The following is a 72,089-nucleotide window of genomic DNA, read 5'->3' on the forward strand; positions in this document are numbered from 1 at the left end:
CACACACACACACACACACACACACACACAAATGCATATAAAACTACTGAAATCTGAATAAGACGTGAAATTCTACTCAAGTCAATTTCTTGGTTTTGATATTGCACTATAGATAGGTAATATGTACCATTGGGGGAAATTGGGTGAAAGGTACATGGGACTTCTGTACTATTTTGAGCTTATAATTATTTAAGACCAAAGAGTAAAAAAAATCCTGAAGAGAAAAATAAATAACAAAAGGGATGCATTTTCTCATACTGGAAGTTATTAGAATTTTCAACAAAAACAATTTCTTTCTCATGGTTTCTTCAACACGAATAATATTATTAGTCATTTAAAAGGTAAACATTGTATAGAATAGACAGCCCAGAAATAAACTGTTCCATATATGATCAAATGATTTTCAATAAGAGTGCCAAGGTCATTCAGTGGGGGAAAGGATGGTCTTTTTCAACAAAGGTTGCTGGGATAAGATTATACTCACATGTAAAGAATGAAGTTGGACCCTTACTCTATATCATGTATAAATATTAGCTTAAAATGGATCAAGGATATAAATATAAGAGCTACAACTATAAAACTCTTAGAAGAAAACATAGGGGGAAGCTTTATGATATTTGGATTTGGCAGTGATTCCTTGGATATATCACCAAAACCAGAGGCAATATAAGAATAATAGAGATAAATCAAACTTCATCAAAATTAAAAGTTTTGTGCATCAAAGGTCAACATCAACAGAGTGAAATGCAACCAACAGAAGAGAGTATTTGCAAGTTATAAGCCTAATAAGAAGTTAATATCCAGAATCTATAAAAAAACTCTACAACTCAACAATGAAAAATACAGTTTTAAAAAATGGGCAAAGGACTGAAATAGACATTTCTCCAAAGAAAATATACAAATAGCCAAAAAGCACATAAAAAGGTATTCAGCATCACTAATCATTAGGGAAATACAAATCGAAACTACAATGAGAAACCACTTCACACCCATTAGGATAGTTTAAAAAGAAGTGTTGATGAGGATGTGGAGAAATTGGAACCCTTGGTCATCACTGGTGAGAATGTAAAATGGTGCAGCCATTGTGGAAAATGATATGGCACATCCTCAAAAACTAAACATAGAGTTACCACATGATACAGCAATTTTACTTCTAGGTATATACCCAAAAGGAATGGAAAGAAAGGACCTGAACAAATATTTGTACACTATTGTTCAAAGCAGCATTATTCACAAATAGCCAAAAGATGGAAACAACCTAAATGTCCATTGATAGGTAAATGGAAAAACAAAATGTGGTCTGTTTATACAATTAAATATTACTCAGCCTTATAAAGGAAGGACATTCTGACACATACTACAACATGGATGAAACTTGAAGACATTATGCTATAAGACAGACACAAAAAGATAGTGTGTGATTCCACTTACATGAGGTACTTAGAGTTGTCAAACTTACAGAGAAAGAACAGTGGTTACCTGAGGCTGGGGTAGGAGAACTGGGCATTACTGTTTAGTGGGTATCAAGTTTCAGAGTTTTGGATGATGAAAAATTCTGGAGACAAATGGTGGTAATGGTTGCCTAACAATGTGAATATACCTAATGACTCTGAACTGTATACTTAAAAATTGTTAAAATGGTACACTTTATGTTATAGTAATGTTACCACAATTTTTTAAAGAAACATTACTAGAGATAAATAGGTTCACATACACACAAAAGACAAACATTGTCAAAATTTTCTCTTCACAATATTATTTCTTTCAATCCCTAAGAAGAGTCTGTTTTACTACAGGTTCAAGTACAATCATAACAGGATTCATTAAAAACTAAAATGGTGCCAAGCAATAATTAGTAAAGGTAAAACTTTCAGCCTGGCATTTGCAGTACTATGCATTTCAACCCAAAGTCACTATTCCTGTGGTAATTAACCTCTGCTCCCCCAAGGAACTCAGTCTCATGAGGCTGAATGTTCTGAACAACTTACTCTTTCCTGGTTCACACCATCTGTCCTTTCTGAGAAGCACCTCTATCCTCTCTTCTCTGCCGGTGCAAATGTTACCCGGGCCCCCCCCCGCCCCCCCGCCACACACACACACACAGACCAAACTCAAGTTCCATCTTCATCATGATGAGGTCATTCGGTGATTTCTCTCCTTTTTCTACTCACCTGTTACACTTCTTGTTCACACTTATTTTTGGTATCTGCATTTTAAATTTAATTTACAAATGCAAACTTCATATTCCTTCCATTCATGTGTGCAATCCTCAAAGTACAAACCAAATTGTTAATTTCTTTTCACCACCAAAACAGAGTGGATACTTGGTAAAATTTTGGAGCTGATTGAAAAGACATTTTTATTCATTTCTCAATACAATTCTGAAATATTTGAAAAAAAATTTTAAATGAGGGAACTTAATGAATAAGGACCTAGTCTGTGAAACATGGAGAAACATTACAAATTCAGATATAGAAGTACTTTCTGATTTCTGGGACTAGTGTATGAAATGCTAGGAGAGATGCAGCTCTTTATAAAATCACAGACTGCTAGCCCTGGCTGGCGTAGCTCAGTGGATTGAGCGCAGGCTGCGAACCAAAGTGTCGCAGGTTCGATTCCCAGTCAGGGCACATGCCTGGGTTGCAGGCCACAGCCCCCAGCAACTGCACATTGATGTTTCTCTCTCTCTCTCTCTCTCTCCCACTTCCCTCTCTAAAAAAATAAATAAATAAAAATCTTTTTAAAAATTTACAGACTGCTAGAACTACAGGCAGCCTTAGCCATCATCAACTCCCATGTCCATATCACACCCAACAAGAAACAAACTCCCAGAAAGCTGAAGATTTTGACCCAGAACACACAGATGGTGCAGAGCTGGGACTAGAATCCATGTCTTCTAAGCTACTGCTTTTTCTTTTTAGTTACTACAGCTGCCTGATGGAATGATTTTATTTATGTGTGAGACATATGGTATGTAGAAATGGTAAATGTAAATTATAATTTTCCACCTGTGGATGAAGCACATTAAATTGATACTAAAAATAATCTTGCATATTCAGATTGGCAGGTCTATGGGTGTAAATGTGTTCATGCTGGATGAGCAGAGACATAGATAACTGTTTGTGGTGTGGAAATAAACAAAGAACACCCAAAGACAATAAGCGAAGGCTATTTACTCGGAGCTTTCTCTAGCAAGGCAGTCAGTCCATTGCTGCATTAGGCAGACTCAAAGGCAGGCAGAAGAGTTGAAAAGCTTTATAGTAGAAAAAAGGGGACTGCTTCAGGTATGCCCTGTTTGGAGGCTGTGGCCCTGAGGAAGAACTAAAAGGGGAAGCATCCTATATTATTGATAGGGGTGCACATTTGGCTCTCTCTGCTTGGTTAAAAGCTGGAAGCACGGACAAAATTAGGGAAGCTGTAAGTTATTAATCAAGTCCTGGCTATTTGGGGACAGCTGTCACACAGGTTATTGTTTGACTTCCTAGACCAGTTGCTGGAGAGAGAGTTCTGCTTTCCTACAAACCTCAAAAATAGCAGTCTGGCTTCCTGGGCTGGTGACTATAGACAATTGGTTTGTTTCCTGGGTGGTTGAGGGAGATCGTGGGTCAAAATTCTATTTTTATACATGGCCTGGCCATTGCCTGCTTGATATTCAATCTCTCAGTGTTTATACTTAGAGTCATGGTCTACTTCTTGCTCTCTGAATAAGCATTACTGCCTTTCCCAGGCTGAAATGGAGAAGCACATTTAGCAATCAAGTATGTGCTCATGGTTTCACTTCACAGGTCCTGTGCTATATCTATTCCATGTCCACATAGCCTTCCTTAAAACACTACTATTCTTACCTTAATTCTCTGCTTAAAAAATGTGCACTCTGAATTGAATCTGTGATCAGGTTCTTTATAACCCACATCTGAGATACTCATGAAATCAATTTTTCCCTCCTTGACTTCAGTCAGGTGGGATCCTCACCTCCACAGGCACTCCCATGCTATCCCTACTTCCCTGCTTCCCCCCCATGGCTTCCTGCTTCCTGGAGTGCCTTCTGTTCTCTTCTCCAAGTCCTGCCTGTAGTTCATGTTTCAGTCCAGAACCCACCTCCTGTAGAACCAACTTCTCAAGACTCTATGTGTATGATTACATTCTGGACCTGTAGGGCAGGATGAACCTTCCTCACTCATGGTTGTGCATCAGAGGCTCACCTGGGGAAGCTGACTTAAAGTGCATAGTCCTGGATGCCCCCCGGAGATTCTGATTTATTAGTTCTAGGTAGGCTAACTAAGTCATATTTGAAATTGCAGGGAACAAGGGGAAAGAGTGCTTTTATTAAAAAGTAGACAACATGGGCATAGAGGTGGGAAAATGTGAGTGTACATTTTAAATATTAGGGAAAATTGTGGAAGACTTAGAAATGGACTGATAATTGGGTGTCATCAATGAAAAACTAGGCATTGTCTGATAAATTCTTCTCCATTATTTGATTCTATGGGGTCTCTGCTCCTTTCACTGTCTTTGAGCTTTTTAGAACTTTGTAAAGTGTAAATAACAAATAGCAATTCAAATGAATTTTGCATGTGGATGGAGATCCCATTGGCCTTCCTCCCCTGCTGTGGAAGGAGTCCCTTTTGCCTCAGTTCAGTATTTTTGGTGGTTTATAGATATGTCTGTTCTTTGGGTTCTTTTTTGAACCATTTCTAACATCTTATTGGTTCTCTCATCAATTAATATGTTAAATAAAATCCTTGGCTTGTGTTTGTTTTATAATTCTATGAAAATCATGGTTTTACCTTTTCAAAAAATCCTCTCTCTCGCACATGCACATTCATGCACATATATAGGACCTGAGCAGCTTAGCCATCAATCCTGAGTAGAGTTTAGTGAGAAAGATAGACTGGGAACTGCTGAAAGGCCAAGCTATGCAACCAGAATGTTATTAGGTAATTAGTTTTTAAAATGGTCATTCAGCCCTGATTGGTGTGGCTCAGTGGACTGAGTGCTGGTCTGCATTCTGAAAGGTTGCTGGTTCAATTTTTAGTCAGGGCAAATGCCTAGGTTGTGGGCCAGGTCCGCAGTTGGGGGCACGTGAGAGGCAACTGATTGAGGTTTCTCTCACATATCAATGTTTCTCTCTCTCTCTCTCTTTCTCCCTCCCCCACCTCTCAAAATAAAATGGTCATTCAAAATGTGGGCACTACCATTTTGTAATATTCATCCCTTTTGCTTGACTTTGAGTGACAGTGAGTAGGTAGCATCACTCTTTGCTTTTCCTATTTACCTGTGGGCACTTTCCTCTGGAAATCTCATGGTTCCATACAAGATGGAGCCGAGTAAAGCATCAGGTGGTCTGACCTCCAGTACAGCCCCAAATGCTACTGATTCCTCTGAATGTAGTCACAAAATATCTTGACTCTTTTAGCTGCAGGAAGCCAGGAAGATTTTGTGTCAGGAATTCTTTCCACCTGGTTCTCATGTGGCCAGCTGGAGCAGCTTAGCCAACCCGAAGCCAGCAGCACACCTGCCAAGCCATGTGCACACTGATGAACACCCACCTCTCCTGGCTCAGAGCTGCTTCATTCTGTTTCTGGTCCTTGTTTTAAACCATTAGGCAACAGGTCCAGGTGCTTCCTGCAACTTTTGCCTTTTAAGTTTCCACAGACAAAGACTCTTTCCTTGACCAAACTTTAGTTAGAGTCCTCTGAGCCCTCTTCTCAGAGAGGCCTCCCTCTTTAGGTCCTGTCTTCAGCCAGCCTCATGCAATTGTAGCAAGAATCCTGCTAAGTCATTTTAGTGAGAATCCTACCACCCTTGATGTTGGGTCACCCTTGAATTTGATCACCCTGGCCTGCCTTCAGCAAAAATCTTAACTTGAGTTAGCAAGAGTCCCCACTTGATGTCTCCTCTTAGTACTTTTCCATCCACTGACCCTGCATTCTGCTCCCTGGCTGCAAATCCCCAGCTGTCTTGGCCGGATTCAGAGTTGAGCCCTCTGTCTCTCCACTACTGCCACAGTCATTACATACATCACCACAGTCCTGAATAAAGTCTTCCTTACCATTTAACAAGTGTCAGAGTAATTTTTTTCTTTAATACCACTAGGATCTCAGCTCAAAGGAATGACTTGCCCCAGCCATTCTGACCTCTAAGCAAAGCTGACTCAAGCTGACTTGGACTGCCTTCTGCTTTCTGAGACCTGCCCAAATGAAATAAACCATCTTTTCATTTTTCAAGGCATCCTGTCATTGCATTGTCAAGAGGATACCTCTAGTTTGAACCCCTGGAGGAGGATCACCTATTCCTATCCTGTCCTGGAAAACTGTCCAAGTGCAAACCCTTGTTTCAATTGTGAGGATGTCCTAGAGTTAAAGGCCAAGTGAAAGCATTCTGACCACCTGGTGTGGCTGAGCTCTGAGTAGCCAGAACCTTACAAGCTATATTTCCATGTGCTTCTCCACGTGTGGAAGGGGTGTGATAATTTTGTGATCCTCCTTGCAGTGCTCCTTGAAGAGATGTCTGACTTTTTAGAAAGGGAGAATTCTGCATGCTTGAGACATTAAAATATTTTTTCTCAGTCTCATAGAACCCAAACAGAAGTTAACCCCCAAAATGTGCAAGAACAAAAGGGGGCTAAGGAAATGTGCCCCAAGGGCTGAAACAACAAACCATTTTCCTAAAGGGCAAAGGATAATTTCCCATGTTAGAAAGAATTTACAACCTCAGTTGCTTTCCTTTTTTTCACCCAGCTTCCTCCTCCTTGTGTAATAAAGGAGATCAGTTTGTTCAGCACCCTTTCTTTTTGATGAGAGCCTGTCTCTGGGAAAGGGACGGCGCTTCAAGAACACATAAAAGTAAGTAGTAAAAACACAACACACAGCACAGTCTGCCCTGACTAGCAGGCCCAGGGCCCAGCATGGTCCTTATGTCCCAGGCCGCCATGTGCAGAGCGATAAGCAGTTTGCAAGTGAGGTCAGCCTAATTAGCCAGGCTAATGTCTGGTTTCCTGGGGAGAGCTTTTGTGAAGTAATTGCCTGCTTTGGGGTCAAAATGCAGTAATTACAGGTCTTTTTTTAACTAAATGAGATAAACAGCCTTTGAATTGTTCCTGCGAATAAGCCAATCACACCAAGAAACTTCTCTTTGCTCCGTAGAACTGCAGTGGATATTTTGACAGGTGATTTCAATACCATGTAGTTATTTATTTATTCTGGACTGGGGATATAAACACAAACATCTTGGACTGCAATTCTCTACGTTAAAAGACTATCAGACTCTGTCAGACCCAAATGTGGGGGTTGCATTGCAGAAGGTCTCTTAAAATGCTGACTGAGAATAAGGTTGATGGGTATTTTGAGCTAAAGCAGAAATTCCATCACAATTTTAAATGTTAACAGAACAGCAGAATTATCCATGTAAACCAGCTCCCTTTCTCCCAGTTGTTTGCTTATTTTCTCTGTAAAAATCAACAAGAATAGTCTGGAAAGGCCACAGAAAGCTAAGGAAGTATGGCAGTGTCGTTTCCAGTTCTGGAGGTAGACAATGGAGGCCTGGAGAATGGATTAATTCGGAGCATGAGCTGAACATATTTTTACTGGTTCTGGTTAAGGTGAGGGTGACTGACCCCACAGAGAGTGAATAAAGTGGTGTGGAGACCTGGAGGTAGGAAATGGGGAAACATCTTATAAATGAAATGAGCACCATTTCAAGGGTTTTGTTGCCTTGTGGGGTCCCCTCTCCAACACCGCCCCATAGCCAGCTGGCTATCCCTTTAAACCCCAAACTCATGTGTTATTCCCAGGCTAGCAGCAATAGTATCAGTGGGAAGTTTGCTCGAAATGCAGAGTCTTAGGCCCCACTGTAGCCCTACTGAGTCACAGTCTGCATTTAAACATGATCTGCAGGGGATTTCTGTGCTAATTCAGGTTTGAGAAGCTCTGGTTGAAATGACCCCATGATAGGGCTTGTTCCAGGTAGGAGTGGATGTTTTCATTATCACCTTACCTAGGTAGTGTGACACCCAAAGGGAAGGGATATAGGCTCATTCCATCTTGGTATCTGATGATGCAACTTAACACTCTAAATCAATTATTATTTGAACACATGTCTGGGGCAGGAATGTTATCACTTCTCCCCATACATCTTTTAAGACAAGTCATGCATATGGAAGTCTGGTAATTAAAGACACAGGTAACCCTTTCAGTATCACCACTAACCTTAACGATTGGAAGGAACTGCCTGTGGGGTAGGGTCCAGATGGAGGTTTGGCAGTTCAGACTATTTCCAAATCCCACAATTTGCTGCTGTGCCATCATGGTTGGGAGCTCTGCAGAATTGCCTGTGGGATACCCTTGACATTTCCGTAGCAGATGGATGGGAATTTTTAAGACTCTGCCTTAAGTCAGTGTTGATAAAGATAGGCAACACCTCAGGACACAGAGCATGGATGTTTTTATCCATTTAAAGATGTTTACTAGAATCAAGTCACTATATTGTATAGCTTGCATCTATACCCTAGAAACCAGATCTTCACCACAGTCAGCATTTCCCTAAGGAAGACAGAAGGAATTAGATTACACTATAATATTTCTATTATTTTAATGTGTGTTTGAGAACTTGAAAGCCAAAGTACTTCCAAAGCATTCTGCAAGTAAGCTACCCCAAAATTGTCTCTTCCCAAGAAATTCTTGCTGTATCTATTGAAATATTCTATTTCTGAAATCAGAATCTCTTTTTTAAACCATCCTATTGAAACTCCATTCTTAGTTCTAATTACATAAATACATAAAATACATACAAGTTACTTACTCAAGACTCTCTGCCCAGCTATGGAATTGAAGTAGCACAAATGGTAGCTAGCTGCTGGGCATAAGCAAGCCACCTACTAAGCAGGATAAAGGAAATTTTTTATTCAACATGTATTTATTGAATGCATAATGTCTAGATACTGGTCTAGAGTGAATAAATATAATAGCAGTTAGCATTAATAAGGGTCAGCCATGTATCAGGCTATGAATGTTCTCTGCTGCCCTCACATATTATCTAACTTAATTCTAAAATAGCCTCATGAGATAGATTTTGTGGGTTTGGAGGCAGAAGCCTAGAAAGCCCAAATGATTTACCTGCAGTAACACAACTAGTACGTGGTAGAGCTAAGATTCAAAGCTAGGGAGTTGTCTCACTAGTGGGCACTCTTACTCCCGATACAACCCACATCTCTCAGAGGACAGACTCTGTCCTTGTTCTCACAGTGCTTACAATTCCATGGGGCAGACGGACATCAAACAACTATAGCTGGCCCTCTGTATTTGTGGATTTTGCATCTGCGAATTGAACAAACTATGGATCAAAAATATTCAGGAAAAGAAATCCCAGAAAGTTTCAAAAAAGCAACATTTGAAATTTACCATGGTGCCAAGCACTATGCCGAATCCATGCAAATGAAGTGTTGGCACACTCTGCTGTAGCCTATAATATGCATATATAGGTTGTTTGCAAATGCCATGCTATTTTATAGAAGGGCCTTCGAGAACTGTGGATTTTGGTACCCTGAGAGTCTCGGAACAAGTTCGCTACAGATACTGAGGGATGACTATAATTGCAAGTCAGATAACTTTTACAAAAGGTTGCTATGGAAGTATAAAGGCTTCCTGCATAAGTCATGTTAAAGTTTCAACTGAAAACTCCAAGGGTAGGGTTTCCATGGTGAGGCTGGAGCATGAAGCAGAAGCCATGTAATGATGTTGATTTTATTTGAGGAACAATGGGAAGCCATTAAACTAAGTGAAAGAGTGATCCAATCCTGTTAAAGCAGCAGCAGGGCTCAGGCTCAGTGAATGGATGGTTCTGAGGTGGTGAGGGAGGCCCCCGTGGGAGGCTATTGCAGTGGGGGTGGTGAGAGCTGGACCAGAGCATTGGCTGTGGGGGTGGGACACATGGTTGTGAGATGGGGTGAGTGGGACTTGATTTAACACGGGGAGCAAGGGAAAAAAGAGTTTGGGCTTCAAGATGTAAAACATAAACTGTAGAGTTTTATAGAGACTCATTAACTTGACAGAATATAATCAAGTATTAACAAATCATGCTGTAGATAGACCCTCCTCCATATTTTATCACTGACACTCTGGGCCAGACACCCTGCAAAGTGGTTTATGTGTATTTTATCATTAATTTTTATAACAACTCTGTGAAGCTAGCAATGGTATGATGCCCATTTTATAGATGGGGGTGGTGAGGCTTAGGAGGTTTAAGCAGAGGGTCCTAGGTCATAAGAAAAGTGATAGGCGTGAATCTAAAGTTCCAGTCTATCTGATTTCACAAATCACAGTCCTCACGCCTCCAGTTCTTAAACTTGTCTGATGATAAGACTCACCTGGGACACTTGCTGAACAAGCACACCGTGCACTCTGTCACCCCGGATGTGCTGGCTCACTGAGAGCGGCTCCAGGATCGGTAAATTGACAGCTTCCTCACCAGGCCCCTTTGGGAAGCACCTGTGCTTTCCCCGGCTAGGAAGCAAAAGGGGTGGAGGAGTCAGCACTGTCAGTTCCTGTCTGGATTCTTCTCTCTATGCCTCAATTTTCCTCATTTGCCTTCTCCTTTCCCTTCACTCTCCTTTTTTATTCAAAGAACTTATCACAACTTGAAACTTTACTGTATTATGTATTGATATACAGTCTGGCAGACTGTATATAAGAACATAAGCCCCAAAAGGGCAAGATCTTTGGCCTGTCCCTGTCCCTTGAATGTGCCAGGACTAGCGCCACCTAGTCCATGCCCCTTCTCTCCCTGGAGGACCAGGAGAGCCGCCCTCCTGCGGTCTCCCTGCTGCCATCCCTGCCCCTCCTTGGGCCAGCCTCCATACAGAGCCTGGGGGACTGAGGGAGGGTAACTCTGACCCCATCAACCCCTTGCTCATAGTCCTTGAACCATCTGAATCCCTCTTCCCCTTCCTTCACTCCCTCTGTCCCTAAGCTCCAGCCAGGTACACAAATCTCCAGGGTATTTTTCAGTCCCTCAAGTGATCTGAGCCATCAAGGGTCACATGGGAGGTTCCCAAAGACTCTCCCGGGAAGTGTGGGTGCCAGGTGGAGGCTGTGAAGCTGCAGGCGCACTCACCGGTGGCCACCCGCCTGCCACTCCCCTTCCTGGGCTTTCCCTGGCTCTCAGAAAGGCTCGGTAGAACGCGCATGTGGCCCGGCGCGGCCGCCGGCCTGAATGGAAGGCCCAAGAAGGTGTCCTGAGTAGGAGGTCAGGGAGGGCTGTTCCACGGGGCCGCCAGTGGGGAGCAGCCGGGGCGGGTCGGGGGTTGGGCGCGGAGAGTCCTGGGCGGCCTCCGGCAGGAGACCTGACTCTGTGGAGGCTGCACCCTGGGTGGCCGCCACAGTTGGAGGAAGCTGCGGGTGGAGGGAGCTGCTCGGCCGGACCACGGCTTACACCACACATGGCGAAAGTACACAGACGATTAGCAATCAAGGGAAGGACCTCCCTGCGAGGGAAAATGACACAGGGGTTACTTCTCTGTAAACAGTCCCAGAAAAAGCACGGGTTCCTTTTACGGCTGTCTTTGCTTTGAAAAGTTGCAAATGCCCCCATTGAGTGCTTTAACTCTCCGTTCACAAACAGGGCCGGAAGGACGCGTGTGTACACACACTGACAAACCTACACAATCTCCCAAAGAGAAAACCACAAAAGCACTTGCCAGCTGTCTGTACCCTATGATCGAATCTTCTGATACCCAGAACCCATGCTGTCTGAAATGGGAGACAGGTTTGCCTGCAGGTAAATGCAGCTCTCGTAGCTAGGAACCATTCGTTTTAAGTTGCCTTGTCCCAGCACCTTTTTACAGGTTGCTCATAAGAGAACAAAAGAGAGTATTTGCCAAATTGACTCTAATTTATTCCAAATTTTAATCACCTGGATAATCTGTTGGGCATCTGAAACACAGACTTCCGGGGTTTTGAGAACCTCAAATTCTATTCTCATCTGTGAGGCCAGAGCCTTTGAAGTCTCTGCAGTGGAGTGATTATAAGTTGTCCCTTTATCTGGGAAGCCCCAAAGCAAAGTTCTTTGGGAACAAAGATTTCTGACACACAGGTGACCATGAGAGCCTAAATGGCTAAGTCCCTAAATGCTACTCAGTCTCACCTCCAGTGTCCTTAGGTGTACTCTTTCTTTTTCTTGGATCTGCCACCCTCTGAATATGCCCTCTTCTCCCCTGCTGGGCACAGGCTTCCTCCCTGAGTGGAGAAGCCCCCACCAGGAGCTACAGGCGAAGGCAAGTCTTTCCCAGTAGTTTTCCAGAGCAGGGAGCAGGGCCAGGCAGGAAATGTAAATGTGTGACAAGGGCCATGTACTGGGCACTTTGACAAATGGAGATTCCACAACCAGCTACAGCCACTTTAGGGACATGACCCAGGGTCACCAGATCCTCCAATTTTCAAGAAAAGCCAGAAATCTGGACTTTTCATGTAAAAAGTTTCTGCTTTTGAAAATGCTATGCAGTTCTAACAAAATACTCTCAGACTCACCAATGTTCAACCTCTGTTCTCCAGAAGAGTTGGGGAAAGTAGCCTCAGCTGCTCACCCATCCTAGGAGTGGTTACTCTGGACAGGCCAGGGCCTGGGGTCCCTGTAAGTCTGTCTGGGAGCATCTACTGCCTGGTAGAGGAGGGGCCATGATTGACAGACCCAATGAGATCACCCCGCTTGTGGATGGAGACCCAAAGGAAAAGTGATTGAGTAAACTCTACAACAACTGTGGATCCACTTGTATGAGCCCACAGTCCCATAGAACAAATCATCAGAGAGAGAAAAAATTCCACTGAAAAGTTAAAGTTGGTTATTTTTTGGAATAGCCTCAAAGCAGAGATGAGTACGCTGGGCTAAGAGATGGCTGATGTATGCAATCTGTTGCTCCAGCCTCTAAGGAAGTCCCTTGGTCAGAAATTAGGAATTCTCTGAGGTTGAGCTGGGTGCTTGGTTTCCATTTTCTATACACATTTCAGCCTGTCTGGTGAGATAAATGCAAAGGAACCAGGTGTGGTCCCTGTGTAACTTTTGCAGATTATACTGGAGACTTTGCCTATAAGGCATTTTCACCTGAGCAGGGTCTGGACTATGATTAGCAATGTTTGGGGCCTTTTTGACTTGGGTTCTTACTGAATAGCCTGGCTAAAAGAAAGCATGGTCTGTGTACACATGTTTTGTAAACTTCAGACTCATAACTGAATAATTCTGTGGGCATAAATCTAATACTCTCTTGCTCTTGGTAGGGATCATCATTTCATAAGAAGGTGCGGGGTCCCTCTGCCTTCAGTCCTCATGTCCTAGTCTCCTTGTTACAGAGCCTATGATCACACTAGTACTACTTTTCCTCAGTCTTACCACATTGTGCATCAATTCTAAGGTCAAATGGGTCTACGCTGACCTGAAAGGATGGTGTGTTGGCACAGATAACACTACCTGCTCTGTACTAAGTGTCTGCCCTGCTTCAGGTGCTATATACAACCCTTCCTCTTGTAAAGTATCTAATAATAAGCATTATTAACTCATTTTTCAGAGGAAGAAACTGAGCCTCCAGTGAAGAGTGAAGGTGGAGTGAAGCTCTACTTATCATATAGCTGATAAGTGGCAGAGGTGAGATTTTAGGAGTAACATATAAGACACTTTGGCTACAACTAACAAGTCTCTAATTCAAAATAATTTAATGAGGAAAATTATTATCTGACATAACTATGAATCTGGAGGCCAGATGGCTCTAGGGCTGGTTCATTTCACAGGTCAGTGACACCATTAGGAATGTAGGTTCTTCCTTTCCATTGGCTGTCTTCCACCGGCCAGCCTTGACCTCAGTCCTCATTGTCCCTAGTTGGCTGCCTCCCACGTAGACATAGCCACACCCAGAGCAAGGGAGGCAGTGAGAGTGTCTTAGTGGGCACTCATTCCCTCCTCTTGTTACAGAGCAACAAGTGGGGCCTGGGACAATATGCTACCGAAAGGAAACCCCAGGTCTGTTATGTCTGCCGTCCGTAGTAAAGATGTCTCTCAACGCCAGAGATTCGTGAAAAGGAAAGAAAATGTTTATTTAATGCTATACAAACTTAAAGTAGTGACCTAATGTCTTCATCAAAATCCTAAAGTCCCTTAAAACACCCAAAACATACATAGGCCTTCCTTCCCCCTTTGCCCAGTCTGGGGTACCGTATCTCAGGAAAGGAAACAGAAGTCCTTGGCTCAGGCAGTCCCCAGTTCTTCCAAGTAATCTGTCTTGGCTGGGAGACCTCCCGGGGTTCCCAGCACCCTCAGCTGTGTTGCCCGGATCTCTGCTAAAGCTGGGTGGTGGTTCCCCCTACTAATGCTTTGGGGGTCCCCACTCTGGCAAAGGCACGTGGTCTTCTCTCCACTGCTCCAGCCTCGCGGTCCTCTCTCCCCAAGGCCACGGGAGTCCCCATTCAGCCAAAACCGCATGGTTCTCTCCTCAATGGCTGCAGTGTCTGAGTTTAAATCCCCCCGCCAGTCTTCCTCTGTAGCCCCACTTCCGACTCCTCCCACACTCGGCCACACTTGCCCTCAATCTCCATCCTTTCCAGCTTTTCTGGCTGCCATCGTGGTTCTGGGCAGGCATGGCCCCATGTCATGGAGCCAATCTTCTCTGAGCTCCCATGCAGGTGCTGTAACTTGGGGGACCTGCCCCCCAGTCACATCTTGGGTGTGTGTGTGTGGGGGTCCCTTTCCATCTCCCTGGCCCAGAGCATAGCCATAGCTATTTAGCATATCTAAGTGACCAGCCAAAGGCTATAGGTATGTTAAATGACCATGCCATGGATTACCTGCAAAGCTGTTGCTGTACAAAACAGCCCTGCATGTTCTTGCTTCATGTGTCCCTTCCCCCCACTCACACCTGTGAGGGAAGGGATGAAGACATCTTAAAATCTCCTGGACACCTTGAGTTCTGGACCCCATTTCAAATGCCCATTTGGGGTCTCCCCCACTTGGCTGCACCCTATAACACTCTCACACTTGACTTTGAATGGTCTGCACCTCAGGTTCTCTTATTTTTCCTGTAGAGTTACATAGTAATGCCCCATTTTCTTTTAATTAGCCTCTAAGGTGAGAAGAGATCTTGGTCTATGTGTTAGACAGGATGTGTATCAGTCAGGGTTCGTGAACCAATGAGAACTATCTGCATCGCAAGTGACTCGAGTCCCTTCTCCCCATTTCTGGCTTCTGCTCTGTGTGTTGATTGAGAGTTTGGATTTGGGAATCTGGCTGCAAAAATTACTTAATGTCTTTGTGTTTCAGTTTCTGCACCTGTAAAATGAGGGTCAAATTTGAACCTGCCTCAGAAGGTTGCTTTAAGAATTAAACAAGTTAGTTAGTATTTGGGAAATCCTTAGGATAGGGTCTGATCTATTATGAGACCTCAGTAAGTTACAGTTATTAATGTTATTCCCCAATCTTTCTCCTCTATGAGGGGACATGGATGAAGCAGCTCTGATTTGGTATCTGTACAGCTGTGCTCCAAACGAAGAGAGAGAGCGCTCCCATCGCTTCTGATTCCAAGGAGGACACTATGGCCTGACATGGTCCCCTCCCAGTTCAGGCTGGGTGATGAGCCAACGCCCCAGGATAGGGTGTAGTGGCTGGTGTCTCACCCAAACCTCCCCAGGGTTTGAGAGAAAGGAGCAGTTTCTTAAAGGAAGTCAGGAGGAGTTGGGACCAGAGAAAGAATTTGAGGTGCGGTGAGTAGACACTGCTACTGAAGTCCCACTACCCATTTGCTTTCCCTTTGATTCCAGGAGACCTGGGGTTTTGATGAAATGTGTTGACTGTATTAGATTCTGTGTTAGGAGCTATGATTGTAAGAAATCCTTGGGTCATAATACAATCTTTCATTCTGAGCTCCACATTACAATCTCACATCTAATAATTTTCTCAGTATTTGGTATTATTTGGATTACTGAACTCTTTATAATGAAAATTTGGAGAGGCAAATGACACCTTCAGAGGCTAACAGCTTAAGTAGATGTAAAAAACCCCCTTTATTATATTTCTTTGATTATATAACATTATACATGACAAGAGCTTGGCAGAAATAAAGCAGACAGTGAACATCTGTGTCAGGGTAGTGGTAGTAATGTACATTGGTTAAGAAACACATGAAGCGCTTTTGTCAGAATGGCTGCCTCAGAATGTTGTGCTTCTCCTGCACTGCGGAGGCGTCACTCCAGCACCTACTGCACCCACCACAGGACTGGGCGACCCCACCAGACTGCGAGGTCTTCCTTCAGCTGTGAAGACAGAGCTTTAGCACCTTTGTACATAGTGACGGAACACGGTAGGAGTTCTGTAAAGGTTTTTGAACAAAACTAATAAAATATATAAAAACACATTTTCTAAGGAGTAATACAATATAAACTTTTTTTGAGGCCTAAAATTTGTTATATATGAGGCAAGTACTTAGTAAATACTCTTTCATGCTAGAATTTTTTCTGAATGTAAGAGCCAGAGACCTACAAAAAACATTTTACATTTACATTTAATTTTCACTTTTTTTCAGTACAGGGACATAGTTTTAAAAATGCAACAGGCCCTGGCTGGTGTGGTTCACTGGATTGAGTGCCAACCTGTGAACCAAAGGGTTGCCAGTTTGGTTCCCAGTCTAGGGCACATGCCTTGGTTGCTGGCCAGGTCACCAGTAAGGGGTGTGTGACAGGCAGCCACACATTGATTCTCTCCCTCTCTTTCTCCCTCCCTTCCCCTCTCTAAAAAATACATAAATAAAATCTTTAAAAAAATAAAAATGAAACAGTTTACAACAATAACAACACCAAGTAAAGCAGTTTTTGCTCACCCCACCTCACCCACCTGTCCACTCGTCTGGCAAACATTTTCACTCTTTTAGTTCTGTCTTCTGATGTTTATCTTCATGTTATAAAATAATAAGATTGCACTGCAATTTTTAATTGTACAGTTTAGATATTGTCTTAGTCACTTTGGGCTGCTCTAACAAATTACCACAGACTGGGTGGCTTATAAATATAGAAATTAATTTTCTCACAGTTTGGAAGCTGCAAGTCTGAGATCAGGGTCCTAGCGTGGTAGGGTTCTGGTGAGAACCGTCTCACAGGTTGCAGACTGCCAACTTCTCAGTGTGTCCTTACAAGACGGAGAGTGGAGGGAAAGCAAGTTCTCTCATGAGTCTTTTGAGAGCACTAGTCCCAGTTATGAGGGCTCTATACTCATGATCTCAGCTAGTCCTAATCACCTCCCAAAGGCCCCAGTTCCCAATCCTATCACATTGCAGGGTAGGGCTTCAGCATGTGAATTTTGGGGGAAGCAATCATTCCATCCATAATAGATATCATCTATTTGCTTCTCATTATAGAATATAAATGTAAACACCTCCCCACATTCTCTCAATGTAGTTAACTCTATAGATTAATTTTTGGTTAAAAAAAATTTCTGTTTTTGCAATATTATGCTCATAGTATAATATGCTCAACAACCTAGCCATGTAGTGTACTATGATTATTTTCTTTCTTGGTCACTGTTTTGTTTCCCTAGAAGTTAATAATTGCTTCATTTTTAAATTTACTATATTTTGAAAAATGTACCTACCATTTATTTATCCTCAAATTCTTTGTTGGAGTATAAATTTCTCAAAACATTATAACACATCAGATAATCAATGTGATTCATATTTTTCTTGGTGATTATTCTTCTAGAGATTTCTGTTGCAATCTATCAGGTATTTCCTCAGTCCTCCTTTGCCCATATGGTATTTCTTTTCCAGAGCTTTCATGTTACTTCTTGCAGTATGAACTGGTGTTTTCTTAGGTCAGCTGAAGAGCTATTGTCATCGACCTGGGGTTCTCATCCATCACACTAGGAATTCTCACTTGTGTTGGATATCGTATTTCCTGGATTCCATGTTATGCTCATTCTTGGTGTATCTCCTTGCTTTGGTGAATCACAGCCTCCAATAGCTTCCTGGTTTTTTTGGTTTCCTGAGTCTGGCATGTCTGAAAATGAAAATGTATTTCTTTTATTTTTCATATTTTGATTGATGGTTTGGGGGACTATAAATTCTAGGTTGGAAATACCTTTGAAGGCATTATTCTTCTGGCTTCCAGTTTTGTTCCTGAAAAGTTCAATGCCTTTCTGATTCCAGACCCTTCATGGACCCCCTCTTTTCCTCTACAGAACATAGTAGAGGCTTCTTGCTTTTGCCAGGATTCTGAAATTTTAAGGTGGTCTGCTTTCACCTGTTTTATTTGTTTGTTTTGTTCATTGTGCCAAGTAGTTGGTGGGACAGTTTAATCAGGAGTCCTTCATTTCTTGAAAGTTCTCTTATTTTATTTTTTGATAATTTTCTTCATTCAGAGCGGGAAAAAAATGTCTAGCTCTCAAAATTGGTGGACTAATCTAATTTTCTCATATTTTATCTCTTATTTTCCAATTTCTTCATTTGGAAAGAATTTCTTCTTTACATGTCCTTCATTTAAAGGACAAATCTCCAACTTTTATAATAAAGTTTAAAAAATTTATGTTATCATCTTTATTTGCTCCTCTTTATATGGTATCTTGATCTTGTTTTGTGGATGCTTTTTCTCCTTTTTCTCTCACTTAAAAATGAATTACAGATTTTAAAAAGATATTTTGATCTCTACATTATCTCTCCTTTTTTTTCTGTTGGTTTTTGTCTTTCTTTACAAAGACATTCCACAAATATCTGTTACTTTTTAAGTTCTTACATATTTAAGAGTAAGCACCTAAAACAGTGATGGGAAATTCTGCATGTAAAAGTTTTCCTTTTGGTAGAATTTCTCAGAGGGTAACTGGCTATTTCACTGAGGAACTCAAGTGTCATATCTGCAGTCAAGCCTCTGGGGTTGATCAATTTCCCTGAGGAAGGATCTCGAGTTTCCTGCCCTGGGATGGGGTGGAGAAAGGAGGGTCTGAGCCTGGCTTACAGAGCTTGAAGCCAACTGTGGTTAGGAACTGTGGCAGGGCTTGTGTTTGACCTTCCCCACCGTGTAACAGATCTAGGGCTTGGGTTCATGCCCCTCTGCTTTCTCCTCACTGGAGAGTGATCCCTCCTTTTGGATGAGGGGTGGTGGGCAAGGGGACCCATACATTTTTATACAGAATTTCATCGAATCCTCCCATTTTCAGCTCACTCATACCCTCCCCAAGAGAAACACCCTCTGCTTACTGAGACTTCCTGGGCCTTGTGGTGTGAACTGACCCCCAGCCCCTGGCTCAGCCCCGACACCGAGGGCTCTCTACTTCTCTGGCTGCTCAGTTAATCACCACTAGATCTGATCACCCTCTCAGAAGTTTAGCTGACCTCTCTCTGCTCTGATGCTTTTCATGTTCTCTTTATTTTTGTGGGTAGATGCCTTTTTATCTCTTTTCTGTCACTTTAATGGGGTTTTGGGAGGGAGTGGAGAGGAATCTCTGAGTGCAATTCATCATGTTTACATACATTTCCATTAAGCCATAGCATTCATTAACTGACTCACCTGAATGTCTCTCATCCAGATTTGGGACAATCCCTTTGTCTCCTAGCTGCCCACATTTCCAGTGAATGGACTCACCCATCATTTGGAGTTGAGGAGATTGGGGAAGGGGGAGGTAGGATATTTATGGCAAGAGCCCCTACTTTCAATGCAGAATCCTGGTGGAGGATGAAGCAACCCTACTAGCTTCCAGAGTACTGGACATTGCTCCTGGGTCCCAGTAATTTTGAGTAGGCCAGTCTTTTATCAAATTAACTGAAGTCTTTGTTAAAGCTCCTAAATTTAAAATGATGCTGTATGAGGGAAAAGTCCCACAATAAAACATTCCAGTGCCCATTTTAAAGAACAGTCATTGCTCTTTTTAGCCCTTCACCTCAAAAAAGAAAAAAAGTTCCCTGGCTATACTGGAGGAAAAGTAAGACTGGGGAGTCCAGGGCTTGAAAATTCCACCCTCAGTGCTCATATGAAAGGCAAGAACTCCCTGGAGTGGTGTGACGGGGCTGAGAGTGGCACTCCTAGTCTGAGCCCAGTTCTCAGCTGGATGGTTTAGACCAGCTGTGTCTGTTTCTTCCCCAGGCTGACTTGCACTGGTAAAGACAGTGATAAAGGACTCACTGACAGTGCACTGCAAAAATAGCTACCCCAGTAAAGGGACAGAGTTTTAATCCTAGAGCTGGGTCCTTGGTAGTCCCTGAGGAGTCTGTGCTGATAGGTTGCCAGGAGGCCAGTAGTATACTGGGAGTGGGGACTGGCCTCGCTCTTGGACATAGAATGTTTTATTCAGTGGGGGGAAAGGTGCCAGGGCATGTGAATAAAGCCTTTAGATTCTTGGTTGGGAGCGGGTGCTGAGCTATTTAACTCTTCCCTTCTTCCTCACACTGTGAACACAGCTAAATGCATTTGGAACTTGGCCCATTGATCATATCGAAGGCGACAATGGAATCTGTGCCACCCAAAAATCAATGAATCTTTAACAAGGCACAACTGGCTGTTGGGACTTGCCTGCAGACTTGTGACATTGCCAGCTGGGTAAGTAAATATTCTTTGTATAAAAACACTCATATTAATGTGTAAACTATTTCCTTCCCAGTGAGGAGAGTCATTTTAAGACTGCTCTTATGTTCTTAGTTGGAGACTGAAAACATTGTCCTCCCTAGGTACTGATGTCCTGATGTGAGGACAAGATGCAGTGTCTCATCCAGCAATGTCTGCCTCTGATCCAGCCCAAGGTTCTGTTATCAAGGCTCAAGAAGGGAAAAAAGGCAGCAGTGTTGTGGAGATGGGAAGAGATCTATGATGGGGGTGGGAGGGAGGTGTGTGGAAGGACTGAGTACAAAGTTGTCCCCAAAAGATATATCTAAGTCTTAACCTGCAAAACATATGTATCTGACCTTATTTAGAAATAGAGACTCTCTAAGTGCAATTATGTTAAAGATTTCAAGATGAGATCACCCTTAATTTAGGGTGGACCTCAATCCAATGTCTGATAGGTATCTTTGTAAGAGAAAAGAGAGGGAGATTTGGGATGCAGAGAGACAGAGGGAAGAAGGCCATGTGAAGAAGTAGGCAGGGACAAGTGATGTAACCACAGCTGAGGAGCCACTGGAAGCAGGAAGGATTCTCTTCTAGAACTTTGAGAGAGTGTATGGCCCCACTGACACCTGGATTTCAGACTTCGGTCCTCCAGAACTATGAGAGAATACATTTCTCCTGTTTTAAGCCACCATGTTTGTGGTCATTTTTTACAGCAACCCCAGGAAATGAATTCAGTGAGGGAGACCTGGAAAGAAAGAGGCAAGAATGTAGAAAGATGAGGTCAGGGCAGGGACAGCTGTGGAGGCTGAGGCAGGGAGACACAGGGCTCCTGGAACAGCTCCTCTTTTCCTGTTTTAATCTGCTCAGACCATAATGCAAAACCATAGACTGGGTGACTTAAACAACAGAAATTGAATTTCTCGCGGTTTGAAGGCTGGAAGTTAAAGATGAATGTGCCAGCATGGCTTATAGATGGTCACTGTCTCACTGTGTGTTAACATGGCAGAGAGCACAAGAGCAAGTTCTGTGGTGTCTCCAAGGGCACTGATCCCATCCTGAGGGTCCCCACCCTCACATCCTGACCTAAACTGAATTATCTCTCAAAGCCCCCATGTCCAAAACCACCTCATAGGGCTTCCAGATATGATTTTGGGGGAGATACAATTCAATCCACAGGACTCCCCCACTGCATGGATCTCCCAGCATAGGTCTGGCAATTTAGTAGCTGGAATTTGACAGAACTCCATCGCAGGAGACAGGCCAAAACACTGTTGATTGAAGCGTAATTTAACCTGGAGGTAATAAAAACTAACGCAACAGTGTGAGCAATGGTGAAGGCAGGTATGGTAGTTATTCATCAGATCTATGAAATGGGGGCTGAGGGAGCTCTCTGTTTGGGTACCCCTACCTTCCTTTTCTGACATTCTGCTGACAGAAAAGGTTTCCTGGCTGGTTACTTTTGTGTTAAGGCTGAACTGTGTGCCCACCTCTCATTCTTATGTTGAAGTCCCAACCTCAAGTACCTCTCAGAATGTGATTGTTATTTGAAGATTAGACCTTTAAAAGGTGATTAAGTTAAACAATGTCATTAGGGGTGGCCCTTATCCAATCTAACCTGGTTCCTATAAGAAGAGGAGGTTAGGACACAGGCATGCAGAGAGGAAAGACCCTGTGAAGATGCAGGAAGAAAATGATCACCTACAAGCCACAGAGGCCTCAGAAGAAACTAGCCCCGTTGACATCATGGTTTCGAACTTATAGCCTCCAGACTATGAGAAAAGATATTTCTGTCGTTAAAGCCACCCAGTCTGTGGTACTTTGTAATGGCAGCCCTAGCAAATTAAACACTCTCTCCAAGCCCAATGCTTCAAGTTATACTCCATGCTCCCCCAAACAAACTCCTAGTGCCCAGACCACCCCCCACTTCAGTGCTACTAATCCCCTCAGCCTGTTGGAGCCACCAGAAACATGAATCCCTGTTCACTCTCTTCTAACTGAGGGACCTTTAGCAAATTACTCAGTCTCTTTGAATCTTGGTTTCCTTATTCATAAAACTGGAGATGATGAATTCTCCCTGGGCATGAAAATTAACATATGTAAAAAGACGTTATACAGCTGAGGCCCAACCACTCTGGCCCCTTCGCTAATTTTGTCTACTGTAGGGAACATTTGCCATGTTTGCAACTCAGCACAAGAGAGCCTGTCTCTTTGAAAGAAATGCCAAGATCTGTGGAAGATTGGGGCCTTTATTTCATTGTTTCATTATGTGCAAATGAATCCTGTAGCCACTTATCTTCTGGAAGTGAGGCAGGCCGTGTGACTGGTTCAGCCAGATTCTCCTATTTAAGCCTTGGGCTCTTAAATGAATGACATAAAGAACGCATGGAGATGGTGGTAGAGACGAGATCAGAGGTGAGGCAACAAGGGCCTAGTGACCCAGTGGTGATGTCTACTAAACTATGCCATTGGTGGTATCTCCAGCAGCAAGTCCTGTGGGGTGACTTTCCTGTATCCCCTGTTTATTTCTGCCTATTACCAGAACATGATCCTCCAGTCCTCCCATTCATATCATATATTGTCTTCCAACAACTTCGGTCTTTAAATCCTTCTAATGGATACCCTTTCTGCTCAAGTTGAGATTGGTTTCTGGTGCTTGCCACCAAGTGTTCTCACTGGCATGTCAATGTTTGTGTTCCTGCTTGTAGCCAATTTCCCTGTGCTTTGTTCTCTTTGGGCCTGTCTCAGCTGGCAATCAATCACATCAAAAGTTGTCTAACAAATTATTACACACTAAAGTGAGAATGATTTGCATAAAATAGTATTTTTTCAAAGGCATTTGCATTTTGAAAGGGTAAAAAAATAGGTAAAGTTAAAAAGCTAGAATTTCATTTAATTGTCAGTGCAAGAGATGATACCTTGCTCTGCACTGAAAAGTCAGGACCCTGAGGTTCTGCTAGTAGGGCAGTGTGGGTAATGAGACCAGACCCCCAAATATAGCAATTAGCCAGAGCCTGGGGAGAAGATCAGCTGCCAAATAAATAAAAAAGCAGTCATCTTTTCACATTCCTGAAGGAGTAACTTTAGGGTCAACTCACTGTGCTTGGTGAATCTCACTGGGGCTTTAAAATGGGCTTTTAGCTCTTGTGACATTTACTCTTGTCTAAGGACAATTCCGGCCATTGTAGCTTCCTGAGGTGCTTTTCGAATGCCAGCCTGGAGCCTCCATCCTGTTGAATTTGGAGAGAGGGGAGGGAGGAAGCAATCTTCATGAAAATATTACAGACTCTCACCCTTCTTACCAAATTTTCATTAATTTTCTTAAGTAGAGAGTTTTTCTTTTGCTGTTTTTTTCTTTAGAACCATTTCCAGAAGCTTTCAAAGCTTGAAATGGTTGGCTTGTTGTTGTTGTTGTTACTGTTCTTTTTTAAAGTAGATTTCCATCAGTTTCACTGAGTCAGTGGAACTTCTGTCATGCTGGAAGTTGATCTTACTCTGGGTAGTTTTGAGTATGTAAATATTGTCAATACCATTTCTGTATCAATAACAAAGAATTTCTGGTATGCTCTCTTGAGGGTGATACTGTGGACTACAAATAAGGTGATGAAGTTCTAACCTCCGGTACTTGTGAATGCAACCTTTTTTGAAACCAGGATTTTTGCAGGTGAAATCAAGTTAAGATGAGAGCATTCTGCATTGGGATAGACCTAATCCAATGACTAATGTCCTTATAAGGAAAGAGAAATGTGAACACAGACAGACACACAGTAAGAGCACCACATGATCACAGACACAGAGACAAAGGGATGAAACTAAGCCAAGGAAGGCCAAGGGTTGCTGGCAACCATCAGAAGCTTAAAGAGGCAAGAATCCCTTCTTAGGTTCTTCAGAGAGTGCATAGCCCTACTGACATCTTGATTTCAGACTTCTAGCCTCTGAACTGTGAAACAATAGGTGAACAGGCCATTTGGTGGCATTGTCCAGCAGATAGATTCCTTGAAATGAGTTTCCAAAAATGGAAGGGTCACCCCTGTTTTGTTTCTCATTTAGTATTATCCTTTCTCCTTTTTGTTTCATAATCTGGCTTCATGATCAGACTGAATTTCTGTAAATTATTCTTTTAGTTACTTCTTAAATTTGGGAAATTCTTGGTTTCTAAAAACTTGTTTTATAAATTATGTTTTAACTGCCTTACCCAGAAATCTACAATAACCCCATCTCACTGTTTAACAAGGCAATAATTAGTCCTGAAGTTGGCATATCCTCCAAGACTTTTGTTCAGATTCTCTTCTCTTTGGTGACTAGATTACTGCCTATAAAACAGCACAGCAGTGCTAAGAGCAAAAGGAAGAGGCCATCCAGAAAGCTGATTAACCAGTGCTTTTTTCCCCTTGGTTTGGCATATTTTTATTCTTGGAAGCAGTATATAAAACTCACTGTTTGCAACATTCATATTTTTCTGACACCTAATAATTTACTCTTTTATGGTGTAAAATCTCTTTCTACAGACTTTTTTCAACTTATCTTTTACATCTTTGTGTCTCTCTACTATATGGCTAATCCCCAAACACTAAAATTAAGAGTGTTCACAGTGATGTATATAATAGTGAAGAAAAGTTTCCTAGTTAAGCTGACTCTAATATCTTAAATGACTAATGGTAACTTTTGCATCTCTGGACATTCTCTGGATCATCCTCGAAAGTGATCACAATGATGGTGCACACCCAAAGGTTTTGAGAACATTTGGATCATCTTACCCTGTTGAGAGTGTTGGACTATAAAAAAAGTATAAGAAAAAAGGGAGAAGAGAAGAGGGGAGGATGTCCAAACTAGATGACCATTAATACATCTCCCCCATGTCTGTTGTACTTCATAGGATAATGGGCAATAATCTAACAAGGAAAAGTAAAGTCAAAAGAACAAGGCAATCTTGAAGCAAAATAATTTCTCTAGAAACCCAAGAGCATTGATGATTTTGGTATGTAAGGAGACTGTGTGTGTCTCTGTGTTTTTGTTGCTACCATTTGAGCATGGGCTGGAAGAGAGGGCATCATCACCACTCTAGCTTTCTCTACCCCTTCCTTTTCCATACCCCCAGCTATAGCTTACCATCACTTAGCTGCTCCCTCAGATGCCATCCAGACACATAATTGTGATCAAATGGCTAACAAATCTAAGGAAGCAAACATGTTAAAATGTATCTTCATAGGGCTTGCATTTTTTGTTTTAAGCATCATCATTTGGGTTCCATTGGACATGTATCTAGAAGCAGAATATTCTGTCAGTGGCAACTTTTCCAGTTTTCTTGTTCTTCTAGGATACTACTCTTTCTCAACATCTGTTAGAATCTTGGAGGCCTCCAGAATTCTGTAATCCAGAACACAAGTCTCCCCTCTCCCCAGGGCACAGAGGCTTTTTTCTTTCCCCACAGAGGAGGAGAATGTCAATGTTTCTCATCCTGTCCAGAGCCACCCATTGCTGAGACTAAATTCCACATGAGTGTGATTGAAGGTAGGACTCCCTTCTGCCACCTAGCTCCCACTGGTGGGATGCAGAGTCTCTCCTGGATAAGGCATGCTGAAGAGACTGACCCTGGTCACTCTTGCCCCAGCTTGTGAGGTGGTGATAAGAAGATGCAAGCTGAGAGAAGCTCTGGCTGCCCCTACTCTTCCCACCAAGTTCTCAGCTCCCAGAGTGGGATTGTCACTCAGAAAGAAACTTGCCATTGTGCCTACCTCAAGCTCCAGAGCCCTGTCTCAGATATTTTGCTGGAGGATGGGGTTGAGAAGAGGGGGAAACAGGCCATTAAGGAAAAAAAAAGGTACTTCTTAATATTTTTCCAAAGGGATTGAATTATTTTGCAAGGGTGCATAGACAAAGTCAAGTTTAAGGATGCTCTCAAAAATAAGGAAGGTTGTGTGAAAGACAATTGGGAAGAGATTCAAGATACAGATTGAACTGCAAGCCTACTAAAACCCAGAACGAGTCTCTTGGGAGGAGCCCTCCTGAAGTTCAGAACAAATATCAAACACTGACCTCAGAATCTATTCCTTCAAAGGAACCACATTTTACTGGATTAGTTTGTATAGCAACTAAAGCTCCAGGGCATTTTTGAAAATAATAAAGCAACCAGTCACCAATTAGAGGAGCTTAACAACTGGGTATGGTCAGAAAAGAAGGGGCTGAGAAGCCTAGCAAAACTATTGTTATCCAAGCATGACTGCAATCATACCCAAAGCTGTGCCTCCTTGAGGAGAAATATCAGAGGCTTCATACTATGGAAAAGGAAATAGACTTCAGAAAAATATACCAGCCACTGACTTAACAAATAAACAAGCAAATAAAATGACAAATTCTGGAGAAGAGGAGGGGAAGGTCAATAGCCAAAGTTGATACAATATTTTATCTAAAATGCTCAATTGTCAACACACATTAAATATATGACCCATATACCAAATAAATAAATAAATAAATAAGAAAAACAAAGAAAGAAAAAGAAAAAAGCAGGCAAAGAAACTGCTTGTGAGAGTGACCAGTGTTGGGTTTATCAGATGACTTCAAAACATCCACTATAAATATGCTCACAGAGCTAAATGAAATCTTAATTAAAGAAGAAAGGTATTATGGCCACTTTGCAACAGATATGGAATAGAAACGAACAGAAACAAGTTTAACAACTTGAAAAAAAAAGTCACCAGAGAAGCTCAATAATAGATTTGAACTAGCAGAAGAAAGAATAAGTGAAGTTGAAAATAGGTTAATAGAGACTATGCAGTTGAAGAACAGAAAAAGATACACCACCACCACACACAATAGAAGTACCAAAGGAAAGGAGAGAAGGGAGCAGAAACAATATTTTCTGAAATAATGGTTAAAAACTTCCCAAATTTATTGGAAGATATTGGCTTGTATTTTTCTTTTTTTTGTAATGCATTTATTTGGTTTTGGTATTTACTGGGGTAGCGATGCCCTCAAAAAAAAAGAGTTAAGAAGTACTTCAGGGGTGGTGGGCTGGGATGGGAGTAAAGGACAGAAAACTGTACTTGAACAATGATTAAAATAAAATTAGAAGAAAAAAAGAAAAAAAGAGAAGTATTTCATTTATGTCTAGGTTCTGACTTTCAGGGAATTCATAATTTATTCTTTAAGTATTTGATCTATGAATCAAATTCATTTGATCTATGAATATTTGACCTAGAATTCAACATTGAACACATGTGGGCCTCATGCTTTCTGTTTTAGAAAACTAGTCCTTGATTCAACTTCTTTAATAGATTTAAGCCTATTAAGATTGTCTGTTTCTTCTTGTGTTTTAGCAGATAGCGTCTTTCAAGGAATTAGTCCATTTCATCTAGGTTATCAATTTGTGGCCATAGATTTCTTCATAGTGATGCTGATAGCCTGGTGGGACAGGTAGGAATAGGCGCAGGGCAGAGAACAGGAGGGGTCATTGGTGGAGACTGTGGGAACTGTCTGGGTCCATGGGAAGATGCAGCAGGAGGGGCTGTGTTGCCTGGGTAACTGAGCTTGTGCCTTGCCAACACTCCACCCTTGGTGCAGAACCCCTACCACCAGGCAAGATGGTTGCAGGAGGAGGCATTGCACTGAGCCTGCACAAGGCTAGCAAGATAGTTGGATAGGAGGAAAAGCCTTAAACTCCCTTCCAGTACCTGAGTGGGGGTGGGACCAGGGGAAGGCAGGCAGATGTGCCATAGAAGTAAGAATGGTGGTAGCAGTGCTGGGCCAAAGAAGGCTGTCAATCTAGCCTGGGAAAAACAAGGGATTAGTTGGGTGGTGGACTTTCCTAGAGCATCTGGAAGTTTGGGAAGTTAACTGGACATTTTGAGAAAGCACTTGGTCTGTCCTACACCCAAAACTAACGTAAAACCAAAGGAAAGAAAGGATGCTCTCTGATCCACCTGGTGAAAGTACTGGCCAGGGTGTTCACTGGCCATGGAAGCCACATGGCCAGTGGTGACACTGGCCCCACAGGTAATTTCTAGGAGTGAGCTTGAAGCTAGACAATGGCCAGGAGCAAGCCAAGCTGTGTGGATAACCACTCAGCAGCTGCCTGTGGTTTCCAAATGACACTACTTTAAATGGAAGGAAGAACTCTGGACTGCCTCTCATTTTGGTTTGGTTGAAGATGGCTGGGCTTTCACTGGGATTTTCAGAGGAGATGGGCTTTGAGGCAGGGTCTTCCATTCTCCCAGACTGTGCAGCATTTGAATAAAAACCTTTCTTTTCTCACCAGCCTGTCTCTAGAATTTGCCTATTGGTGGTGGTGGGCAGCCAAATCCCCACTTTGGTTCTATAACAATAGTATCCCCAAATTAATTGACAAATAATTAACCTACTTATCCAGGTACCTTAGCCAACTCCAAAGCAGAATAAATGCAAAGAGAGCCACAGATACATCATGGCAAAAATGTTGAAAGTTAAAGACAAGGAGAAAATCTTGAAAGCAACAAGAGAAAAATGACATTACTTACAAGGAAACCTCAATAAAATTAATAGCTGGTTTCTCAGCAGAAACAATGGAGGCCAGAAAGCAGGAGGATAACATCAAAATGTTCAATAAAAAAAAACTGTCAACTAAGAATTCTATATCCTGCGAAACTATCTTTAAAAAATGAAGGTGAAATACTTTCCCAGATAAACAAGATCTGAAAGACTTTCTTGCTGGCAGATCTAGCTTAAAAGCTAGAGGAACTTCTTCAGGCTGAAAGCAAGTAACCCCAAATGGTAATCTAAATTCACATGAAAAACAAAGACTACAGGTAAAGGTCATTATGTAATTATAAGAGATAGTGCCACTCTGGCTGGTGTGGCTCAGTGGATTGAGCACTGGCCTGTGAACTGAAAGGCTGGTGGTATGATTCCCAGTCAGGGCACATCCCTGGGCTGTGGGCCAAGTTCCCAGTTGTGGGTATGTGTGAGGCAGCTGAGTGATGTTTTTCTCCCTCTCTTCTTCCTTTCCTTCCCATCACTCTAAGAATAGATGAATGAAATCTTTTAAAAAGAGAGATAGTGTAAATACATATTTTCTTCCTCCTCCTCTCCTAATTAATTTCATTTTATTTTACTTTTTAAAAGGTTTTATTTATTTTTTTAGAGAGAGAGTGGAAAGGAGGGAGCAAGAGAGGGAGAGAAACATCAATGTGAGAGAAGAACATTGACTGGTTGCCCCTTGTATGCATGTCAACCAGGGACTGAACCCACAACCCAGGCATGTGCTCTGACTGGCAATTGAACTGACAGCCTATTGCTTTGTGTGATGACACCCAACCAATTGAGCCACACTGGTCAGGGCTGTTAATTAATTTTAAAACACTGGTATAAAACAATATGTATATAATGTATTTGAAAGCCTATACATATTCCACATAAATATGTAGGATATGTATAATATATTTGCCAATAATAGCACAAAGGAGATTGGTTGGAGCAAAGCTCTATTGGCTTAAGAAATGACTATAGATTATAAGTAATAATTATAATGGTGGATTGTTAGATTTGTAGCATTAATAAATCTAATATGTATAAAAATAACATGACAAAAAGGGTGAAAGGAGAATATAACTACATAGGAGTAATGTTTCTATATATCAATGAAATTATTCTAGTATGAACCAGAGGCCAATTCTGATAAGATATATATGATAAAACTTAGAGTAACCACTAAAAACCTAAAAATATATAGTGAAAAAATCAATAAATAAGTTAAAACACTACATTAGAAAATATTCACTTAGTGTAAAAGAAAAGTGAAGGTGAGCTTGCAGAAAAGAAGATGAGACATAGGAAACAAAAAGCAAAATGGCAGATATAAGTGAACGTGATCACATTAAATATGAGTGGCTTAAACAATTCAATCAAAAGGTAGAGAATGTGAGCTAGATTTAAAATCGTTTCCAACTATATGCTATCTACAGGAGACACACTTTAGGTTCATAGCTACAAGCAGATTGAAAGTAAAAGGATGAAAACATTTCATCAACAACCACATGAAAACTGGAGTGGCTATACTGGTATCAGACAAAATAGACTTTAAACCAAAAAATGTTACTAGAGATAAAGAGGGACTTTTATAATTATAAAAATCCATCATGGAGATATAACAATTATTAGCATATATTCACTTAATAACATGGCACCAAAATATATGAAGCAAAAACTGACAGAAATAAAGGGAGAAATAAACAATTCAACAATAATAGTTGGAGACTTCAATAGTCCACTTTCAATAATGTACAGAACAGTTAGAAAGAAGATTCAAGGAAATAAACAGAAGACTTGAACAACGCTATAAATCAATTACACCTAACAGGCATCTAAAGAACACTCCAACCAACAACAACAGGATATACATTCCACTTAAGAGCACATGGAACGTTCTCTATGTTAGACCATATGCTAGCATACAAAACACACCTCAGTAAACTTAAAAGACAGAAATAATACAAAGTATATTCTTCAACTATAGTGTAACAAAAGTAGAAATCAATAGTAAAAGTGAACTGGGGAAATTCATAAATAAGTGGAAATTAAACAATACACTCTTAAATAGCCAATGGATTAAAGAAAAATCGAAAGAAAAATCTTAAAAGAGTCTGAAATTAATGAAAATGAAGACACAGTACACCAAGAGTTATGGGGTGCAGCTAAAGCAGTGCTTAGAGGGAACTTTATAGCTCTAAATGTCCATATTAAAAAAAAAGAAAGATCTTAAGTCAATAATATAACTTTCTACCCTAAGACACTGGAAAAAGAAGGGGAAACTAAACCTGAAGCATACAGAATAAAGGAAATAGTAAAGATTAGAGCACAAATTAATGGAATACAATAGTGAAAATTGAAACCAAAAGCTGGTTCTGATATAGAACAAACATTCTAAAAATTTACATGGAACCATAAATGACCCTGAATAGCCTCAGAAATTTTGAGAAAGAAGAACAAAGTAGGAGGGATCATAATACCTGATATCAAACTATATTATAAGGTGACTGTAATCAAAACAGTCTGGTTGTATCATAAGAACAGACACATTGATCAATGGAACAGAATAGAGAGCCCAGAAATAAACCCATGCCTCTATGGTTAATTAGTATTTGACAAAGTAGGCAGAAGCATAAAATGGAGTAAAAATAGCCTCTTAAACAAATGGTGTTCAGAGATCTGGACAGGTACATGCAAAAAAAAAAATGAAACTCGACCACCAACTTATAGCATACACAAAAATAAACTCAAGATGGATAAAATACTTAAATATAAGTTGTGACACCATAAAAGTCCTAGAGGAGAACATAGGCAGGAAAATCTCAGATATTCCACACTGACATATCCCCTAGAAAAAGGGATATAAAGGAAAGAATAAGTAAATGGGACTACATCAGAATAAAAGCTTCTGCACAGCTAAAGAAAACATCAAAATGAAAAGGGTCCCTGGCTGGTGTGGCTAATGGAATTGAGTGCTGGCTTGCAAACCAAAGGGTCGCTGGTTCAATTCCCAGTCAGGGCACATGCCTGGGTTGTGGGCCAGGTCCCCAGTAGCAGGTAAGTGAGAGGCAACCACACATTAATGTTTCTCTCCTTCTCTTTCTCTTTCCCTTCCCCTCTGTCTAAAAATAAAATAAATAAAATCTTTTAGAAAAATTAAAAGGGAATCAACTGTATGGGAAAATATATTTGCCAATGATACCTCAGACAAGGGTTTGATCTCTAAAATATATATAAAGAACTCACATGACCACTCCAGGAAAACAAACAATCCAATTAAAAAATGGGCAAAGGACCTGAACAGACACTTCTCCAAGGAAGACATACAGAAGGCTCAGAGACATATGAAAGGATGCTCAGCATCACTAGCCATCAGAGAGATGCAAATTAAAGCCACAATGACATACTGCTTCACATGGGTCAGAATGGCCATCATAAACAAATCAATAAACAAGTGCTGGCAAGGTTGTGGAGAAAAGGGAACCCTAGTACCTGGTTGGTGGGAATGCAGACTGGTGCAGCCACTGTGGAAAACAGTATGGAATTCATCAAAAAATTGAAAATGGAACTGCCTTTTGACCTGACAATTCCACTGCTGAGAATATACCCTAAGACTCCTGAAACACCCATTCAAAAGAACCCATGCACCCCAATGTTCATAGCAGTATTATTTACAATAGCCAAGTGCTGGAAACAGCCTAAATGTACATCAGTAAATGAGTGGATCAAAACACTGTGGTACATTTACACAATGGAATACTACACAGCAGAAAGCAAGAAGGAACTCTTAACCTTCACGACAGCATGGATGGAACTGGAGAGTATTATGCTAAGTGAAATAGGCCAGGCAGTGAAAGACAAATACCATACGATCTCATCTATAAGTGGTGAATAAGTGGAAGTTAATCATCAAAACAGGTAAGTGAGCGATATAGAACCAGAGACATGGAAATCAAGAACAGACTGACAGTGACCAGAGGGGACGGGGGAGGAGGATAATGGTAGAAAGAAAGGGAAGGGTCAAGTCAAGGAACATGTATAAAAGACCCATGGCAAAGAGGACAGGGGGGAAGATTAAAAGTGGAAGGTGGGGGGTAGGTAAGGCAGGGGAGAGAAATGGGGGAAATGGGGACAACTGTAACTGAACAGCAATAGCAAAAAGAAAAACACAACATACTATTAAGACAGTGTGGTACTGGCACAGGGATAGACAAATAAATAAATAGAATAGAATTGAGATTCCAGAAATAAACCCATATGTCTCTGGTCAACTGAATTTTGACAAGGGTGCCAAGACTATCCAAATGGAAGAGAATAGTCTTTCCAACAAATTGTGCTGGGACAATTGGATTGCCACTTGCAAAAGCTTGAGGTTGGATTCTTATGTCACACCATATCCAAAAATTAACTAAAAAATGGATCAAAGACATAACTGCAAGGTTAAAATTATAAACTGTTAGAAAACACAGAAGTTTGACCTTGGATTTGACACAAGATTCTTAGGGCACTTAAAGTACTAGCAACAAAGAAAAAAATAGATAAATTGAACTGCATCAAAATGGTAGACTTTTGTGCTTCAAAAGACACTATGAAGAAAGTGAAAAGACAACCTATAGGATGGGAGAAAATATTTAAAAGTTATATATCTGATTAGGGGCTTACATCCAGATTATATTAAAAACTTGTGTATCGATACTAAACAATCAGCTAACCAATTTTAAAAAATAAGCCAAAGATCTGAATAGGCATTTTTTCAAGGAAAATAAATTTATGGCCAATAGCACATGAAAAAGGTGCTTGCCATCATTAGTCATCAGGGAAGTGCAAAGCAAAACATTAAGATATCACTTCAAATGTATTAAGGTGGATATAATCAAAATGTCAGGTAAATACAAGTGTTGGTGAAGGTATGGAGAAATCATACCCCTGATGGGAATGTGAAGTGGTGTAGCTGCTATGGAGAACAGTCTGGTCATTCCTCAAAGGAATAAACATAGTTATCATATCACCCAGCAATCCCACTCTTAGGTGTATTCCTAAGAGAAATCAAAACATATCTATAGAAAAGCTTGTACATGAATGTTAATAACAGCATTATCCACAATTATCAAAAGGGGTAAACAACCCAAATGTTCATTAATGACAAATCAATAAAAAAAATGTGTTGCAACAATGCAATGGAATAATATTCAGCCGTAAAAAGAATGAAGTACTGATACAACTACAACATGGGTAAATCTTGAAAACATTGTTTAAAGTAAGTGATTTGCAGCTTTTTTTATCTCATGGCACATATAAACTAATTACTAAAATTCTGTAGCACACCAAAAATCACATTTTTTGCTGATCTGACAAAAAATAGTTATAATTTTGATTCATTCACACCAGATGGCTATTGTTGTGTTGGCTGTTGTCACAACTTTTATTTGACAATCTAAGGGGAAAAAAGTCAGTGTCCCTGACTATATAGTCAGGTATTGCATATTTTAAAAATTCTTGCAGCACATCAGTTAAAAATCGCTATTCTAAAAGAAAGAAGCCAGTCACAAAAGATTATATGATTACCTTCATATGAAATGTCCACAGAGGGAAATCTACAGGGGCAGAAAGTAGGTTAGTTGTTGCCTAGAGGTGGAGAACTAGGGGCTGGTAAATAGAAGGTGATAGCTAAAGGGCACCAGGTTTCTTTTGGAGGTGATGAAAATATTCTCAAATTGACCATGGTGATGGTTGCACCTATTTGTGACTATGCTGAAAACCATTGAATTTTATACTTTGAATGGTATTGTGTGTAAACTAGATCTTAAGCTTTAAAAAAACTACCCAAAGTGAAAACAGCTTAGCACCAGAACTTTAGCAACATAATGTACCCTCCTAAAATAAGGGCAGATGAACCAACACATATAACCATCTGTGAAATCCCTATCAATTGGAGTATTGCTTGAGATAGGGGAGGGGACTGTTTTAATGTACTTTTCTTTATTGAGTGTGTGCAGATGCTGAGGGCAGTCCCACCTACCTTCTTATCTTTGTTTTCCTCTTATTCTATTATTCTTCTTCCACTTAGTTTCATAGCATCTGAAGCAGGGGATCAAATGGGATTAGAATAGTCCTGGTACATAGAGCTGGGGTAAAAAGAAGCATTTTGTTTCCCATTTGTCTGGCTTGAGCATGTTTTGAGCAAAAGTTGGTTGTAGTGATAGAGACCCTGGTCAGGCACACAGTAGATCCATCTAGGATCCTTTCCCATCACCCACAACTCTCCCCTAACTTATAAGCTCCATAATATATTTGTAGTTTTAAAATCCTTCCTTTTTTTCCTTTACTTTATGTATTGCTCATTTGTGTTATAATAGAGGCTGATTTTCTACAATAGGCTTTCTGTTTGGTTTTGATTCAAATACCAAAAAGCTCCACTTAACATAATAAATAAACACCTAACCATTATTATACTAAGTAATTTATAGTCCTCAAACTCACTTCCTGTCCTCCCTGCCAAAGTCCACCAGCACTTCTCCCTTAATTTCATTAAAGGGCTTGATAACAAATCATTGCACTCTGTAGACAATGAGTCAGTGTTTCACTGTTTTTTTAAAAATATATATTTTATTGCCCTGGTTGGTGTGGCTCAGTGGATTGAGTGCTGGCCTGCAAACCAAAGGGTCACTGGTTCTATTCCCAGTCAGGACACATGCCTGGGTTGCAGGCCAGGTAGGTCCCCAGTAGGGGGTGAGCGAGAGGCAATCACATATTGATGTTCCTCTTCCTCTCTTTCTTCCTCCCTGCCCCTCTGTCTAAAAATAAAATAAATAAAATCTTTAAATATATATATAATTATTTATACTATTACAATTGTCCCACTTTTCCCCCCTTTGCCCCCTTCCACCCAGCTCTCCCCCAACATCCATAGTCCCCACACCGTTGTCCATGTTCATGGGTCCTTCATATATGTTCTTTGACTAGTCTCCTCACCTTCTTTCATCAGTCCCCATCTCCTTTCTCCCATCTTATAGCTGTCAGTCTGTTTCATGTTTCTGTGGTTTTGGTTCTGTTTTGCTTACTAATTTATGTTGTTCCTTAGATTCCTCTTATAAGAGAGATCATATGGTATTTGTCTTTTACTGACTGGCTTATTTCACTTAGCATAATACTCTCCAGTTCCATCCATGCTATTACAAAAGTTAGGAATTCTTTCTGTTTTTCTGCTGCATAGTATTCCACTGTGTAAATGTACCACAGATTTTTATCCACTCATCTACTGATGGGCACTTAGGCTTTTTCCAGCACTTGGTTCTTGTAAATTCTGTTGCTATGAACATTGGGGTGCATAGGTTCTTTTGAATTGGCATTTCAGGGTTTTTAGGGTATAATCCCAACAGTGATATTGCTTGGTCTGAAGGCAGTTTCATTTTTAATTTTTTGAGGAAATCCCATACTGTTTTCCACAGTGGCTACACCAGTCAGCATTCCCACCAACAGTGTACTAGGGTTCCTTTTTCTCCACTTCCTTGTCAGCACTAGTTGTTTGTTAATTTATAATGATAGTCACAGAATTTTACTGTTTTGAGTGTAAATAGATTTGTAGTTGGAGCTTTAACTTGTCTCAGGCTATGCCTGCTAGATGCCAAGCACACAGGGCCTGGATTCCAGGTCAGCATGTGCCACAGTTTCATTTACAGGCTCATCTGTTTGGAGCATCTCCTGTGCTCCAAGCAAGGTTTTCCACTTACACTCCCATGTGCTGTGGGAGATGTGGAGACAGAAGTCCTCCTGAGTCTATCATGTAGGTGACTAGGTGACTCTTGTTTCTTTTTCTGACACTGAACTCACCTTGGCTTCTGTCCTTTGTCATATATTGGGCTCCTCATCTTAATGGATGGAGCCACTACATCAGTCCACATCACTAACTTTTCCACTGTACACATGATAGAGAAATAAACTTTTATTTGGTTTAAGCCGCCATAGTTGGGTAGCCTCTTTGTTGCTTGATCTAACCTCTATCCTATTGAGTGTACCTATACAATGGGCTCAAGCTGGTAACCACAAGGAATCCCTGATTTGTCAGAGCTCCTCAGAGGTGCTCTGTGTTGCTCACCAAGGAGCCAGGATTTGAACAGATTCACACAGAGGCTACAGAGCTTCTGCAATGCAGGGCTGAGTGAAAGCCCTTCAGCTGCTGTGCCAACCACTGCAGCTGCCAGTACCCCTCAGAATGCTGCTGACCACTAGGCATGGCTGTCCCCAGAGATGGCCAGAATGAAACGTGCCATTTTCCTCTGTACCACTGACTGGTTTATCCCCTTGGTTGTCCATACATAGCACAGACCAGACTGTACCTTTTTATGAGAATTGCCTTAAGTTTGAGAAGAATGAGATGAAAATACAATAGGAAGAGAGCCTATAGTGAATGCCCAGACCTTTCTAGAATTCTTTATCAGGTTACCCCCTTTCTCTTGTTATAGGAGGTGATATAAGTACCTTCAGATTTAAACTCTAAAAACTGACTTTAAGAACCTGGGGAGGAGAAATATATAATGTCACCTCTAAGACCCACTTCTAGATCTCCTGTTCTTTATATAACATCTCTCTTCCCAGGGTGTTGACATCTATTCCCTACAGAACCAGCCACGGGTGTGGTCTTGAACCATGGTCCTAATAAGAATTACACAATCATCAGACAGAACATTTGCCAAAGTCTGAACTATTGACCGTAAGTACCCTCAGCCCAGCCAAGTCGGCTAAAACAATTTCAGCCTCATCTCATCAACTATTTAATCTCAAACACAGTCATAAAAAAACTGCCTTCCTTTTTGTCCACAGGACTCAGATTTAGTCCACAGATCCTGGCTGGCAAACCAGACACCAGACTCCCACGTTGTTCCCTGCATTTCTCTATCCCTCTGACACAGGATCTTTATCAATTACGATGTGTGTTTGAGAGCAAGTCAAGCCTTTTACTGTCAAAGATTCTAAGGTTGGCACTGTTCCTGGGGAGGCAGGGAGGTAAGACGTAACAGTAAGCTGTACAGTGGCTGTACAGTTTAGACATTTGCATTCTGGGATTGGCCTTCTGGTAGTTCTGTCTGCCTCATTTGTGGTGATAATTTCTCCAGCGAGAGGACTAGTGGGCAGATATGATGGCATTTAGGGAGGGATATGTGTCCCTCTGGACCCAGAAACTTGTGTAAGCTAGAGCACCTTCTTGGAACTGTTTCTGCCTTGTAAAGTAATAACTTCCCAACCTGATGCATTAAAAACACTTGAGAGATTTCCTTTGAGAATTCTAGAAATAGAAAGACATGTTCTAGCTGCAAAAGGGCAGCCCTGGGCTGTACCTAATTTCATGTGGGTATTTGTGCTTGTTTTCATGACACCAGTGCAATTAGAGTGTTCATCAATCAGAAATGTAAAAAAAGTGATATGAATATTAATATAGAGTTTTCTGCTAATAGCAGACTGCAGTGAAATCCTCAGCACATCTCAAACTCCCTGGTCTCCTATCATGGGAATGTCCAATGCTTATTTTATGAGAAGGGGGAATAGACATTGAAGTCATAAACCCTTTACATGTTTGAAATTGTGCCTTCTCTTCTGTTTGGTGGTACATATGTATATCATGTGCCCCCTGCTTTTATGCCTTTTATTATTCATGAGAATGACTGGAATTTGAACTTAGAATTTCTTTAGCTGGAATCTCATCTGTGGGCAAACAGTAGAGGAATGTTCTTACTTTTGCTGGTGGTGATGCTTTTGGATGAAACAAATAGTAAAAGGAAAGGTGAAAGGGAAGAGACTGTGGGGCCTTGGAAAGAGGTTCTTTACTCTTTTTAGCAGAAAATGTCAGTGCCCAATGTAACGGGAGAGTAAGCTGCAGGGGAACCCAGGGAGTGATACCCAGTGGGGAGCTGAAGTTCTTACTCCAGGGAGCTCTCTGCTCCCAGGTCTAGGACAAGAAAGTGGGAGTTTTCTCCCCTTGGATATTTTTGTTGTTCAATAATCAGTAAAAAACACACACAGAGAAATAGAAGATAATAAACAGACATCCACAAATCAGCCATACTAAATGAACAAATGTTAACCTGCAGACATATTTACTTCTAATCCTTTTTTTCCTACAAAACACAACATTATACAATAGATCATTTGAAGTTTATGAAGTTCCTTCTCCCATTTCCTGTTTCCCTTGCCACCAGCAATTCCTCTGGTATCATTCTAGCCCAGGTATCAAAACATTTTATACATTTATGTGTCTATATAGAATAAAGAGTTTTATTTTGTTGTTTTAAAAAACGTTGCTACAGAAATGGCATCCAATTTTATCAGCATTCTATAGCTAACCTTCTTCACTCTAGGTTATTTTCTCGATCCATCCATGTTGAAACATATAGATCTGGTCATTCACTTTGACTGTTGCATAGTATTCTTTCACATAGCTACACTACATTTATTTATCCATTTCTCTACAAATGGACATTTGGGGTGCTTTCTTTTTCTGTTGAAATAGTGTGCTTGTGCTCTTATTCCTCAAATTGGAACTACTGGGTTACAGAGTTTAACTTAGGTTAGCAAGAGACGCTGTAACAAACTCAAATGTATAATGAATGACTCAGCCGAGATAGAAGCTCGTTTCTCCTTACGTGAAGTCTAATGTGGGTGCTCCTGATCAGTAAGGCACTATCCTCCCAGTGGGTTTTGGGGACCAGGTTCCTGTTCTGGGCTTTTTACCACAGGCCTTCCCAGGCGGCCCTGCTGGACCACACCCAGCTGGTGGGAGGGGAAAAGCCTGGAAATGACCCACGTCATGGTTGCATGGCCCACTTAGATGCCAGGAGACTGGCAATCCATCAATAAAAAGGTATGGAGAAATGTAAGAAAATAGAAACTCTTATACGGAGTTGGGAATGTAAATTAATATAAAACTTCGGAAAGCAGGCATTTACTGAAGGTTTGGGTTATGGAGAGAGATTAAGTTCAAGGCTAGGAAACAAAAGACATGTCGCCCCATCTCACCCTCTCTCTCGCACTCCTACTGCCATTCCTGCTCTACTTCTCTCCCTCACTGTGCTTCTGCTGGCCATTCCTCTTCCAGGCACCCTGGGTCAGTTAGATAATTTAGTTGTTGCAACAGAAATTGCTTCTGACTACGCAAAAGAAAAAAAATTTAAGAAGGATAAGGGATAAGTAAAGAAATTGAAGGGACTAGCTAATAAACCAGACCTCAGAAAGGATGGGACCAACATTTTGGGGATTTAGGTGTCAGGACCTAAGGGAAAATTACCGGATTTAATCAGCTCCCATTCTTCCCAGTCCTTCCATCACTCTGAAGAGAGGTCTGATTGGCCAAGGAGGACTGGAGCACAAGTGAATGACAATCCCACCACGTTGGATTTAAAGGGGCGGGGCGAAAGCCAGAGTCATTACCAAAAGGGGGCTGATTGGTGCTGGGCGAGCACTGGCGGAAATCTCAGCTCCAGCCACCTGGCCTGTGTGCTCTGTCTCCCCAGCCCTCCTCACAGCCACTTCCTTTTGCATACAGTACCTCGAAATTCTCTTCATACTGCCTTTTAGAGCAATTTGCCTCTTTCTCTTAACCCTCACCCAATTTGTCTAGGGTTTTTAAATGTAGACTTTCTTGGCCAAAGGGTCCTATCAAATATTTTCCTAAGCAGAGAACAATTCACCCTAAAGACAAATGATGCCACTCTTCTATAAGACACACTTGGCTGCAAGGAGCTGTGGTTCTCAGGAGAACCTCACATTTGGAAAGAAGTGCCTGTGGCAGTGTCGTGTTTTGCTGCTGGAGTACAGTGTTGAAGATGAGAGCAAGAGAGAGAGAATAAACATTAGACAGAAGAGAGAAAAAAGGGGACTGATGAGGAGACAGGAGGGCAGTAGAGGAAGGGGTGTACCTCTCTCAGGAGATGGGTTAGGTTGAGATTTTTAACCATTTTCTTGCCATGGACCTCCTTCAGCCATCTGAGTAATTTCTAGTCCCTTTTTAAAGGTCAGTTTTTTAAAAAAAATGCATAAAATGAAGTACATAGAATTACAAAGGAAACTAATCATATTAAGATAGAGTTATGAAAATTTAAACCTCTGTCAAATAGTAGTATTTGTGCTTCTTTATTAATGTTTTAAGAGACAAGGCCTAGCAGTGGGTCTGCTTGCTGTAGTGTGAAGACGTGATGAGCATATGGAATATGAAGATTGCTGTGATTCTATTGGTGGCAAAATTGCAGGTATTACTGATACTATGGTGGCTAGTTTCTCCATTCATAGACAGAAATGCTTCATTTCCGGTAGAGGTTAGTGAAAATAAAGATATGTTTCTTTCCCATTCAAGCCTACCATGCCCCTGAATTATTTTTGTAGATACTGAGGTAAGAATTTCTGCTCTGGGCAGAGAATGAAGAAGCTGTTTCATGAAACACTTTGAAACAGGGAGCTTAGGAGGTACTGCTGCAAGGTCCTAGGTGTGGCCCAGAGGAAGGCAGAGGGCCGTGTCCTCCTCTGGATAGACTCCTCTATGATGTGGCACCTGGGGAACAGTGGCTTTATCACAATGGGTGCCCTCAGTGGCTCCTTCATGTGGCTCCTCCAAGTGAAGCCTCACACAGGACAGGTGCAACGCAGTGGTCAAGGTCCACGGTTGGGGCAGGAAGGGAGTGAGAGGCCTGCCTCTCCATAGTGGCACCACCAGGAACCTGGATGTCCCCTTGTGGAAGGGAGCTGCTGGTTCTTGTCAAATACCCCCAAGTCAAATTTGTGAGAATTTTTGCCCAAATATACAGGGATTTTAACTGAGTTTTCCTACCCAACAAAATCAGCCAAATTCAGTTATTGCCTTCTTCCTCATCATCTTTCTGGGGTTGATGCTAACTAAGCTCTGGCAGTTCACACAGGTCCTTTGAGGGCTTTGGTTTGAAGGGGCCTCTGCATCTTGATCTTGACCTATCTTGGTCTACCCTGAGACAGAAATCAACTAGTTGGGTCCTTGGGTGGTTCTGAAGACGTGTGAGGATGCCCTATACAATCCCAGGCTTTGGAATCCCCTTTTCTTGGATGCAAACCTTCTGTCTGTCTGTCTCTGATCACCTTTCAGCTTGCTTCATGAGCTCAGGAGATGCTCCAGTGCCTTCACATGGGGGAAAATGTGGGACTTTGTTATCTCCTTAATGCCTGGACCACATACATGTCACATGAACTTTATTAGTACATCACCACAATGGAGTAGAGGCTTTTCTATGAGGTCTGATGAGTTCACTTGGCAAAGACTGTGTAGGTGAACCCTACCATGGCATCTCAGAACTCGAAGAGGTATTCCATCATTTCTCCTCCTGGATGAAGCTGGTAAATGGGAAGGGCGAGCAGGGACACCACTCACAAGAATTACCCTCTGGCTTCTTGCTTCCCCAGTTTCCCCTCCCTAGTACAGACTATACTTATCCAGTCTACCTGGAACTGGGCATGTGCCCTCTGTCTACTTTTGTTTCCAGTCTGTTGTGATGACACAACCTTTCAACTTTTATGCTTTGTGGGGGTGGGTGTGGGGTTTGGGGGGTTAGCCTTTTGAAATTTAACCCTCCACCTCTTTTTTTCCCCTCAAATTTCTCAACTTTTAAAAATTAGGGCCTGGGCTTTTAAGGCTATTTATTCTGAATTTTAAGCACCTATTTAGAACTGAACATCTAAAACTTTGATTCTTTAGTCTTTGCAGTTGGCTTTGTTCATGCAACCATGAATAAAGCAGGTAGATGACTAAAGACAGAGAGGGACTGCGGTAACTTTTGTGTGAGGAAGTTACTTAGTATCTCAGGATGTTGTACCAATATCCTGGGTTATATGACTTCTAGACATTCATAGACATGTGAATGTTGTAATATCAGCCACATTGTTGCCCCAGGAATGACACTATTCCTTTTCTTATAGCATAAACATATTTATTTATTTATTTATTTATTTAACTTTATTTTTCTTGTTGACACTATTACAGATGTCCCTATTTTCCCCTCTTTGCCCACCTCCACCCAGCCCTCTCCCCCACTTCCCTCAGGCCATCACCACACTGTTGTCTGTGTCTATGGGTCATGCATGTATGTTCTCTGACTAATCCCTTCACTTTCTTTCATCCAGCCCCCCTCCCCACTCCACTCTACCAGCTGTCAGTCTGTGTTCCTGTGCCTCTGTTTCAATTTTGCTCATCAGATTATTTTGTTCATGAAATTCCACATATAAGTGAAATCACATGGTATTTGTCTTTCACTGACTGATTTATTTCACTTAGCATAATAATCTCCAAGTCCACTCATGCTGTTGAAAAGGTAAGGCTTTATTCTTTTTTTACTGCCATGTAGTATTCCATTATGTGAATATACCATAGTTTTTTAATCTACTCATCTACTAATGGGCACTTGAGATGTTTCCATATCTTGGCTATTGTAAATAACACTGCTATGAACATAGGGGTGCATCTATTTTTCTGAATTCATGTTTTAGGATTCTGAAGGATGTATTCCCAGAAATGGGATTGCTGGTCACAAGGAAATTCCATTATGATTTTTTGAGGAAACTTCATACTGTTTTTCACAGTGGCTGTACCAGTCTACATTCCCACCAATAGTGCACTAGGGTTTCCTTTTCTCCACATCATCTTCTACACTTGTTCTTTGTTGGTTTATGGATGATAGCCATTCTGACAGGTGTGATGTGGTATCTCATTGTGGTTTTAAGTTAAATCTCTATTTTATCACATATCAATTTGTTAGGAAGAGAAGGAAGAGGAAGCATCTAATGATGACAATGAGACATCTGTTTTGTTCTGTTTGGAGATATAACAAAGGTGTTACTAGAAAAAAAAAGAAAGAAAGAAAGAAAAGAAAAAAAAAGAAGAGCAGAGGAGAGGAGGGGGTGGGGAAGGAGAGTGAGGGAGAAGGAAACAAAACAATGTTAGAGGTTCAGCCAAGCTCTTGCAGAGGTGTGGTGAACAGAGCAGAGATGGCAAGATGGGTAGTTTGGCCTCAGAGAGTTTCAAAAGTGAGCAGGGTCAGCTCCTCTCTCCCCACTGGTGTTTGGAAATGTGAGGAGACACCCTTTGTTGTCACAATATGGGCCCCATGTAATCAGAGCAGAGGGGAAAGGGTGGCTGTGTGCACACGCATGCAGAGTGCCAGCTGGGAAGCTTCCTTGGTGGAAACAAATTACGAGTGTGGATGGACCTCCAACAAGCACATGGGCATCACGCACCAACAACCTCCCAGTGTTGTGGGCTGTGGGGATGAATTGACCAGGGCCCCGCCTCCAGCAGAAAGCTATGGATGCAGTTCCAATAGAGGCTCTTGCACTTTCAAAATTGACCAGTGCTCACTTGAATTCTGCTTTCCATGGATTTCCTCATCTCAGTAAGCCAACTACGCAACCTCACCCAGACTGCAGGAGAGGTGCAGGTGATGAGCTACACGTGACTGAGAGTGATTGACTTTCTCTGCCTCTGCATTTTGGTTTCCTCCTCACCTGTATGTTTTTAAAGTTATTTTCTCCCCAGAGGCAGGACTCTCTGGGAAGTTCTTATATTGCAGTACCCTAGAGAACTAGCATTTCACAGAAATATGAGCATGGGCACCTCAGCATCTGGAGCCTCTGTTTTCTCAACTCTGAAAGGGGGCTGCTGCTAGTACTTACTTCACAGGGGATGAGAGACTAAGTGAGCCAACACATGAGCAGTGCCTTGAGGGGGCACCACTACACTGAGCACTCACAGCTATTACCTGACTCTGCTCCTCAAGCAAATTCAAAGCCACAAGGCTGTAGCCAGGAGCAGAGATGCTATTTAGATTTCTTGGAGACAAAGCAGATGTGGTTAAGCCATATAATACAGGCAAATTCCTTGTTAGCCTCTTATTTCCTTTCCCCAAAGTTTCCCACAGGTCGTCACTGGTTGGAGCTTCCCCTCACATTGACTGTCTTGGATATTATTATCATACAAATTTTAGCCTGTGATAATAATGGAAAGTCTTAGCAACACCTTGTAAATTCAGGCAAGGGTTGTCAAAGGCAATCTAGCAGTTCTAAATTAAATTAATTTCACCAAAAGCCCACATCCAGCAATTCTGCTTCAATAGGCCCACAGGTTGTGATGCTTGCATACCCCAATGATGTGGTTCTTAGAGTGGAAGGCAACATGTGAGAGCAACAGGCTAGGTACAAAGCCAGCAAGGAGTGAAAAGACAGAAACAACATACATTTAGAGGCTCACTGCTCAAATAAGGGTGGGAGAAGGAGGGGAGAGGCCACATGGGCCTTATCTGGTTGCTTGTTAGAGGAGCAGACCCTGCCTGCAGACCAGATCTCCCAAATCTAGACCTCTGTGTTCACAATCTGCCTGTGTGAGCACACTGAGGATGCAGCAGCACCATCTAGGGCACACAGAGCCCTAGAATGCTCTTTCTACAGCCACCAAAAAGAGAAGGCCACACAGCAACAATGAAAATGTTTGCCTTTAGGGGGAAGGGCGATGGGAGAAAAGAATGGAGAGACAGGTTAATAAATAGAACTAAGATGTGAACTACACAAAGGCAGTGAATGTGTTTTCCATGGGGAGGAATATCAACGTAGGCATCTTTTGCAAGAAAGATTGTTGAAGATGCAGTTAAGTTTCTCCTTCTCCCTCCCAATCTCTATGCCCCAAAGGGAACCTGTGACCTGAGGATAAGCCTGGGTTCAAGGTCTCAGCATCTTGTGGTCCTTTCATTGCACTGATTTGCTGAGGCTGGGTTCTTATACCAGACTTGTAAAAAGACTCTCATGTTCTATGTATGCCACAGCTGTTCAAGTCCAAGTGCTCATATGTGGAGTCGTATGGAAAAGAAGGAGGGGCACTTTAAAACACTTGTAACCAGAAAAGACACCAGCGTTAGGGCTGCCTGTCACTACCAAACCCAATAAGCAATGACAGCGATTGAATCTTAATGAGCACTTTATTCAGATGGCCGGTGATCTGAGAAGATGGTGGGTTCATATCCTAACAGACCATCTTGTTTTTTTTTTTTTTCTAGACCAGACCTTTTATAAGGGAAGGGGTGAGATAAACAAGGTATGATGAGGGCTTTGAGATTCAGAAGCTGCAACATTCCTGTCCTGGGCAGTTAGCTGTTCCCAGAAGAGGGTGGTCATCTGCTCTCCCTGGAAAACAAAGACCTGGATGCCTCCAACTTGTCCCTAGGCGGTAATCTCTGGCCAGTGCCCCGGGAGGTCAGCTGTTTTCCCAGGAGCCAGGGCCGGCCTTATCTGTAGTTTCTGAAACAAAAGCTTTAACATACACATTACTTGCTAGACTTACAACTTTTTACCTTAAGCTAAAATTTTCCAGGTCTTGAGTCCCCTATCAAACCCACTGAGCCACACCATAAATAATTTTGCCTTCAGTGTCTCAGCACTCTACTTCCAGTCTGTCTGTTGCCTTATATAGTTGCTTCAAGGCTCTGGATGGAGGGTTGAGAAGGGACTATTAGTAACAGAAGCATGGTTTTAAAAAGAAAGGGTGGGCAATGGAGGGTGGAGATGGGGAGTGGAAGGAACCCAGATCACTGTAGGAGTGCCCAGAATATCCACACTGAGCAACTGGTTTTGGAGCTGGCAATGCCCACAACAGGACATTTTGACATCCTTATTTGGATTTTTTTGGTGTGTTTATTTCAATTCTTTGAAAATTTGGAGTAATCAAACACAAGTTCTGAACTCTCTAGCTCAGTGTCAGAAAAACGCTGGAATGAGAATGTATTACTATTGACGATTACCCTTCCAAAATGGTTTACACAGGAAATGTTGCTAAATCAACTTTGTGAAACACAGGCCCACCTGCTACTCTTCCTTTTCATGGCCAGTGACAAAACTCCATGGTGGTGACAGGCGAGATGGAGTTGTAGCAAACTGGAAAGAAGGAAACAAAGGGTGGAAGGATATGAGAACTGATGCGGGGGAGGGTCTAGGAGCTCAGGAGAGAGGAGATGGTTGGGGACCTGCCCTGTGAGGAAAAAGCCTGAGGCCTGGAGACAACATGAAGATTCTTTCCAGTCAGCTTTTCCTTTCATCAGAGGAGCTCAGGCCTTTTACAGAAATGAATGAGGTCCATCTTGTCACTATTATTATTCATAAGGTTATGAAATGGAGTTAATCCATGTAATCCAGGAATCTTGATTCTCCAAACCCAGTGCATGGGTGTTGAATAGGAACTGTAGTAAAAAGTCTCCTCAAATGAAGAAAAACTGTGTGAGTGTGGTTGTGTGTGTGCTCTTTTAGAATTCTGTTGTTGAGATTGTTTTATCTGTAAGATGCATGGAGTATCTTTTGTGTTTATCTAGTAGAGTTTCTGAGAGGATCAAAAAAGGTAAAAGGGATGTGCAAATATCTTTCAAACTCCCCCACAAGATGCAAGCATGAGATATTAGCCCCGATAAAGGATGCTTCTTGATTTGTTAATTCCTCTTTCCCAAAACCCTTTGGGGATGAGAACTCCACTTCTAGTGGGTCCCCTGCCAGCTGTTGCCATGCTGTCCCTTGTGCTCCATCCCTCTGTTTTGGTCCATACCTTTCATTACCCAATGCAACTGCCATGAGCCATTTCATTTGTCCAGGTCCCAAAATGCTGGCCCTAGAGCCTCTGCACTAGAGGCAAACTTTTTACAGTCCCTGACAGCATGTTAAAAATAAAGGTGATTGGGCTTTCCACCCCCTACAAAGCCAAATTTATTCAACTGAAAAAAACTGTCCTTAATTGTGAGATGCTCCACTCTTTTTGACATTAAAATTCCATTCTAACATTTGGTATTAAATTGTTGGTGCCAGTGGATAGTAGTTTTTTTCCCCCCTTAATGTCTTTACTTGGAAAAATACATGTTGACCACTTTATACAGGTCCTCCAGTTTTTTGGTTTTGTTTGTAAAAAATCTTATTGGTCCATGAAATTCCACAATCTGGGAATCACTGCTAAAGGCTCCGTTGCTTGCTCTCTGAAGGCCTGAGCTTGTGGCTATAGGAAGGAATAAAATCCTTGTGAGACCCTTTATTGTGATGCTGATGAAGAGAGAAATTCAAAGCTCTCCCAGAATGCAAGTGAACAGTGGGCATGGGAGTTCCTTCCAGCAAGGGGCAACTGCCTGGACCACAATGCAGATCTCTGAGGGTGGCCTCCCTGCAAAAGTTTAGGGAGGTCCCTGCATCGTCCTACTGCCCAGGGCCAGAGTTTGTTCCCAGAATTCTTAGTTAGAGTTAACAGAAAATAACATTTTGCATGATCATTAGGGGTAATTCAAGCCACTGCTGTGTTCGACAGGTATATTGCCCATTAATTAGAGCTTTGTGGGAGAGCCAGGCACTTTAATAGCCATTTACAGTGTTGTTTTTAAGGAAAAATGCATTCTGAGTTCCAAATGACTAAATTAAAATCAAACTCTTGAAATGATTTATACAAGGTAGGACCTGGGTCTCATTCAAGAGACCCAACTGAATCAGAAACCAATAATTAGCCTTTCTATCATGTGTTGTTATGCAGAGCTCCATAGCCCTGGTGAACCAGGGAAGGCAGGTAGAAAGGCTGGGTTTTAGAGTTGGAGGTTCTCTAGTCAGTCACGAGCTAGCTATTTGTGGTCTGAGTGGTGATGGGCTCTATGCATAAAAGACACACTGGATTTCAAAGACATAAAAAATTGGGAAATATCTCATTAATAATTTTAATATACACATTAAATAATATTTTAGATATATTGTGTTTTAAAAAGTATTAATATTAATTTCAACCATCTCTTTTCACTTTCTAAAATGTGGGTAGGAAACTCTAAATTACATATGTGGCGGCTCACATTTGTGGTTCACACTATTTCTATTGGAAAGTCCTGTTCTAGACTAGAAGCTACATCCCACAAGTCAAATCCAGCTCATCGCCTGTTGTTGTAAATAAAGTTTTATTGGAACACAGCCATACCCATGTGTTTTCATACTGTCCCTGGCTGCTTTTAAGCTGCAACAGTATAGTTGCAGAGTTGCATAAGGGCCACAAAGCCTAAAATATTGGCCCTTTATGGAAACCATTTGCCAATTCTTGGTCTAGACCAGAGATTTTCATCTGGTGTCCCGCAAGAATTTTTAAACCTTGCAATACTTGACTATTTACTCACAGTCACTGACCTCTTTTCCCTTAGATTATCAAATAAAAAAATAAAATAAAAACTGCCACACAACAATAGCCATCTGATGTGAATGAATCAAAATTATACCTTTTTTTTGGTCATGTCAGCAAAAGATGTATTTTTTGGTGTGCTGCAGAATTTTAGTGATTAGTTACAGGTGCCATGAGATGAAAAAGGTTGAAAATCACTGGTCTACACTATTGGGACTCAGATCCTGGTTTCCTGACATACGTGCTATGGGACTTGGGCAAGTTCACATGTGCTTTCATGTCTTTTTTATTTTTAATTTATTTTATTGATTATGCTCTTACAGTTGTCCCATTCCCCCCTTCACTCCCCTCCACCCTGCACACCCTCTCCCACCCACATTACAACCCCCCATGTGCCATACTTATAAGTTCTTTGGCTTCTTACATTTCCCATACCATTCTTACCCTCCCCCTGTCTATTTTCTACCTACCATCTATGCTACTTGTTCTCCATAACTTTTCCCCCTCTCTCCTCCTCCCACTCCCCTGTTGCTAACCCTCCATGTGATCTCCATTTCTGTGGTTCTGTTCCTGTTCTGGTTGTTTGCTTAGTTTGTTTTTGTTTTTGTTTAGGTGTGGTTGTTAATAATTGTGAGTTTGCTGTCATTTTACTGTACATGTTTTTTATCTTCTTTTTTCCTAGATAAGTCCCTTTAACGTTTCTTATAATAAGGGCTTGGTGATGATGAAGTCCTTTAACTTAAGCTTATTTGAGAAGCACTTTATCTGCCCTTCCATTCTAAATGAAAGCTTTGCTGAATAGAGAAATCTTGGATGTAGGTCCTTGCCTTTCATGACTTGAAATACTTCTTTCCAGCCCCTTCTTGTCTACAAAGTCTCTCTTGAGAAATCAGCTGACAGTCTTATGGGAACTCCTTTATAGGTAACTGTCTCCTTTTCTCTTGCTGCTTCTAAGATTCTCTCCTTATTTTTAATCTTGGGTAATGTAATTATGATGTGTCTTGGTGTGTTCCTCTTTGGGTCCAACTTCTTTGGGACTACGAGCTTCCCAGACTTCCTGGAAGTCTATTTCCTTTGCCAGATTGGGGAAGTTCTCCTTCATTATTTGTTCAAATAAGTTTTCAATTTGTTGTTCTTCCTCTTCCCTTTCTGGCACCCCTATAATTCAGATGTTGGAATGTTTAAAGTTGTACTGGAGGTTCCTAAACCTTCCCTCATATTTTTGAATTCTTGTTTCTTCATTCTTTTCTGCTCAGATGTTTCTTTCTTCCTTCTCGTCCATAACGTTGATTTGAGTCTCAGTTTCCTTCCCATTACTATTGCTTCCCTGTACATTTTCCTTTGTTTCACTTAGCATAGCCTTCATTTTTTCATCTAATTTGTGACCAAATTCAACCAATTCTGTGGGCATCCTGATTACCAGTATTTTGAACTGTGTGTCTGATACGTTGGCTATCTCTTCATCACTTAGTTGTATTTTTTCTCTAGAGCTTTGATCTGTTCTTTTGTTTGGGCCATTTTTTTTTGTTTTTGTCGCACCTGTTAGGCATGAGGGGCAGAGCCTTAGGTGTTCACAAGGGTAGGGTAATTTGAGTTGCTGGGTTGTGATGCTTTATGTGGGGTGGGGGTCTGAGAGGGAACAATGGTGCTTGCTTTGCTCTCTGTCAATTTGCAGTCACTTCCCCCTCTTCCTGCAAGGAAATTGGGCCCTTCTGGTGCTGTTTCCCAGGTGGATGGGCTTGTGTACGTTCTAGGACCCTGTAGGTCTCTCCAACAAACTCTCCTGTGAGGCTGGGAGTCTCTCCTGGCACCTCAACCCCCCATCAGTGTTTTCAAAAGGTGTTTTGAGTCTTTATTTCCCAATGCTGGGACCCAGGGTTGCTTGGTCTGTCTCACTCCCCAGTTTTGTCTGGTTTATCTGCACGCAAATGTGGGACTGGACGCATGGTACCCCTCTACAATCTGCCGCCTCGCTGGGTCTGGGTCTGCCAGCTGCCCTACCTCAGGCCCTCTTGGTCTCAGCTCCCCTTCTCCCCTCCTCCACCCCTCCTACCAGTCTGGATGAATGTGTCTACTTTAATTCCTTGGTTGGCAGACTTCCATGCAGTTCAATTTTCTGTCAGTACTGGTTGTTTTTTGTTTTTAAATTGTTGTCCTTATTTTGGTTGTGTGAGGCGGCACAGTATGTCTACCTACGCCTCCATCTGGGCTGGAAGTCCCTTTCATGTCTTTTTATGCCAGTGGGGCAATGATGAGCCAATCTTCCTCCAAGAGGCTGTTGTGAGAATCAGATAAGATCGTGTGCATCAACTGCAGAGTCGGTGTTCAGTATATTCATTGTCATCATCACCATTTTCTGGGTGACATGATTGGGGGTCAGAAAAGTTGTGTGGTCCATGGTCATAGTCACACAGCTCAAATCCATGTCTTCTAACTCATACTTAGTTATTTCATCAGAAGGCCTCTTAAAAACAAAAGAAAACAAAAATCCCTTTAAAGAAAAGACTTTCAAGTGCTGGGAGGGGAAATTTGCAACTTGCATGTCTGCCTCTCTCTTCTCAAGTGTGGTTTCAGAATCATCTTCAACACAGTTCTCCAGGTAGTAAACACAACTGAATTTGGCGTATGAGCTGAAACCTCTTTGTCTTCTCTGCTCCAGAGGCATGGACTTCAAGGTCAGTTGGCTAGAAAAACTCTAACAGAAATCACTCTCAGCACATCAAATAAAAATGTGTTATGCGTTTGGGGTCCCCCAAGAGTTGTAGAGCTTTTTAAAAATTCTGGAGCATATAATGCAAACAGCAATACTTTGCATTTACAAAGTCCTTTGCAGTTTGTAAGACATCCATATAAAGTTAACAGGGCAGATACTGTTATTTCATTTTCATAGATGGGAAAATTGAAAGCCAGAGAATTGATGCTGGCTTACCATTAGAAAGCTAGTGAGAGGCAGAAGTGGCTCTGATATGCAAGTCCTATGTCCCATATCTATGGCTATTGTCCCTTAGACCAGAATCCTCAACTGAAATGCTTTAGAGGCCCACCAGTGTGAATTTGTGAAGCAAGCTGAGTATTTGTGTATAAATTCAGTGGGAAGAGTCTTTGGTTCCAAAAGGTTTATTTTCTTTCATTTTTCTTGAGACATGTAACCTTCTGACCTACCTTTTCCCTTCATAATTATTGATAACAGTAAGGTGTTGTTAGGTTAGTTATTGCAGCAAACAAATCACCCCAAAACTTGGAGACATTGACTGTCTCTCATGATTTTATGGGTGGACTGGGCTCTGTTGGGCATCTCTTTTGTTCCGTGTGGTTTTAGCCATGGCAATGGTCATCTGGTGGCTTGACCAGGTGGGATCATCCAGGATTGCTCAGTAACATGACTGTTGGCTGGGTGCTCAACTGGCACTGTGGAATGGAATGTTCCAGCTCTTTCCAGATGACCTCTATCAGGGGCATGGGCTTCTCACAGCATGGTGGCTGAGTTTCATGAGAGAGTGCTACACATATGTGAAAACAGAGACTATAGTGTCTTAAGGCCTAGTTTCAGAAATTATGAGCATCACTTCTACCACATACTATTGGGCAGAGCAAGTCCCAGGCCAGCCGTGATTCAAGAAGAAGGGAAACTGACTTCAGTTTTCGATGGTGGCAGTGACAATGAGTATGAGGCCATAAATCCACAACACATGGGTACAGAGAAGTATGTCTGTGCTATAGGAAAAATGAGAGAGCAAACACAATGACAGATGACAACTGGCATTCAGCTTTGGTTTCACATAAGAGGGAGAGTGAGACCATGGCATTTGGGGGTAGGCATGCCCAGGTAATTAGGCCCACTCTCTCCGGAGGACCTTTCTATTTCTGAGAAAAGGCTGAACTAGGAATTTGCGCAAGAAGCCTTGTTACAGAACAGACTGGGGGAGGGGGGCCGTGACAATTATTGGCCCACCCAGGGATGCCAAAAACTGTTACAGAACACACACACAGGGCCAAGGGAGGTATGATATACAATTACCGAAAGGACCCCCCACTAGGTTCGATTGTCCGCCACCTTAGGAAAGACATCTCTCAATGCCAGATATTTGTGAAAAGGAAAGGAAATGTTTATTTAAAGCCATACAGACTTAAAGTAGTGACCTAATGTCTTCATTAAAATATCAATGTCCTTCTGGATACCCACAGATGCCCACAGTGCTTCCTTCTCCCCTAATTCGGGGTACTGTATCTCGGGAAAAGAACTAGATGCCCATGATTCCAGCTGTGGGCATCATCAGCTGTGTCACCATCCAGGCAGGATCTCTAATTAATCCAAACCTATGTGGTACCTTCTCATGGCCTACTGGCAAGAGTTCTTTGTACCCATTTTCCAGGCAAAGTCTCTCTTGCTTCCCAGGCCACATGGCCTAACGAGCATCTCAAAACCGCATGGTCCTCTTCTACCAAAGCTGCGGGGGTCCGCACTCTGGCAAAGCGGTGTGGTTCCCCCTTCACCTAAGCCACAGAGGTCTGCACACTGGTGAAACCACGTGCCTCTCTTCAATGGCTGCCGTGTCTGGGTTTAAATCCCTGCTCCAGTCTTCCTCTGTACCCCCATTACTGACTCCTCCTACAATCAGTTACACCTGCCAGCATTCCTGTATTATTCCAAGTTTACTGGGCTGCCATTGTGAGTCTGGGCAGGAGTGGCCCCATGGCGTGGAGCCAATCTTGTCTAAGCTCTCACGCAGGTGTCACCTGGGTGACACCCCCAGTTACATCTTGTGGCGGGGGAGTTCCTTCCATCCCCCTAGCTCAGAGCATGGCCACAGTTATTAAACATATCTGTGCAACCAGTTAACGGTTATAGGTATGTTAAATGACCATGCCATGGATTAGCTGCAAAGCTGTTGCTATGCAAAACAGCTCTGCATGTTCCTGTTCCATGTGTCCCTTCCCCCAACTCATACCTGTGGTGGGAAGGGGTGAGGATGTCCCAATATTTCCTGGACACCTTGAGTTCTGGACCCCATTCCAAATCCCTATTCGGGCCCCCCCACCCTTGGCTGCACCCTGTAACAGCCTTTGCTTTTTCAATGTGAGGTCAACCTTTAAAATCATATTGCATGGGGCAAATTGACTCATGAGCTTCCAGTTTTCAATATCTGCCTTATGTCTTCGTGGGACTGCACGTCTTTTATGTGAAACACCTGTCAGCAAGACATTTGTGGGCAACTCATTTATCAGAAAATATCACTGCTTCATGGTTGGTAAGAGAGGGAAGAGAAAGAGCAAGTTAATTATCATGAGGCTGGGTAGCCACCAGGCGAAAGGCAGGTCTGTCGCTTATTTACTAGTATTTACTTGCAGGACAGTAAATCAAAGTCTCGCATCAGCCTGGAGAACCAGCAGTGGCAATAGCTGTGCCAGACAGAACAACCTTTTTTTTTATGATGAGCACTTGGGCAGGGTTGGCTTTCAGTTCTTTTCTGCAGCTCTTATCAGATTCCGAAGAAGACAAGCAGTGGGGGGTGAGGAGAGAAACCTCAGCCCCTAGAGAAACACAGTGTTGTCCACAACAGGGTGGGAGAAACAGGTGGAGAAGGGAAGCCCCAGCTCAAGAAGTCTCCAGAGTCATGCCAACCTGAGGAATGGGCCCTCCACCTGGGCAGAAGGTCCTCCTCCCAAGCCTCCTTTCCATAGCCCCACTCCTATGCCCAGGGCCTTTTTCTACCATGAAAATGAAACAGCCTTCAGTTTATCAATGAAAGAAAAAAATCCTTCCTACATATAATGAAGAGACATCCTGTGCTAAGGAGTTCCTTGGCTGTGGTGGGGGGTGGAGTGTTTGAAATCTGAATCCTGAAGTACTTCTGTACACACCCAATTGTCCCCAGTGTAGCATACTTGTTGCATTTAGCTTATTTTGCATATAAGCATTATTAGAAGGAATTAATACTTAATAACAGCTAACATTTACTGACCACTAACTGTATAAGATATTATCTTAATAACTTTGTGTATATTACCTCATTTAATTCTTGCAGGGACCACCAGAGGTGGGCACTCCTATAACTGCCAGAGCTCAGACCCTTCCCCAGGTTTCCTGGCTCACAACTGGCAGACCCTGAACTCAAACTCAGAAAACCTGCCTCCCGGAGGAGCTCATGCCCACATGCCATGTTTTAATTTATGTGAACAGGCCGTCTGCTAGTTCTAGGGAAGGTAAATGACAGTGAATTGCAGTGAAAAGACTGGGCTTGGAGTCAGAAAAAAACTTCACTAAGTTCCAGTGTCACTGCTTGTTACTTGGGTGGCATAGGCCAAGTCATTTTCCTTCCCTGAGGCCAAGTCCTTCTTCATTCATTTGTTCTGCCTTTTTGTCCTATGTGGAAGAACAACCGTTTGCTGTGTGTGTGGTTGGGGGACACAAAGATGAGTGCAACAAGGTCACGCCGAGAGCAGCACTTGCACAGGAGGAGTATGAATTTGTGAGCAAAGAACCGCCGTCCTGTGGGACAGCAGAGGGGGCAAGCTGGTGACCACAGAGCTGCATCTAGGAGGGTGGATGTGGTGGAGCACTGTAAGTGGGAGGCCAAAGGCCCTCCAGTCAGATGCAACTGCACTTGGCAGGGAGGCATGGAAGGGGATGGGCCTCCGCAGTCATGTAGTGTGGCCACAGGACAGTGGGCCCTTTCAGCAGTGAGGCCAGAGGCCAAGGGTGCGTGGGGAAGAAGCTTGAATGCCATGTCCAGGGCTGTGGCCTTGACTGAAGGAGCTGTCATTGAGGAACCAACACTGAGTCACACAGGAGGAGTGACACAATCCAACTGGTGATGATGGTAATTTCTGGTGGCAGCATGCGGACATTGGAGGGGTTGGAGAGCCAGGGAGGGAGTGAGGAGAAATGGAAAGGGTGGAGAAGCTGAGGTAGGAGCCTTTCTGAGTTCTTTTCCAAGCTGCCCTCATATAAACTCACATCTAGTAAAATTTAAATAATGTGTAATTATGGAAAAAATTTCAACACAAGACTACCTCTTTTTTGTTATATTTCTTTTTAAAAAAGTGATTATTTTTAAGTAAACATACAAGATGGCTTGGGAGTGTTAAATGTATTTAAAAGAGCAAAGGGTTTGCTAGCACTTTACCAATTTCTTGGGTGAAAGCAGCATGTGAAGTGCAGAAGGACTTTTCCTGTTGACAAAAGCAGGCTTGTCCAGAGTGTCTCCAGCAGCACTTGGTTGTCTGTGAACATGTGCTGCTAGGTTTGGAAACTGTAAGACTACATGGCTACAACTATTAACTTATATTGCACAACACAATCATTTTCCTAAATCTTTATCTGGGTTCACACCCCCTCGCTTTAGTTCATATCAATACAATTTAATTATAATCTCTTGCCAATTCCATTTTAACACGGTAAAACCTAAGGCGACTTAATGGGCAGCAATTGAGGGTTCTGGTGAAACTTTCGTCTGGGGAAAAGATGTAGAAGATGAAGCTTTTGATCAGCTTTGAGAACGACCTTGCCTGCAGGCTGACATGGTGGTCTGGACTTCCTCGAGTTTATAGGAATGGCCCTCCTGTCCTGGTCTCCCAGTGCAAAGCCACACTCACATCTGCAGGGCCTCTGGTTTTGGCGCCTGCACCTGAAGCACCAAACATGTTACATTTGTTCCCTGTTGCCCACCCTCAATTTTAGTTTTTTTTCTCCCTATCCCCATAGGGGACCATCTATTTTTGGTTAGATAAATGGTTCATCGTCCAGTGCAGTTGACTTCCTTTTATGATCAATTAGTTTGAGGCTGTCAGCGCTGCTTCAAAGCCACTATGTATCTTTCACACCCCTCTACCCTGTAATTTATAAGCACTATGGGTTTCAAAAAAAAAAAGAAAGAAAGAAAGAAAAGAAGAAAAAAAAAGAACCCTCCAGTACTTTTATTAGCTGCTGAAATGCATTAGGGTGCATACACTTTGAACTGCACAGAAGAAGATAACCATGCCTGTAATTGGAATAACTCACATCGGGTCCCTTGCGGCTCCCTTTAGTAACCTCTGCATTGTTTTATCCCCAGGATTTATTGATGACCTGCAATAGCCCTCTCCCAGGCCCCAGCCCGCTGGGGTGTTTGTGGGGGAAAGGGCAATGTGCGTGGCCCACTCCCTGACCCGAGCCGCCCCGTAAATCAGGGCCTGCATTCGTCTGTGACGGTGAGACAGATGGCAGCTGTTGTTGGAGGAGCTCAACAGGAATCAAGGCCTGTGATCTTTCCTGTTGCTAACAGGCCTGATTTTTTATGGCTGTCAGCATCCTTGGAATGGCTGAGGGAGGCATGAAGGGAGGCGGGAGGGGTGTGGGCGACGGCTCTAGATCTCTGCTTTCTTCTCTCGAGGGGGCAAGCCACAAAGGTCTTTCTTTCTTCCTCCCTGGCTGGGGGCTTGGCTTCATACTCTGTTTCTGAAGATGTTTCCTAGAGTGTGTGAATGGCAAAGCTAAATGTAACCAAAACCTCTAGAAAGGAAAATGGTGGTCAGCTTCCCTTTGCCATTGGTACACAGACCCTAGCATTGCCCTACCTGAAAAACGAAAGCTGGCCCTTTCCACTGGAGTAACATCGAAAACTCAGTGGGCCTTTTAGGACACAGGCTTGTTTTCCCGAGTGCCTTTGATGTGTAAATAAAAGCAATTACTTAAAGCTACTTGGTGGGTCCAACATTTGAATTTTTTGCTCTTTCAGAGCAGATGGACAGAAAATTCAGGAAGGATGAGGAAGTAGGATGCAAGGGTAAAGGATGAAAAGCAAAGAGCTTGCCAGACAAAAGAAACTCCAGCCAATTCTGAGGTACCTGATTAGGGGGTATTAGTGGCCCAGATCCGGTCATTAAGGTGAAGTTGGACCACAGTGCCTGAACACCAGCGTGGAGTAAACAGTTTATTAACAGTCCTTGTGTGGTCCAACAGCCTGTCTCCAACAGACTCAACCTCCCAGCAAGAACAGAGCCAGCACAGGGCAGGGCTGTGTGGCCAACACCAAACGGAGCCTGCAGAAGCCCAGTGGAGACAGTAATAGAATCTCAGATGCAGCCAAGTGGTTTCCAGGCAGGAGAGTTAATTGATTTATTTATTTACAAAGGGCTTGAAGCTAGCCTCAGACCACAGGGACACTCAACTTACAGATAAAGCAGACACACCCAAGAAATCACATGCAGAAAATCACAGTGGACATCCAAGTTCTTAGAGGCATTTGGGGCCCACTGAGACTCTTGCTGTAACTCTGTTTGCTGCAGTGGGATTTAGCCTGTAGCCAAGGGCCACTTCTCAAGTTCTGAGTCCATTGACAGAGTATAAGTGGATGACAGTTCCATTCCCACAAAGGATTCCCTCTAGGCCAGTGTTCTGACAATCACAGCTCTCATAACCTCCAGAGGTCTCCTCCTTCCAAAAAAGAAAATGAGTGAAACATCCTTAAAGTCAGTTTGCCAGTCCAGGGCTGGCTGAAAAAAAGAAAGAAAGAATAAGCCATTCAGATGTTTCCAAAAAGGGCAGGTGCTCTACCTTTCTCAAGACAGATTGTCAGGTGGGGCCCCAGGTATCAAGGGGGTCAGGGCACAGGTTAGAGTTTCCAGACTAATACAGCAGACAGAGAGGCAGGTGCATGGGTTGTTCAAAGTGTTCTTTGCTTAGAGTCAGGGTTTTTGATCTTCAAGTCACCTGTGAGATTGGTTATGGACTTGCTGCATAAAAATGGTGGCAAGCCTCTGCCTTGATCCTTTCTTTCTTCTGGGACCACTTAAGAAGAGGCAGCAGAAATGCAACAGAGGCAGAAAGACTTCACTCCTCCTTGATGCAACTGCTCTGATCAGGGCTCCATTTGAGTCTCTCCCACCCCAACTGTAAGGCTTTCAGGGAGACTTTTCTATACATGACCCAATCCTTATATTGGGCTTCACGGGGAGGAAGAGTCCTGCAAGCTTCTTCCCACTGTGAGGGCAAGTCTCACACCACAGGCATGAACACAGGGACCATAATGACAGTCCCCAGAACCTGAACAGATAGAAGATGAATGGTGGTGGCAGAACAATGTCCCCCAGAGATGGGCTGCTGTAACCCTCAGAACCTGTGAATATGTTACATGACAAAAGGGGCTTTGCAGGTGTGATAAATTAAAGCTCTTGAGATGGGGAGATTAGGCTGGTGGGTCTGATGTAATCACAAGGGTGCTCACAAGGGAAAGACAGAGGCAGAAAAGACAAAGGAGATGTAAGAATGGAAGCAGAGGTAGGAGTGATGCAATCAATGGTAGGCAGGGGCCAGGAGCCAAGGAATATATGCAAGCTCCAGAAGCTGGAAAAACAAGGAAATGATCCTCCCCTGGAGACTCTTCCCTCAGAAGGAGTGCAGCCCTGCTGACACCTTGATTTCAGCCCATGATACCCATTTTGAACTTTTGATGTCTGAAACTATAAGATAATAGATTTGATCTGTTAAAGCCTCTAAGTTTGTGGTAACTTGTGACGGCAGTAGCAACCTCATCATTCATGGAAAGGTCTGTCCATGTGTTTACTTCACTTTTAAAATAGCATTGTTTCCCCTCATACAAACTCCTAACCCACTGTGATTTGACATCAATGGTGCTGTGAACAACTCAGGAGAAAAGTGAAGAGTAGAGGTAGAATTTATTGTTTGAGGACAGATTTGGTGGCTACTCTAACAATCAGAACAAATAAATATTGCATACAAGAGCCGAGGCCAGGAACCAGCAAGGACAAACAGAGGTGCAGAGACTCCAGGTCAGCACCTGCTTTCATTCCTGGGTGATTTTGCTGTCACAGGAGTGTTTTGTGAAGGGTTCTCTGCACGTCTCTGTCTTTTAGGCCTGGTCTAGTGTCTGAGAAAGAAATGCTTAAGTTTCATTTTCTCTAATTGATAAATCTGATTTAAACACACAAATAACACACAGGCACACACAAATTCACATACAATTTGGTCCTTGTTAAATTTTATCCCACTTGATGTATTGCACTTGAGTTTTTTAAAATATATTTTATTGATTATGCTATTACAGTTGTACTATTTCCCACCCCCCTTATTCCCCTCTGCTCACACCCTCTCCCCCCCACATTCCCCCCTTTAATTCACGTCCATGTGTCATACATATAAGTTATTTGGCTTCTACATTTCTTATACTATTGTTAACCCCTTCCCCCACCGCACTTGGTTTTGTATACAGGCTGGTGCATAAGAAAGCAGGTTCTCATTGTGTCTGGACCATAGGCTATGGAGTCAGAGAACTGGGTATAAATAAATGGCCTCTGTTCACACTAGTGAATAACCTTGGGTAATTTATTACTGTCCCTGAATCTCTAGTAGAAGGGAGCTAATCCTAGTCCCCACCTTCATGGCATTACTGAAAACATTAAATGACATTGATGCTCATTGGGCCCTTATCACAGGGCTCAGCACATGAACATATAACTGCTACTCTACAAATGTAAACAAGTTATTATTTTAATAACTGGTATTTGGTAGAACTGAGTGCATAGTTTAATTAATTATTTATTTAACCAAGTTCATAATCTGACCCAAAGTTGTTGACAGTGACAATGAAAACAATAGTATGCATTTATTAATTACTTGCTATGTGCCAGACACTCTTTGGAGCATTTTACCTATAAAATAATGGAAGCTCCAGGACTCTGAGTATCTTGCTTGGCTCACCTTACTAGTTGACCACAGAACTTGGATTTGAACCCAGTAGCCTGAGGTCAGAGCCTGACTAACCACTTTGCAATACTGCCCATCAAGGGAGACCTCTCAAAGCTTGTATCATTACCTATATAACCACAGAAAGGCCAGCAGATTCATTCCTGCTCCTGATTTCCTGATGTCCATATATGATCAGTGGGACATCCTGGGCACTTTCCTTAAGATTAAATGACACTGATTAATCTCTTGAAGATGTTAGCCAGTAAAAACTTGGCTTCCCAATGAAGTATTGGAGCAGATGTGCAGGAGGGTAAGTGGTTGTTTAGCCAGGTAAGCTTAAAGTAAAGTCTTTCAGGCATCTCTCTATCACCATGGCCGAGGGAACTCATTTAGGAATGATTCACCTTGACATTGTCTCCTGCACATAGGTTGTGTACCAGGTGGGCCTTTCATGTGTAGTCCTTCCAAGATCACAAGCAAGAATGACTGTGCTTTCCAGGACTTTGAATACATGGGTGGCTGGGCTCTGTGCAAGTCACCTTAAGGAAGAGGGTAACAATTTTGGGGGGTGAGAGGATCACTTGAAAAATTTCAGGAAATGTAGAAATCAGGAAAGATTGGTAACACCAAATATCAAAGAACAAAGTTATTGAGAATAGCCAGAAAGAATAAATCTTAGAAGGGATTAAGAATCAAATTCCGAAAACTGAGAGAAGTGAACACAATGAAAATTTCAGCGCTTGATGGGTACTGAAGTAGGAAAATTCCAGGATGACATGGTGGTTGGGCTCAAAGACCTTTCATATACCTGCCAACTCAGATTCTATGATTTTATCAATGTGTCAAATCAAATAAGCTACCAGGATTTCCTTTGCTCAAAATAGCAGTTGCTTCATCTGACCTGGAGGTAAAATATTTCAGAATAGTTTTGAGACCAACTGAATCTTGTTGTCCTGAGTGCTTGAGGAATTCCTTTCTCCCTCTTCTCCAACTTGGCTCCCCCTCTTCTCCCTATCCCCTTCCTTCTTCTCCTCCCCACCTTTCTCCTTTTCTTCTGCCTCTTCCTCATCCCCGCACTCCAGCATCTCCTTCTTTTTTTCCTTTCTTCCACATTCCCAGGTTAGATGCCTGGCTATGGGAATAACTTAATTCCAAGAGGATATAAAGCACACAGCCTGACATGGAAGTGGTGAATAAGATTTAGTACACTTTCACACCCCACAGTTGGAGGTGCATAGAGAAACATAGTAAAGACAAGTATCTTATACTGAAGGAGGTGACATTAAAAAAAACTTTTTTGGTGTCATATTTTGAGTTTAGAGCTAAGTTTTATTTTCATAAAATAAAATACAAAAAAAATTAAAGTGAGCTCCCTATATATTGCAGTGGGACTAGGGCATCCGGAGGGTTAAGATAAGCAGAGTGTGAATTAGCTAAAGCATATGCTTTGATTCCATAGTGAGGAGGCTGCAAATGTTCATTACCAACAAAAACATTTCAGCTGTGGCTTATGAACCCTAGTGGGTGCTGAAGCTCTGGATACTATTTCCATTGGATGATGTGTTGAGGCCTGGCTTATGTTAATATTTTCAGAATCTTATCTCAGCTATCACATGCTTTAAATACCAGGAAGAGTTTAATGCAGAATCCAAGGTTAGTGCAGACTACATGGTCTGCACTAAAACAAGCCATTCTTCCTCCCCTGTCCGGTAGGCTGCAGATTTGGAGACTCAGCGACTCTTGTCTCAGAAACAAGTAGAGCAACTCAGTGCAAGCAGGGACCTGCGGGGAGAAGGAACAACCTAATTAAACAATGGGGACCTGAGAGGAACCAAGTGAATAGAAACCAATGGCTGAGAAAAAGAAATGAACAGCAGAATAAGTAAGGTAAATTTTATTGTATACCCTCTTAAGCCCTTCTTGTATACCCCAAATGCCCTATTCAGTATTTCTTTCATTCATTCATTCATTTCACCTCATTCTATTCAGGGGAGATTGAAATAATGAAACATCAAAAATAAAAACAACAGCATGAATGAAATAAATGAGGGGAGCATACAGGAGCAAACTAAGCCGTGAAGCTAATGGAGGAGTTAGGCAAAGAGACATTGTTTTTTCCAGTTAATCATATCCCAGAGTGGCATATTTCATGTCTACTGTAACTAATTGTTGGCCTAAGTGTGTTTTTGATGCTTGCTTAAAAACATGATGAAATCAACCATTTTGCTTATTTTCATATTCTTCACTTCAGTGGAAATAATGGAAGGAATAGGAAATGAGGAGAGTGGTGAGCTTTGTAGATGTGAAAATGAACAGAATTAACAAGGGGCGGGAGTCAACAGGGAAATACAGCAGAGCATGGACCCAAGAAGCAGGGAAAGGAGAAGAGGAAGCCATGGGTAAATGGCTGTGCAGGTGGAGCATCATGCAGAGGATGCACTCTCCTAGCATCCCAAGCATCTTTTACCAGAATGTTCCATATTCTACTGATTTCTCTCTTTAGAATCTGCCTCTGTCATTAATCTGTCAGTTTCTCTCTAGGGCAGTTTCTAAGCTATAGAACATGTTCCATAAACACTTGTTTGGCTTGGATCTAAAAGCTATGAATGGAAGAATAAGTACAGGGAAAACACACAAGTTGTGTGAGATAGAGACCATGAGAAATAGCAAGAGACAAGCAGTAAGGGACAAAAAGCAAAAATGTCTTTCAGGTGGTGGCTTCGATATACCCTCATCTGGAAATCCCTTCCTGACCCTTCTAGAACAAAGTGCCCCTACTGTGGGCTTTCATGGCATGGTACAATTTTTTCACCACAGTCATGGTAGCCAGAACTGTGACGGCCTGACTGCCTCTCTTCCTACTGGATGTTAAGCTTTGAGCACAATGGTAAGTGTATCCATCCAGCTCATGATGATGTTCACAGAACCTAGCACAGCACTTGGTTTATCATTGTCTCCCAATATATATTATTTTGGGGCAACCAACTGAATGGGAGAAGACATTTGTAAATGATACCTCCGGTAAGGGGCTAATATCCAAAACAGATAAAGAACTCATATAACTCAACAACAAGAAAAATAAACAATTAAAAAGCAGGCAGAAGATCTGAACAGACATTTTTCTAAGGAAGACATACAAATGGCTAAAAGATATATGAAAAAAATGCTCAACATCACTAGCTATAATGGAAATGCAAATCAAAACCATAATGAGATACCACTTCATACCTGTTAGAATGGCTCTTATCAATAAGATGAGAAATAAGTGTTATGTAGTAAAGGGAACCCTTGTATACTGTTGGTGGGAATGTAAATTGATGCAGCTACTAGGGGAAACAGTATGGAGATTCCTCAAAAATTTTAACAATAGAACTACCATGTGACCTAGCAATCTCTCTTCTGGGTATCTACCTGAAAAACTTGAAAACATTTATTTATAAAGATATATATATATATAAATATATATATCCCTATGTTCATTGAAGTACAATTTATAATGGCCAAGACATGGAAACAACCCAAGTGTCCTTCAACAGATGATTGAATAAAGACACACACACACACACACACACACACACACACACACACACACATACATACAGTGGAATACTACTGAGTCATAAAAAAATAAAATATTGCTATTTGTAACAACCTGGATGGATCTTGAGAGTATTATGCTAAGTGAAATGAGTTAGACAGAAAAGGACAAGAATCATATGATTTCACTTATGTGGAATATAAAACAAAAAGCAACAAATAAAATGAACAAATGAAAAACCAAACTCATAGATACAGATAACAGAATGGTGGTAATTAGAGGGGCAGGGGGTAGGGTGAAGATAAAGAGGGTAAAGGAGGTCAAGTGTATGGTGACAGAAGGAGATTAGACTTCAGGTGGTGAGCACACAACAGAGTATACAGATATCATATTATAAAGCATACACCTGGAATTATATAATGTTACCTCAATAAATTGAATAATAAACACATATTAAAAACTTAATAAAATATATATTATTTGAATAAGAAACTGAGACAAAAATTAAATAAACAGTCTCATAAAGAATAGGGGAAATTAGCCCTGGCTGGCGTAGCTCAGTGGATTGAGCGCGGGCTGGGAACCAAAGTATCCCAGGTTCGATTCCCAGCCAGGGTACATTCCTGGGCTGCAGGCCATAACCCTCAGCAACCGCACATTGATGACTCTCTCTCTCTCTCTCTCTCTCTCCCCCCGACACTTCCCTCCCTAAAAATAAATAAATAAAATCTTTAAAAAAAAAAAAGAATAGGGGAAATTTGTTTTAAAAATGACTAAGGGCATGAAAAGATGTTTAGGCACCTTTGGGGGAAGAAATTTAATTTAAAAATTAAAAAACAAGGTTTGTTCATGAAAAGCAGGGAGGGATGCTATTATAATAAAGATATGTATTATAATCTCTTGACATTTTTGTTCTTTTATTTATAAAGTGAAATTAATAATCACTACCTTCTAGGTGCTTTGTGAGGATTAAAGGAGACAATGTACAGTGTTGAGCGTTTGTTGGCCTCTACAATTAATTAAGACCTGTTATGTTGAGAATGATAGAAGACCATTTTGAACTAATTTATAAGTAGAAAGGGGGGTTGCTTTACTGGTTTGTGTAATCAAGCCAAGAGCAGGGTGGGGAGGGACAGGGAAGTGGGAGGGCTATAAGGACCCCTGATTTCCTTGGAATTCATCCTTTCCTACTCCAGCTGTCTCTGCAAACTTGCTACTGTGGCCACCAGCAGCTCCAGACTCACATGTCAACAGTTTCACAGCTAGAGAGAAAAATGGGGCTTCTCTCTCTTGGCTAGGAATTAAAAAAATTCCTAAGAAAGTCTTTGATGAGCCCCACTCAGACTGTGTCCTCATCTCTGCTCCTCATCTTGCTTGGGGACCTGACATACCATGAATGCCCTATTTTGGGTCAAGGGTCACCTTTCAAAATACAGCAAGGAGGAAATCATAGTAGTCATCCCAACCAGGATGTCATCCCAATCCATATCTATGATGGTCAATAAATGAAAGCTATTAATGGTAGTAGTAACAATAATGCAGCAAAGGAAGTGAAGAAGAGGAAATGCCAACTTTTAGTTTAATTTTTTTTTCCACTCTTAACTTTAGTAACATGGTACCTGGCCCTGGCTTTGAGCCTTTTTCCCTGCTCTGGATCTGATAGTGTAAAGGTAGCTACTTTCAACCTTTTTCATCTCATGACACACATAAACTAATTACCAAAATTCTGTGGTACACCAAAAAAATATTTGTTGCTGATCTGATTAAAAAAATAAGTATAAGTTTGATTCATTAACATCAGATGGCCATTACTGTGTTGGCTGTTTTCACTTTTGTATTTGATAATCTAAGGGAAAAGAGGTTAGTGCCCCCTACTAAATAGTTAGGAATTGCATATTTTAAAAATTCTTGTGATGCCCTTGCTAGTGTGGCTCAGGTGGTTGGAGCATCATCCTATAACTGAAAGGTTTTGAGTTTGATTCCCAGTCAGGGCTCATGCCTAGATTGCGGGTTCAGTCCCCAGTCTGGGCAGGTGCTATCCCCAGTCTGGGTGCACATGAGAGGCAACTGATTGATGTTTCTCTCTCACATCAATGTTTTTCTCTCTGCTTTCCTCTCACCCCCTCTCTCTAATAGCAATAAAAATGTCCTTGGGTGAGGATAAAAAATTTTTTAAAAAATATTCTTGCAGCACACTGGTTAAACGCCACTGGCATAAGGAATTGGAAGCCACACATAGCTTTTGATAAAATTCAATGTTCAGGTTTGACTTATCTGCCAGCCACACTCAAGGTGGCTGACCTTGGAGCTGTGTGCCTTTCCCCTCTTCCTCTTGTTTGAATAAATAAATGTCAAGTTGTGCAGAAGTGGGCACTGTGCCTCCTATTTTCTTTTGTATACCTTGACTTAACCACAGAATGCCATGTTCCTAGTGTTATTGAGTGCTTTTTAATAATCTAATGAACAAGCAAAGTGATGAGTAACATCATGAAGTATCAACAATTCTGCAAAATGGAACACGTATCAAAACATTTTCTGTGAAAGCAACTCACCAAAGATAATTGAAAATTTTGCCTCAGAAATTGCCTCCTAAGCTAGTTAAACCTATTTGTTGGATGCCTAAGATGTACAAATCTGAGAGTTTGGCACCCTTCCTGAAGAAATGGTAGATTTGGCCTTCAAGAAGGCACCAATTAAATGACTTCTTTATTGTTTCTAAAGTGAGTTATTTTAATATTTCTTAGCGAAAGATTAGTTTATCCCTTGTATTTCAGCTTTTGCTAATCCTACAAGTAAAATCTAGTCTGAAAAGGCAGCATAAAAGTTGAAAGAACACATTACAAAGGAGCTCATCAGAAGGGAACATTAACACAGTACCTTGAATAACTAAGTTTCAAGGGGAGGGTGTGGGGCAACAAACAGAGTGGAGAATCAATTCATGTGCCATCGGTCCTGAAATGTTTCCTGAACAAGGTGAGTTTAAAGTCATATTTTAAAGGAAGTTAGAACCATGTCCTGAAGTTAGGAGAGGGGACAGCAAACTAGAAAAAGGAACTATCTAATCACAAGCATGAATTTTAAAGAAAGGCAGATTGATTTCTTTTTTTCTTGAGGGAAATACATTACCTCTGTGGTTAAGGGAGGTGGGCTGTGAGAGACCAGACGAGGACACTGGCTCTCATCCTGACACAGACGCAGGATTGCTGTGAGAGCCGGGCACAGAGAGGTAGACATGTGGGGCCAAGGCCAGAGCAGCTGGGGTTTGCATTCTTGAAGAATGCTGACAGGCTGTGAAAACTAAGGATCTGTTAGAGAAGCAGAGATAGCAGAGATAATCTCTGGGCTGGTTGGGGAGAGATATCAGGGTATCTGGGAAAGGTGACAAAATATGTGTGAGACATGTTGAAAGTAAATCCAAGTGTCAATCTGTATTTACAAAGGTGACTAGAGTGAAAAAGAAACCTAAGAAAGAGTACCAACTGGTCCAGATGGCCGAGGTTATGCTTCAGTAACAAACACTTCTCTCATCTCCATGGTTCAAACAACAAAGGTTTGCCTCTTGCTGACACTTCTTGTCCACTGCATGTCAGCATTGTAGTCACCAGGGATCCGGGCTGATGAGCACTCCTTCTTGACGTATCTACCACCATTGACAAGATGGGACAAAGAGAACTTGGAGAATCTTGCACTGATTCTCAAAGCTTCTGCCTGGAAGTGATACACATCTCTTTCTTTCACATTTCATTGGCTAGAACAAGTCACATGATCATGTCTAACTTCAAAGTATGTAACCATCTCCTTTTAGTTTAATTTCCTGATAAAACACACTTCAAATTTTCAAGCTTAACACTTTCTATATTTTTAAATTTAGTCTTCATCTGAATTTATTCCAAAATCTGTGTTAAAAAGCTATAATAAGTAAAGAAGTGCTCTGACAGGTGTGGCTCAGTGGGTTGGGCATCGTCCTGCAGACCAAAAGGTCACAGTTTAATTCCTGGTCAGGGCACATGCCTGGGTATGCAAGGGGCATGCAAGAGACAACTGATTGATTGATGTTTCTCTCCCTCTCTTTCTATCTCCCTTCCCTTCTCTCTAAAAATAAATAAATAAAATCTTAAAAAAATATTTCTGTAGGAAGGAAGGAAGGCAGGAAGGAAGGAAGGAAGTCAGTCAGAGTCTGGACTGTGTTCTGTGATGAATCATCTTCTATGCTGAATAAGAGTCTTGTTACAATAGAATATCCTTACAATATCCTTTGGGAGACAGAGGTACTAGATTGAGAGGCTGACATAGGTAAGCAGGCTTGCCAAGGGGAATTCCCTGAAGAGAAACACCTTTGCTTTGCATTATGCAAGAGCAGATCCAAAGTCAATGGCACAGCAGAGCTCCAGGGAGTGCCTTCTGCTACCTGTAGCATCCCACAAGGGCAAACAGCACTTCCTGCATGAGTGGGGCCACCAAGTCCTGTATGTAACTTATTCACTTATGTGTCAGGAACTCATTGAGGATTTCCTATGAATCATGTACTGTTGTAGGCATTTGAGATGTAGTGTTGAACAAGGTAGATGTGGATGATGTGAGGTGCCACCCAGGTCCCCCTCTTCAGAAGTGAAGCTGTTGGGAGTGCTGTTGGCAGATGCCTCTCAGCAGTCAGCCCCTGTGTGGACCAGCTCAGGTAGCTGCCTCCCCCAAGATCACATCCCTTTAAAAAGCAGTCATCTGCAGTGACTGATCAATGAGGGACAGCATACCAGGCAGAGAGAGGAACATGTGTCAGAGTCCTGAGGTGGAAATGAGGAAGGGAGCGAAGTGCACTGTGGCGGGAGTCACACGGGTCAAGTCACCATGAGATCAGAGAAACAGGCAGAGATGGACCATGGAGGCCACTACTGGTCACAAAAGCACCTCAGATTTTATTTTAAGGGCTCTGGAAGATAGGGGCCACTAGTTCAAGCAGGGACATTCTGTGTTTTAGAAAAAGGCACTCTTCTCTCAAGTAAAAGGAAAAATAATTAAGTTAATGTTGAGTTCAGTGCACAATTTGAACAACTGTTCATGGTATTCCTGCTGGGTATAGCAGGAACACAGAAGGCTGACCATGGCAGCTGAGACCTATAAGTGGGGGAGAAGAGGGAAGTGAGGAAATAGGAAGAATGTCAGCTCTGGAGTTTAATCAGCAGCATCCAGCATAGGTTCATCCAAACAGTGGTTACATAATTCTAACTGCATTTTAAATCAATGGCCAGACATATGCATCCTATTAGGAATTAGGCAAAGCTGCTGCTGTGAGGATGTACCCCTTGGCTCAGTCTGGCTCTCTCCACATGTTCACTCATCACCACTGAACATGGGGGCGCATGTGCAGTCAATAGTGTGCACATCCCTCCTGCAGCCCCCCTCCACCTGTACATGTCCCAAGTTATTTAATGCAGCTGGAGGGGGCTCTGTTTCTTTGGATGGTTAGTTCCCTGTCACTACAGAAAATGCTGTATCTCTTGTATCAGACAGGAATTGTGTTCAGCTGCCAGTACAGAGATCCAGCAGAGTCTAGTTAAATAAGATAAAGATTTGTTTATCTCTCACATAAGAGAATCCAGACATAGGAGCAGAAAGATAGAAGGAATGTGGATCCCAAATGATTATAGAGCTACCACAGAAACCCTGAACTCGCTACATCTGGCAAGAAATAAGACAAGAGAAAAGGAAAAGGGGAATGCCCCACATGTTTTTTGTCCATTTAAGGATCTTTTCCATAAATCCTACCAACTTAGCTTCAGATTTCATTGGCCCTGACTTAGTTACATTTCTCCACCTCTGTTCTGGTGCAGATATATCACTGTTTGTAGTGAAATTAATAACCAAAATTTCTATTTTTATGACTATATAAACATTGTTTACCCCAGCTCCAAGAAATGAACAATTTCTTTTCTTGCAAAGAACATTTCCTATAACGTTTTTGGCTTTTCCTTGAGATTTGACTAGCCTTTTTTGCTATTTACTATTTGCCATTACTATAGCCTTAGCCCCCCACCTTAACCGACACAGCCCCAGAGTCTCCATCACATCAGGTATTCTGTTTTTGCTTCCCCACAAAGTCCTCAGACTTTCCATTCTGTGGTCTTGTCCTCTGCTCATGGATCTCCAAATCTGCTGCACAACTGTCCTTGGACTTGCCATTACTGCTCTCGTGGGTTGGATGAATTGTGTCCTGGGTTTCATATATTCTTCTTTCTTGATTTACTTCCACATGTTGCTGAAACTTTCTACTTAATTACTCCTAGGTCAACAACCAAGGAAGTGCTAAACGAGGTACCAAACAGAAATAAGTGGAACATAATCCCTGTCCTGAAGGGTTTCACAACTTAGTGATGGAGACAGACACACAGAAAAATAAGTAATAACCCTTAACTGTACGTTTATGATCTAGTATCTCACTTGTGAGGCAGCACATGAGAAAGAGCAAAGAAATAGAAATTTATTTGTGGAATAAAGGAAGGCTTCACAGTAAAGGAGACACTGTGTTTTGAAAGAAGACCAAGTAAACATTTGCTTAGTGGAGAAGTGGAGGGAAGGAATTCCAGGCAGAGGTAACAGCATGGGCAACTGCATGGAGGCATAAGAGACAAAGCCAGTATGAGGACTGGCAGAGTCGGTGATACGTAGAAGCCTGAAACACACAAGGTAGAGTCCATTAGGCTGGTGATGTAGGTTACAGCCAGAGGCTATAGGACCTTGTATGTTTTCTGAGTTTCAAACAACCCATTTATAAACTTATGGGCATATCTTATTTGCAACTTGTGGGTGGCCCATGCAAGTCTATAAATGTAAGCAGGGCATTAAAAAACCATTTCTGTATAAGAAATAAAGTCTCTTCAATTCTGGTTGTTGGTTTTTCATCCTAATTCAGACAGAGGAGGCTGAAGTGCTGCCATCAGGCCTTCACCTCCTCCAACAGATCGCTTGAGGTTGCTAAAGAGAGAGAGAGTTTTATTAGAGTGTAAAAAAGAATAATTGGTTTAATTAATCTAGGATGCAAAATCTTTGGTGTTCCTATGGCACTACGAAATGTTAGGATTGAAAACAACTTAAGCTCTCTCTTGCATTCAAAATCTTCCTTGCCTTAAAATGCTAAAATGTTTCTTACTTGGATGCATATTTTACTCTTCTTTCAAGAGACAGAGTTAGCCTGAGTCATTGAGGGTAAAGACCCTCCCCCTTTCCACTTTTCTGGATTATTGGGTTTATTCTCTATTTGCAACCTTTTAAAGTGCTTCTAAGGGGACTAGAGCAGACATAACCTCACCTCATAGACTCCTGGCTCCACACCATAAATCTCCTGGGTATTTTTACTATATTATTGGTTGAAAAACATTTAAAATATCTTTCCTCTATAAATGCATGAGTATATAGTTTCCCCATTTCCCTGCAATACCTACATTATTGGTAGGAAGTAGATGATTGGACAAGTATACACTTTTTGGAGAGGCTCATACCTGGAGAGAAAAATACCTTCATACCCCTCAATGGTAGAACCCAGAATAATATACTTCATGGTTATTCTCTTATCAAATTATATTTTGTTCTTATAGATCAAGATGTTTCAGTGACTTTGTAATAATAGCTCTTTCTGAAGAATCAGAGAGGAAA

The sequence above is a fragment of the Phyllostomus hastatus genome, unplaced genomic scaffold (assembly GCF_019186645.2).
Source record: "Phyllostomus hastatus isolate PE091 unplaced genomic scaffold, TTU_PhHast_1.1 phas_contig_312, whole genome shotgun sequence".
Taxonomy (NCBI): Eukaryota; Metazoa; Chordata; class Mammalia; order Chiroptera; family Phyllostomidae; genus Phyllostomus; species Phyllostomus hastatus.